This window comes from Brugia malayi (genome assembly GCF_000002995.4).
Source record: "Brugia malayi strain FR3 genome assembly, contig: Bm_v4_Chr2_contig_001, whole genome shotgun sequence".
In the NCBI taxonomy this organism is placed as follows: Eukaryota; Metazoa; Nematoda; class Chromadorea; order Rhabditida; family Onchocercidae; genus Brugia; species Brugia malayi.
In genome coordinates this window covers 7,636,004-7,696,150 of record NW_025062476.1, presented here as the reverse complement: position 1 = coordinate 7,696,150, position 60,147 = coordinate 7,636,004, and the positions used below count along the sequence as shown (strand labels likewise).

Sequence of the window (60,147 nt, the reverse complement as noted above, 5' to 3'; positions counted from 1 at the left end):
TTAAAAATGTTTGAACAATAAGGAGAAAATAAATTCCACATCTTATCGAGCTATTTCAAAATAGCTACTAATTTATTTAATCAAAAGAATGCAGTCCGGAAAAGAAGACCGGAAGTGTTCCTAGGTGAGGCAAAAAAAGGATCTAGTACCACCAACATTTGCTAAGGGAAAAACTACGATATCAATATGAGATCACGAAAAGAACTGTCAGAGCAAGAAAAAGCTGTCTCCAACTACAAACTGGCATTTTCAAGACGACCATTAAAAAACGGTTGGATTGCATTCAAAAATTCGTGGTTCATTAAGAAGGAGAGAGATATACTGAGATGACCAACGAGAATAGCGGTATCCTGAAATTATCAACTGAAGGAGAGTAACTCCATGCTCAAGAATGACTATCAGTTGGCACTTCAGACTACATAAATAAAATAGTCCAGCTATGATAGTCCAATGAATTAGCTTCTCATACAACAGTAAATTTACTTCAATTACCATCACCAACATTTATTATTAGGAAAAGAATTCTGATCGTACTACAGTACACGTTTAAAGGATTGCAAATATTCAAAAACTGAGTTATCTAACATCCTGTCTCAAAACAAAATGTTTTACAAACTGATCGAAGTTAGTTCCAATCAGAAAAACGAATCGAAATTCGAAGATTAAAATAAATAACAATATGTTCTGGTTGCCTAGAAGAATTAATCAAAGACTTCAAATTGATGAATACTTACTTCAGTAGTACTATAAATCAATTATGTCCCATTACATCCTGAAAGGTATACACCGAGATGAATCAGTTTGGTATTATTCATTTATTACTTGCTTCATTCTAAAAATGTCGGAAAAAACCGAAGTTGTCAAAACAGAAATAATCTAATACGACCAACTGACATGTTGTCAATTTGTAATCTAACTCTATTCTGCAAAATTGCTATGACAAAAGGACAACATAATGGCAAAGGCTCGAAGGAAAGCTACTATCACTCCACCTTGAAGAAACCGAATATAATACATCGAAATAGTGCTATCTAAATAATACTTAGATAAGTGTTTCATTTAGGAAATCCTTTACCCAATACCTATTCGCGTTGTCTGTAATCTCATGGTTTGAAAGAACACGTGCACTGCTTAATATGTTGAAAATTGTTACCAATTTTCTTGTCATTGTCTTCGAGCCCAACAGTCAGATCCAGACTGTCAGCTCTCTATTCAACTAGAGAAAGCCTTTTGTTTTAAACCAAATCTACTTGCAGTTTCTGAGAATTGTGAGAGTCTTGCAATATGACATTCACTCTTATTGATAAGTTAAAATCCAATGTTTACGGCACAAAGGGTAAGGATGATCTGATAGAAACAGCTCTTTAGCCAACTACAATCATGCGCTTTGTTATAAATCACTTCTACTCTATGTATAGATTAAAGGAGATAGCAGTAAGATGTGGGCTACGATCGTTCCTCTTTGTTCGCTCTCTCCGTTCTTCGAGCTATTCAAACGATTAATGCTAATCTTTGTCTCAATGAAATAAAAATTGGTTCTAACACAGCCTTCGCCACTAATTTCTAATTAGAGCCTATTTCACATTCCATGCGAATCTAAAAAATCTGGTTCAAAAATTGTTCAATTCAAAGGAAGATTAGTAGGGAACAAGATGGAAATGATTTTTTTGTATTGACCATTGTCCTTTCACCGGACGATAAAAAATATCCATTAAACAAAAGTTCTAACTTTACAACTCCCCGAAGGTCTTAATCTCATTCCATTGGGAATGTAGGAGTAACCGAAATATTTTATATAGAAATGTGTTGAAAAATCAAGGTATTTTATGTTATAGAAATATTTTTCGTAATAATGGAATATTTTGGAGATTCTTTAGGTAAATATAACAAAATTATATAACTCTGACCTTCCCATTTAATGAAGATACTTAGTAGTAATGACTTCGAATATTTTAAACACCGAACCATGGGATATTTTGGAGATCCCTCATCTTAATAATTTGCAAAACTTACTTGCAATTAATTGTAAACGTTTTGTAAAACAGCATCGCACTATATAAGGGAAGAATGACTTCCACGTCATCACCATCAATTATTTTCTGATCTCAACAGGCAACAGTGCGCCTCAGCACATTCTACACGAATCCCTTACAAATGACTATCTTCCAATTGCCATTAAAATTTCCTTAGAAGATGTCGAAGAAAATCTAACCTGACAATTGACTCGTTATATTTTGATATTTTCCTTATAACTTGAGAATAATCCTCCACTAAGCAATAAACTCTATCACAAGTTGTTCGTCTCTGCCAATCAACACAAAAAGGACAATAAGTACTGTCGGAATAAACTGCAGTTCATCTATGTTTCATCCATGTCGGCCATTAATAATAGATGCATACTTATAACCTTTCGGTTCTTTTTTGTAGCTTTGCTGCAGTGGCAAGAACTCGTAATGATATACCTTACCAAGAGACAATCATCAAGGCATAATAATTTCACCATCCTTACATTATAGAGGAGTGGAAGGTTAACATTCTCCAACAGTCAAAAACACAGTCAATCATCCTAATTTCACTAAAATCCAATAGCGTCATATATTTCGGATTTGAGAAGTTGCAAACCAAGCAAATAATTGAAACTTTAACTCTGGAAAAGTTTTTAAAAAAACTTTTAAGAAAAACTTTAAAACTATAACTATAACTTGGGAATTATTATTTCCATTTGGAATTATGACCTCCCATTATTTATTCATACGCTTACAAAATGATAACAGGACTGACACAGTCTACCTAACCTGAAGCTTTAGACAGAAGATGAAACAAGTATGTAATTAATTAATATAAATCAACACGAGTAAGAAGCATTCGCAGCTTATGAATGTAGTAATTTTTAACAAATCCTTGCATAAAAGTTAATGACCTTTAATTTATAATTTATTCACCTTCAACACAAAATCGAACAATACAAAAAGAATGACAAAAAAAAAAAAAAAAATGGATAATTTAGCTTTCATAAAAATATTGGATTTCAGCAATTTCTTAAAAATATTGCCATCTTGATCCTGATGCATTAAATTGCTAAGTGTTTTGATAATTACTGCACAATACATAGTATCATTAGCCAAAGCAGCAAATTACTATTAAAAGCTTGCTAATGATAAGTTATACTCTAGCTTCCTAAAAAAAAACGCAACAAGATCAATTAATGATCGAACTGGTGTTATTGAAAAGATGACGTGGAGTGTTGAAAGCGGCCTTCAAATGAGCTGAAGAAGACAATGACATCTTACCGGACAACTTTCTTAGAGCATTTAAGCAGCTTGATTTCTCAATGAACGGCCGAGTTGGAGCATCTGGAAAATATCATATTTAAAAGCCATAAACAAGAAATTGATATCATAGAATTTGAAAAAAAAAGTTATACTGACAAACTCAATCTGATTTCAAACCTACAAAAAAAAAGTGCAGAAAAATACACAAATATTCTTATTCCACGACCTTTTTATTTCATGTACCACTAAATCTTTTTCAAATGCTCTTAAACAGGAATAATATATACCAAAGTGATATATGTGTGCAACAAGAATGCCACATTTCTTAAGAAACGAATTTTGCCGATTAGTTCTTATCAAATGATTCAGTACGTCGGCACTGCATGATAACAGTCTAAGAACCTGGAAAAGCGCGAGATAATAAGTAAAACATATAAATATCACAACAATGCAGACTTTATTCTAGTTTGCAACTTGATTTACTATTTCAGTTTCACTAAAATGTTACATTTATCTAATACTCTGTTTATTTCTTAAGTTTTCCTATAAAACTTTTATGAAAGCATTAAAAATTTACTTGGAATGAGATCCTTTTCCAATGAGAATTCGAACATAATGCGATACAAAGATATACTATGTTTGTAACATAATTCATATACAGTGCAGGAACGCTGCGAGTCCTACAATTTTATAACAGTTGCTTATTTCTTTTTTTTAAAAAAACACAAATTGTTTTTTTCTCTAAAAAAAATGATAAGGTACGATTTCATAGATGTGGTAAAGTACTATTTTTTATTAAAAAAGAAAGTTAGGATACTAACACAAATTAGAATTACGATAATACATAATAAATTTATATAGCTAAAAGCAATATAAAAACAATACAAAAAATTACTTCAAGTCAAAACTAGATGCAAGAAACAAATCTTTCGGTGGATCAGACCACAAAGGGATGTTTGCTAACACTTGCAAAGCATTAACATCTTGCAGACCATTCCAACCACAACTTGTAAGTCCGAGCCGAATAAACAAAGTCTACAAATCTGTCACGTTATCATAATTGACCGGTAATTTAAAAGTTCAAAGTTTGTAAAAATAAAATACTTTTTTTCTACAAACAATTTGATTTCTATCATAAACTGTCGTATCATTAACCATGTTTGACTGAAACAATTTTATAATCTGATAAAATAATTTTGTATTAAATCTATAGCATAAAAGTTTTTGTCTTATACTGCCTCATAGAACTGTTTCATTCAGAAATATGTAATGAATAATCGGCCAATTCTTTTTTCCCAAATTAAAACTAAACTTATACGCAATGTCGGAATGTTGTAAAGAACTCTTTCAGAAAAAATCCGTTCTAAAGAAATCACTGTGTCCGATCATAAACCAACTCTTTTGCAAAGGTTCTCTTTATAACGAACTCCACTATAAACGGAGTTAAATCCTTGGTCCACCCTCAGTTCTTAACTATAGCAAGCTTCAATTCGGTAGTCCTATTACTCCCTCTACATCTTGTCAAACTCTATTCAACGACAAACTGTAGTCAATCCCAATCGAATTTCTCTAACAATCATAAGGCCAATAAATAAACGTTCATTCCAAGCATTCATTTGCGTCAACCAATCAATAACGAAGATTTCATCGTTAAGAAACGAACAAAATTTCCCGACAAATTTTTTCTCTCATCAACTGAACAAAAATATAATGTGAAAAATACTACTAAAGCCTAGTGTATCTATCCTGAATTTAAGTAGCAAGTGAAAAATATGCCGAATTTGATCAACAATCTCAGTGTTCAACTTACCAATATAATATTGCAATGTTCCAAAGAAAGAATATCATTAGTTTCGAATCCGCTTAAATTAATATCTGCCACTGATTCCAGAATGTATCGTAGCATACCAATACGAAGGAATTCAAGTGCCAAAGATTGAGATCCCAAAGCGTCTTCTCGCAGTATTTGTGTGAGACAAAATAGTGCTACGAACTAAAATTTTATATACTGTTTTAAATATTCATGAGAACCAAAGGATAAAAGTTTACCTAACTCTTTAGCTTTCATTAAAAAATGAAAAAAAAAAATTAAAAAATGACAAAAAATTATTATTGTTCCATAATCGAAAGAACAAAATCATTTTGAAATTTTTGTTGAATGATTTACAGAGACAGAAAAGTGTAATGTAACACTGTTTAATCTTAGTTCTTATGTCTAACTATGTTAGTCCTAGTTCTCAGTAGGTGATTTCAGGTGCCATAAAAAATTATACATTGGTACCAACTGTCATGTTGCCTCTTTTTTTTTTCACATGCCTAATTAAAGACTTGAAAGAGAAAACAATGACAATCTTTCTTTTATAGGGACGCGCAAAGTATTGCAATGGCTTTATCGAAACGGATTTAAAATCCAAGGATTCTTCGTTACTCTTTATAAACAAAAAGTCTAGTTATTCATATGCCTAATTAGAGACTTGAAAGAGCTGCAGTTCAAAAATGAGTGATAGTGATAATAAATAACATAAAACTGTCATTAAAATGCTGAAATGGAAACTACACTTTTATTTAAAAAATCTGTTGAAATGAAAAGTGCATTCTCAAGAGAGTTTTTACATTCACCACTGCATTAACTCTTTGAATTCTCTTCAAGCTTTAGAAAATAAAGAAAAAATAAGAAAACTGCGAAAAAGTTATTGTGACTTCCTCTTTTTATAGTAATCTCTCTCATCTCAGTTTACTGATCACTTCACATTATTTTCAACGAGTTCTAGGCATATCAATTCTCAATACCGAATATGCTTTATAAAATAAATATGCTGAGACATAGTCAGCGTAAGCAGGTGAATAAGGCGCAATATATTTTCAAAAGAATATTTTATCAACATGTTAGTGTTTCATCGCTCGTACCTTTAAAATAATGTACTGTATATGTATTCTTGGATAAGATATATATTCTCTCTCTTTGAAATTCTCTAAAGGAAATGTGCATATATAATGGAAGAGCAATGAAAATTGTCAAGGAATTTAAAAATCATGAATTTGGTATTGGACACATCATGCTCCCTATCAGCTACATCACTTTCTTCTTATTTGGTGTTGTAATATTCATAATTCTCGAAATTGAAATCCTAATCGGTTAAGGAAAAATTGGCTAGAACACCTGCAGAGCACAGAAAAAAAATTCTAGAAAAAATTAGGGTAGTATTAATGACTTGTTAGGCAAAGCTAATTACCAATAATGTAGTAAAAAAAAAAAATAAACAATAAACGAAAAGGGAAATCGGAGCTGTTATTTTACTGGCTAGAAGTTTGGATATAATCAGAAGAAAGAGATTTAAAGGTATATTCATGCCACTAATATCAGCTCCATTCCCCGCCACATTTATTTACTACGATTTACAAAATCTGACATATTTAAATAAAACTATTTTCTACAACGACGAAAACAAAAAATCAACTTACAAAAATCTAATTAAAAAAAAAAAAAAAAAAGTATTTGAAAAAGAACCTGCTTTGTTGTTCACGACATGGTACCATACATATTCAATAAAACAACAGTTTTGATATTCATACATGATGATAAATCAAAATGTTTGATGAAAATACTCAATAAGGTATTGAAAAAAAACGAAGACACACTTGAAATTTGTTCGCCATTACGTCCCATACAACTACATTAATTCTCTCATCTTTATAAATTTTCGAAATCAATTTTCATTGCTTTTAGTTCTCTATTTTTACAACACAAATTACCACTAAATGCTAAAATGAAAGCCGTATCATTAAGATGCTTTCACTGTAACGACCAGTGGGTCAATGGGCACATTTATCCAACATGGCTTATTTTGTTGCAGTTTTGTACCGCTATCCGTGTACTTGCTTCAATAACAATGTCTTATAGCAAGGATATGATGAATTTAGCAGTAGCAGTAATGAAGTCTTACAAAGTGATAAAGAGAAATATTCTATGAAAGAAAAAATATTTCAGTGAAATTATTTATAAATATTCGTAAAAGGAAACTTCTACAGCACACTTCAACCGGCAAGGGTGAGAAAATTTTCTTTGTTATAGAATATTCACCAAACAAAAGAGGATTTGTTAGGAAAGCTCAAAAGAAATTGGAAATTAATCAACAATAATAAAGCTTTCACACCTCGTCTTATTTTTCATTAATTTTCTTCATACTAAGTACAGGCAAATTAAATCAATTCAACTGCGTTAAGAATATTTCATCATTTTTCAATCCCAGAAAAAGAAATCCATAACACCAAACTATGTTAGCACTAATAACTCATTCCAAACAAACACAAGCAATCAAGTTTACTTAAAACGATTTCATAGCTGTGTTTACTGGTTACCGAGTCGAATGTAATGTCTTGTAAAAAAAAATGTAAAAACAGGAAATGACTTTTTAATCTGATTACGACTCAAAAGAATAACAAAGATTCTGCAATTACAACTGTCTGAATGAAAAACTGACCGGAAACGTTAATGTTATTTACGTTAGAGTATTTGTACAACAAAATGATCAACATATTTTTTGAAGTATGTTTGATAACCAAACTTCAGTAATTCAGAAAGAGAATTTCTTTAGCTTAATAAAGAATTAAATAAAGCTTACTCTAAGTCCTGATGGTGAATCACAAATATCTTTGGACAACAGTGAAATTAGTTCATGTCCATACTTTGTGAGCGCATTTCGCAAAATATCTTGCTGTGCAATTTTTAATGTTGTTAAACCAAAGAGAAAGTCATCATCGGAACGAGAAATGTCCTGATATTCCTCTCTCTCCGAAACAAGTGCTTCAGTTGAATAGTTTAAAATAAGCGAAATGCAAGCATATAAATCTAGCTTCGTCTGTAACGACCGTTTACCTGGAAACTAACACTTAAAATTAAAATGACAGTTAAAAAAATACAAATTTTCAATAGCAAATAAAAACTATCATGTATAAGTAAAGCATGAAGTAGAATAAACGTGCCTGGTTGTATCAGAAACCGAATCAAAACATCAGCAACATCAGTAATAGTGGTTCTAAACTCAACAACTTCTTCTTTCAAACTCTTTAGTAGTGCACAGATCGAAGCAGTCAATCTGTAGAAAAATTTTCAAGACAAATTTTATAGTAATCAATTACGGATATCGTTAAGCTTTTATGCTTAAAAATTTATAATAATCAAAATATACAACCTTAGAAGACACTGAGAAACTGCTGAGGATAGTTTTGCATCTCTGTACGTATCCGAAGCATAGTTTAGTAAAATATATAATGCATCTAAGAGATACTGGTACTGAACTTCTGAAAACAATTCACATAGAACAGTATTATAAACAACTTGTCAAGTTCTTTTTGAAATATCGCCTAATGTATAAAATTAAATAATGATGAAGCAAAAAACCTATTTCAAGAAAAACGACATTAATTACAAATGAAAAAACTTGCCCAGGGTAAGAAATGGAACCGGACAAAATATAGCGAGAACATTTACAAACGATAGCCAACCAGAAAGAAGCTGTCGCAGTGACGCTTCTGCATTTTTCATGAGGTTATAAGTTGTGCAGTATTGAAGCAATTGCTTAGTATCCTGTAAATAAATACTAAAAACGAAATTCTTCAAAAGCAAAGCACAAGCTTTTTTTAATGGGATAATAATCCCATTACATTACCTTCACTTTCTGAACTCAAGTAAATAGCAATGGATTTATAATACCTGTGAAATTCCAAAATTGCTGTGAAATTTCATATATTCACATACCTGTGAAATTCCAAAATTGAATTTGGGCTGCATTTCATTAGCAACCATGCTAAATTCTCTACAAAGTAACCAGTTTAAATGCTCGATATCACATTGCTGAACATTTGCAGATGTGGGACGCAAACATAACGACAAGATCTGGAAACTATACAACATAGTTTTCATGCAATAGTGCATTTCATTTCATCCAACTGATTCGCAGAATTCTCTGAGAATCACTCAGCATTACAAAATTATTTTTGCTTTGGTAAATAAATCTCTTCAATTTTGGTCTAAACAAATATGCATTTTCATACTACAGCAACGAAGTATTGTGTAAAAAAAATGAATAACCTGCTCCAGTCTTTTTGTATTAAGCAATTCCATTACCGGAATCTCCATTTCATTAAAATTAGCTTTAGTTCTTAGTAATCTCCATAAAAAAGGCCACTCTAGAAAAAAACCATTTTGACATTAGTCCATATTTTACTCCACAAATCCCACGAACTTAAAAAGGAGCGGACAATCAACTAATTCTTATCTGCAATTTGAAATATTTTTAAAAATCTAAAAAACGAAATCTGCTTTGAGTCAATAAATAAATCACGGTAAAATTCAATTCAACGAGTCTTAAGCTATCACATCCAACCTTCTTCATCCCTTTGTTTATTTGGGGTGTAGCCAATATCACTTTGTCCCAGTGCTTGCTCAACTGCTGAATTTTGCTCTTCCATTACATCATCCCTCTGCGATAGCATAAGATGAAAGTAACGTTTTGGCTGACTAGAACAAAACTGATTCAAATTTTTGGGCTCACTAAATGGGTTGCAATTCAGTTCCCCCAAATTCACCACAATCAAAAACTGACCACAATAAGATAATAATGAAATGCCCCAAACACATGGAGATTTATAACTGGTTAACTAGAGTTATAACATTGATAATATTTGTTTCATCAAATGTGACCCATCAAGATGGGACACAGAAACTATTAAGTCTCCAAAACAATAATAATAATCTGAAGTGTGATTCCACTGCAAGAAATCCAAAGCATTAAGGGAATGCGCCAGTAACATAAACAAAAGTAAACCTGTAGTGACGATTCTGTAACAGAGAAGACAATTCAACTGCGCTTAAATGTAACACCAGTCCTTGAATAGTGATTTTTAAATTCTTTAGCACCATATCTTCCTCTTCATCGCTATGCGTTTTTGTATCCAAAAGCAATAGAAAAGATGTTAAGCGATAAATAAGGTCGTGGTTTGAGCGGAAAAACCTAAGGATAACAGTTGAACAACTACAGTTTATTGATACCAGTCGCAACTGCAAAAGAAAAAGTTAAATATAACTTTTGCATAGCATCATTAGAGGATGGATGTTAAGAGATGTAAACAAACTGAAATTAAAAGTAATATAACTGATCGAAAACTGAACTAAAATTTTCCATAAAACAAAAGTTGGAAATTCTTAACAATTGGAGTTCGTAACCTATTTGTTTGCAATACTTGCCCACGATAAAATCATAAAACAATAGCTTACCATTAATCGAAGTGTTGGTTCGAAAAGCGCAGCAAATGGGAGTGCAAATGGAGCTTCAGAAGTTGTCATTTCTATTAGTAAATCAACTAGACTATGTAGACAAGTCATTGTGGTACCTCTGAATCCTGAAATTCAAGCATATGATAGTAAGCACATCAGATGAACAGGTGTTATAAAAAAATCGAAAGTGATATCACTTAAAAATCACTCATCCAATTTCGCCGAGATTAAAGCTATTCACTATCCGAAGAAATATACTGTTACAAACATATAATTGATCATAATCAAGAACTGCTGTTTAATTTGCATTATGCATCACTTCTCAAATTTCTTTTGAAAATTAATATTGTTTGAACGACTGAAATTTCGTCAAAATTTCAAGTTGGAATTTTCTTTTCTAGTTGATTTCCTCTCAATTGAAAAATAAGCTCATTCCCTTCTTCAGCACTTAAATGCCATTGCAAACAGAAGCTTATGCTTTGAAAAAATTACGCATTATTCTGCACTTCGAGATTTCTCGTGTAAATAAATATATAGAATATTTTTCAAAAAAATAAATATATAAAACAAAAAAAAATTTTCTACTGAATTTGTGTCTTTCAGATCAAGATCATGCAGATAGTACTTGTGAACATATTTATGAAACCACAACTCGCCTGTGGACTCAATGACGGAATTTACCAAATCTGGCATTCTGAGACCACAGAAAAGATAGACTAAATTAGTGGTGCCTGGATCATTCTCAATACTAGACGAACACATTTCAATGAATAAGCGTGCTGTTTCACCACGTACTCTCGCCACTGGCAACTCGTCAATTCCTAAAATTTTTCATTGTATATATAAACTAAATACATGAAATTTTTTAATAGTCCAATAAAACAGAAATTACAGCAGCTTTTTCATATTTCAAAGTGAAAAGTAGATTTCAAATTGCAAGCTATGGAATCAAACCATGATAAACAGGTGAATCAAGAGCCGAGACTTCAATCGCCGCCATTTTCACGGAAGTCAATCGCGCAAAACTTTCAATTAATTCTAAAGAAAGCGGCAAAAGCGCTTGTACAATACGACTTTGTATGGAAGGTTGACAACAGCAAAGTTCCCGCAAAATTGACACTACGTAATATATATGTTTTGGGATGAGCTCCGACTGAAATTGGCCAAGTAAAGAGATAAACAGTGACGTGAAATAATTTCAGATTAATAAAAGTAGAAACACATGTTCTTTTTATACTACTAAAGCACTGTCTACTTTATACTTTGCATTTAGCATCCATAAATGGAACTTCTGAGAAAATTTTACTTCGCACCTCAAGGAAAAGATAAAAAAAAATACCAGCACATAAATGAAATAAATACAAACACATAAATATTATGCGATCCCAGTAGATTCTAGAAACTGAAAAAATGCAAGGCGTAAAAAGGTAATACGTCATAAGGCAGTACCTGTGTCAAATATGAGGCGATAACTGTTATATACGTTGTTACCCCGTTACTTTCTACTGATGATAAGAAAAGTGAATCCAATGATGCAATTATTATACTGGAATTAGTCGCACGAACTGCATCTATTAAAGGTGCATGTAATGACACGCTGACATCCAACAAACGCAGTACTGATAAGACAGCCGCTTCGCGGTCTATTGAGCGAGGGGAGAAATCATGCAAACGTTCCGCTCCATCACATAATACTGCACTCAACTGAATTCTTCAGCTGTTATGAGCTTAACATAATTTCAACAACAGAAACATTATCAAGTGGAAATGCTGACGAAATCACTACAGTTTGATCAATTAATGTTATGTTTTTAAAAATGACAGTTTAAAAAATAAAAAAAAAAATTTTTAAAAATTTAGTAGTTTATGTACATTGTCCATTACAGTTCTAACAAGTAAAGAGAAGGAATATACATGATTACCAGTAGAATATAACTTACCGCAGTAATTGACAGTTAAATTTTCAGTGGTAATTGTAAGAAAAAAAAACCATCTTACCGATCGAAATACAGGAGAATCATTTAAAATTTGTGTAAGGACAATAATTTGCGGATCTGCATCCAGAATTGCTTCTGCTGTAATAGCATAATGGTGAAGAAAATTATACAAAGCGTCGCATGCTGCAGAGCATAAATGCCACTGAAAATGAAAATTAAGATGAATGGATTAACCAAAATAATTCAGGTCGTGTTATAATAGAATTAAAATAAAAGCCATGATTATATCTTTATGAAACTAGTTATAAAAACAGTAGGAAAATTCGACAGAATATTACAGAAAGAATAGTGCGAATAAATAATCAAAAAAAAAAGACCATTTGTGATACGTTTTCATATGAGCGATCCGCAAACTGGCAAATAATGGATTTGATGATGAACTGAAGATATTGCAATAAATATCTCTTATCGATATTTTTAATATGCAGAAACAGAGTTTTCATAAGATGTAAGAAGCCAATAGATGAGTCGTAGCATTTGAAAGTACATTCCCGTGTTTCTAATTCATCCTTCAACAGTATAACGACCAGATTTCAAATATTAATATATTAATAACAGTAAGTACACAATTATTCAAAACAGTGTCTGCAAATTAGGAGTCTTGAGCAGCTATTTAATGAATAAGTTTTTAAAAAATATACTTGTATACCAACAAGTTTTCCAGAACTTGTTTTAGTCAAAACAGAGAGTGATATCAATGTTGTCCAAATCTTCACAGCCCCATGTTCGTCCATTGCAAGTGACGCTAAACAACGGAACAGCGCTCCCTTCAAAACGAGGGGAATGGCAGAAGCTACCAAACTTATTGCTGTTTCTATGCATGACCATGAACTGTTATCTGCGAAATGGCGACGAGAAATCTGGTCCTAAATGAAACACCACAGGAAAAATTTTCCAAAATCCAGATCAAGCAAATAAGGAAAAACAATTTTTATCTGAAAAACTTAAAGTAGATTAAAATGAAGAGTTACATTTACGAATCAGAAACCAAATAAAGTTAAAGAAAACTTTCGAAATTCATGAAGCCTTACATTTTTAGCAACAATTTCTACAAGCTGAACCCATGCCACAAGGCCGGCTAACTCGGATTGTGGGATCTGCTGGAAAGTATCATGTTGCCCCGGGTGTGTTGCATGCATTATACTCGATGTTTGACTTTTTTTTCGTTTGAAAAGTCCAAGATAGTCATGCATTGCTGTCCAGAAATGATCCCAAGACAACGTACTTTGAACTACAACAAAAATAAATTAACCAAATCTGTTTTATGAAAACTAAAAATTTCTGATTAAAGATAAGAAAATCTTAACATTTCGAAACTGTTGTACCGGATTTTGTATGACATGGAGAAAGCAGTCCAAATATGAAGCATGCCGATTCTCGACATTTGCAGATGTTTTTTAACATATCGAGAAAAGCGACCTGGAGTACCGGTGAAATAAGTTGCCGACAGTTTCTCAAAAACTTCACCAATTCTTCCTGAGAAATAAGACAAAGTTAATGTAAAAGTGAATCTTTTGAAATGCTCTGTCAAATTTGAGAATCTTTTAATTTCTGCTTCGTAATGCTTTATGAGTGCAAGAATAGTGACATTGTGTAAAATATATTGAAAAAGCATAACCAATGATGTTGATAAATAATCTGGCCATCATACTAGACAAACTATAGATAGGAAAGTTCAAAGCAACAAAAGTGATTTACAACATTTCATCAAATATGATCAAATGCGCCAGAAACTCACACTCTCACTAGAGCAAAATTGTGCAGACAACTGCTCCAAATATTTCGAATCACCATCATACAAATCAGCAATACAACGAATAAAATTTTCAAAATGAAGCCGAGGCCTGTGAAGCTGACCACGTTCCAACATTTCTTCCACGTACTGTAATTCTATTTCGCCGGAATGTTGTAACAGAATGACCTAAAATAGTCCATATTAACGACATTATGCAAAATACTTCAATGTGTACATGACTTCTCTGCTTACCAGTTGGGAATAATTTCGTGAAAATAATCAATGGATTGTTTCGTGAAATTTAAAATGCAATTTAAAAGTAAAACTATGAGGAAAGAAAATTAAAAAGCTAATAAAATATTAACCTGATTACTGAGATGAGCAATAAAATTTTTGATCAAGGTGTCAACCGTAGCAAAAGCTATGAAACTTTTTCTAAATTTTGGCATTGAAATAACACATTTCCGTATGAACTGGAAGGCTAATCCATCGACTGCCTTTTCAAGCAAATCATCTTCTTTGATAGAAAAGCCACCCAGAACTATCAAAAAAATAATAATGAAAATAGATATTTAAACAATTGAATCGAAAGTGAGGAGGAATCAATAAGAATTGCCAAACAATCATATGAAATACATAAATGAATGGAAAGTGGACCGCACTAAACCTTCTTGAACGAGCTGATGAACACTAAGCCAGTTGTATGAAACCACGATTGCAAACTGTAGAGAAGCCTGCAGACAAGAATCTTGCCAGTCCTCCAAAAATACTTCTTTGTGAAATCCCATCAACAAATCTCGAGCACATCGCACTGAGAATCGTTTCATTTATTTTAAGTATTTGAACTGTGAAATAATTACAAGAAAAGGGCGTAATGCCATAAAAAATATTTGGATAAAAACGTAGAACAGAAGAAAAAATAAAATTATGAAAAATTACTGTTTTGAAGATTGTGTGGAGATATCAGTATTAAAGTAGCGGTCCACAGTGATAAATGGGTATTTTTGAAAGCTATATTCGGCTGCAGTTCTTTCAGCGGTGCAAATAAATCCTTTAAAAAGGGTGGTGCTGATTCCAATTGCCAGGATGAGCATATAAGATGGAGTGTTTGTGCACAGTTTTCTAACGTGTCTTCAATTAATTCTCGCAACTGCAAAAATGTCTGCCATCGCCAAAAAAAAAGCATTAATAACGATTAATAAAGAATGGATTTAAATTACATTACAATAAAATTAATATCTATACTGAATTAAACTTGAAATAAACCTACAATTTCCTGATGTTTAGGGCCACCTAATCCATTTACATTTGGATGATGTAAACTTTGTAATTCAGATTGCACATTTACGGTTTGCAAGACTTCTAAAAGTATCATTATTAAAACCACCAAGTTATAAAAATAGGTGAAAACTCAGCCAGTTAATTGGTTATGAGCATGAATATATTGTATGATTAAAAATTTGTTAAAATGTCCAAACGATAGGAAACAATCTGTACCAATAAGACGTCTAATAAAGGCAGTATCACTAAGCAACTGATTAAGATATTCAAAAAGCTCGCGTGATTTCGGTAACTTTTCGTCAACTTTGAATTCTGCCAGAGCCTGTAATATGCAAATCATTCAGTACAACAATATGGATGGTAAATAATAAAAGATCCACTGAGTATTACAGACAAATTTGGTATCTCAGATTACAAGCAATAAATAATGTCTTTTCAGATTTAAACGTTAAGTACAACCAAGCAAAGCATAACATGAAAAGAATAAAATTTTGAAAGCATTCACTTACTTTGACAGCTGCACTGATAAAACGATGTGAATCATAGTAGCAAACAACAGCACAAAGTCCTCTCGTTAAGAACGGAAAATGCCGTATTTGTACCTCACCTGCAGAACATAAACAACCAACCACATCATACTTTATGTAAAACATGAAAATTCAGACAACAGAAAAAAAAAAAAAAAAAACATCTCCGAATTTGACAGCACCATAATGCAAACATATGTTCAATTATTCCACAATAAATTTCGAAATTTATCAAATTTCAATTCGCTTTTTCGTCTTCTATTACTACTTACTAATACATGTTGATAAGTCAGTATGACGGTTAATATAACGTATGATAGGCTGATCAGCAGTATGTGTGATCGAAATGATGCAGCAGTTTGAACGTCTAGTCTTTAAATACCTTTCAAAAGTTCCAGTTAAGAATTATTAAGTAAATCACCATAACATTAGGGAGTTAGACAAAAACAAGAAATATTACCAGTTATTACTAGTTCAAGAGCATCAAATTCATCACAATTAAACAAATCTGATATAATTATTGCTTCGTTCCGTAGTCCATCATCCACTTTCACGACTTCTCCACTGTCTAATTCCAGTACTTCACCACTCTTGTTCAGCACCGAACGATGCAGTGAATTTTTACTCTAAAAGAAAGTAGGAACAATCTTCTACGCTATGTAAACAATACTGTGGAATTTTCAACTGAAACTTAAAAAGACCAACTGGATTCCGAAGTATATTGACGAGTAATGGCTGGGCTTTGTTTAGTACAGCTATCAGTTGTTCCAGTGAAGTACTACTGCTCTGTTCATTGTAACAGCTATTTATATAATCATCGATTACCCTGAAAGTGTTCCGAGCCTTCACCCACATTCCTTATTTCTGAAAAGAATATCATTCGACAGTAAAAGAAGTAAGACACAGTTACATAATAGTGGTCATTAGCGTCACTTTTTCCTCGTCGATAAATTAAGCTGTTGGCTTTAATCTTCATTAGATGAATCAAATGGTCAACAAATTCACGGTGTTAAATCACTGCTTCGTTTCATAAGAATCGTACTTTATATTAGGCTACGCAGGACCATTCAAGTCACAGATGCTTCTAACACAAGCTCTACTCCAGGCTAGTTAAGACACAGAGGCTCTCAGGCTTACGCTACTCAGGTAAATCAGTATAACTGCAAAAAAAAACTTGCATAAGTATATAAGTGTTGAACACAGGTAAAGTATAAAACTGCACCTAAACATAGATCAACTCTATCCTCACTGTAGTTGGGCGGAGATATTGAAGTCACTTAGTAAAAATCCTTCACTTCCCGTTGGCAGGTTTTTCACTCTTCACTGTTTCAAATTACTACTCGAAGGACACATGAAATAAATAATGGATCTACAGCATCAATCATATAGTATATATACATCAACCTAATAAATTAATTTCGTTTCCATTACGAATAGATTGTATTCAAATAAAACAGTTCCAAAAAGAAAATAAGATAATGAAATGAACAAATTGAAAAATGAGGAAAAGGAAAAGCAATTTCCATGTTGAAAGGTTTCCACATTTGGGTAGGACCTTAAATATAGGATTCTAACCGAATTCCAGGACTGACTAAGCCAATTTATGGTTTTCAACGATCTTTCTTTAAGAAAGAACAAACAGAACGACAAATCTAAATTCATTAACAAACTAAGAGATCTAAGCTCAAATAAGAGTTAAACTCTAAGTTCAAATACAAATACACCGACCATCTTTAATAAACCCAGCACCCACAACCATTTAAGAGACATTAAACCAAAAAGATAGACGTCGAATACCTTTACCCACCGTCACTTTATGCTTCTCTGATCGAGTTCTAATGAAAACATTGTGACGCATTATCGACATGAAAAAGTGTAGTAAATTGTGTTGCTTCAGTGCATATAATTTGGTGGAAGTGGACTTTTGGACTGTACGACATATTTGCGTTGGTGAGCCAAGTTATTTAATGTTAGCTGGAAGTGTTGACAAACTAGAAGACTTAGCAGTGCTAGCTTTTTCTCTAGCATGACGGTTCTATGAGAATAAGAAGTAATCTCAAATGTTTATAGTCTCTTCTAGACTTACAGAATTTGAAAAGATAGCATTAACAGTTATAAGAGAGAAGACATTATTAATTGTTATTAATTTATTGGTTTCGAATCAAGCAGCAAAAAAAGTACACAAGACAGTAGTAGAATAGACTTCGGATTCAGCTGAACTGCTTATCTCCGGAATTAATAACCTCTCTTTCCTTTCCTTCCCCTTGACCCGAATATAGATCATTTTCACCTCCGCTCTTACGTGCACAATTTTATAGCGTTTTTCTTCCCGAGTATTTTTGAAACATTCATCTGGCTGAAATTTATGAAATCGGTCGGAAAGCAAGTTTTAGATGCTTTATTGTCATTGTCTGTGCTAGTTTCAAGTGTTGCTGAAAAGGCAAGCTGTTCGCTTGTTAAATTGTCGGAGATGATATTTTCAAAATGAACTAAGAAACTTTTGAACTTATTTTGTATTCTGCATTTATCCTTTACACACTTCGTTTCTTATTTTCTGAAGATGATCTACCACTCATCACCCACTCTTTCTTATTGGTATTCAATAATCAATAAGAAACTTATTAGCAATTTGTTTTTTTTTTTTTCAGTATTTGTGATATTTTATAAGTTAAATGCAATTTGCTTTAGGTAAAAATTACAACTCATTCAGAAATTCCTATACTGCAAGATTCGTTTATTTTTTCAAATATTTTAAGTTTTACGTAAAATTTACATAAAAATATGGCAGCTAAACTATCTCTTTTATTTTTTTGAAGGTGAAGAGCATTCATTAATTACCATCCAATGTATAGTATATTTGATAATGAGAGTGTTCCACAACTAATGGAAAAGCGATTAGGCTGAAGTATGCTTTGATGGCTGGTAAAAGAAATGTCTGAGATTATCTTTATTGTTTCAGTGATTATTCACACGTCACCGGAAAAAAAAAAAAACATCAAGTGGAAATAGTTATGACGAAAACAGTCATTTCCAGTTTGTTCAAACTTCATGTCAGGGACATGTGATCGATCTTTAAAGTTATCATCCACCAGTTCCATGTAATCTGACCAATGCCAGCAGAAAAGAGATTTTCTCTTTTCCTACACATATCGACTCTCGCAGTTAACGCATTCCAAGATCATCCCATATTGTGCCATTCGGAACACTCTCATTGCAGTATCACATTTTAACGTCAGTATTACAAGAAAGGACAAAAACTTCGGTCTTGTTATAGTAAAATTTGAAAGCCACAAAACAAGTTGTTAGTCATAAACCGAATGTATTTAGAAACTGAGTGCTTTGTGAGCACTTACACCAAGTAACAAACAAAGATTAAAGTTGAACTGCAAAAGAAATGAACAGAAACCAAATCACAATTGGAAGCGCTTTACGGTCAAATCTCTCGGGCAAAATCTAAGCAAAAAGCCGAATGAATGCTTCGCTAAGATAATTATATATATCCTATAATTTCAGAAAATTACTCCATCATTAACAAATGACAAGTATGTGGGAGAAAGTTCAATAAGACGCAGAAATGCTTACCCCATATGAATATATATATACTACAACAACTCTACAAATGTATCCATATGAAACCAATGAAAAAAAAAAACAAGATACTGCATACAAAACATATGATTTGCTAAAGAAAAAAATCGACCGTTTCAAGAAGAGCGTCTAAACCCTGAGAAAAAGTGATCCAAGATAATACCACAGGTAAGAAAAAAAATGAGTTACCACTAAATCACTATCTAATTTTTGATAGATGGCCGGATAAACGCCTGATCATAAGAAATAATTTCCAAACAAATTCTTATCCATAAAACTATTCTTTCAAGGAAAAAGAAGAGAGTATAAGAAGTGTTAAACCGGCCATCAATCACATATTTTCATCAATCATCATTATTTTTTTCATTACAAGGAAAAACAGTTTTGCTCGTCTAACGAATATAAAAATAATCATCTAAATGTAATACTATTCCAGTAATTCTTGTGACCACAAACAAACCAGAGGTAAAAATTAAATCGAATTCCTATTCGAAAATGATGATAATGCGAACAAAGTTTTTATATCTAAAAACTTCTAGGCAGCAATTCCTCCTATTAAAAGTCACTCAAACATTTCTACGAAAGACTTATTTCCATTTTCAACAATCATCGTTTTATAGTATTAAAAAGAAGTGATCAATTATTATTCATTTAAGGTCTCTGTGCACTTGCAAAACCACCTTCCTGTTGCAATCGTCGCATCATATCAGAATTCAATGAGCCAGGATTTACGATTCGAGATCCTAATTCATTATTGAATGGATTCATCATTGTCATTTGCAAAAGAGCATTCTGCTCTAGAAAAGGGCGTTGCGCCTGAGCCTGAGCTGCTGCTGACATGGCTAATAGCTGTTGCAACTGAAGTGCATCACCTGCAACCACATAAACCATAATCAAGAGAATTACGCAAAGCAACTTCAAGAATTGCCCTCATCCTAAAACTTCCGAGCGCAACTAATGGTGCGGAAATAAATACTAACTACAAAATGACATTCTTCACTTTTTCATAAATGAATGAAGTTAATTAAACAGCACCAGGATGGGTGGCAGCTGCATGTTGCATCATAGCAGCAGCATGTGGATGGAGATGGGACTGTGGTGCTTGAGATACAGGTATTCCACCAGGAGCCAACATTTCCATGCTAGCCATACCTATAATTAATTAATACCTATCTATTGCTGAATTTCATATTTTTAAGATCAACATATAACCCACAATAGAACATAAGACTGAAGTGAATATATATTTTGAATATAGAGAGATTTTAAGTACTGTTTCAGATTATAATATATGTATTATGTATGTTATGCATATATTATGCTATTCTACATTATGTTATGCTGGTCATGTACACTTCAATCGTATTCATTTACTTCAATTCTTTTACTTCACATATATATAAGTTATTGCGTATATAAAACGTCTTCAAATTTAAAGTCTTATGAACATCATAACTGCGTTAAAAGTGGAGTAAATATCTATTCAGATGATCGCATTCTGGTAACAGGAAAATGTCTCGTGCTGACTTATGAAATAAATTCGAAAAAAAAAAACTAACTAAGCATGCGCTGCTCTAAATTTCGTTGCTCCAAGGCACTCATCATTGCTGCGGTATGACTGTCGATACCTATTCCAAATTGCGAACCAAGCTGTGGATTATGCATCAATGCAGCCAAGGCTCTCGGATCCATCCCAAAATTATGGAAAGGTGGTGGAAGTATGTTGGGGGGAAATCCATGAGCACTAACAGCAGTCGCAGCAGTACCACCACGGGAAGGAGAGTCACGAACAGCTGCTACTGTGGAACCCGTCGTCACTGTACCGTTTGCACCATTTCGTATCATTTCTAATTGATGTGCTCTTAGCTGCTGTTCCATCTGCTTTTGAAAAACTTGCTGGAAAAAATTAATTTATAATACAATTCCCTCGTATGTTAATTCTCACTTTTCATAATTGGAATGTCTCAAATACCTGTTCAACTGCGATGGCATACTGTTGTTGAGGAGTAAGGAAACCGAATCGCGGATCTGGCATACCAGGAAACATTCCTGGCAAACCAGAAACTGCAGTACCATTCATGGGGACCCGACCTCCCATGAATGCCTCAACATTAGGTGTACCCGACAATGATGCAAGTTGAGCAGATGGTAATTTTGGCACTGTAACTGGAGTTGGGAACGTTTCATTAGGCTGAAAATGTTTTTCTTTTTTTAAACAAAAGGTTATACTAAAGAAAATGAAAATACGCGAACTGGTTTTATAAAAAGTTTGGAAAATCATATGGAAAATTTGTCATATGAAAATCTTCACATAAATTGAAATGAAATATGGGATGAGAATGAAAAAATATTAGAAAACAGAATCTTCAGTGACCTTTTTATGTGCATTATTTATATGGTTTTTGACGGCAGACCGTGCTTCTCGTTTCTTATCCCATTCCGAACCAGGTTTCATACGAAAAGCCAGATCTGTACGCGCACACATTTGACCACATCGCCGATCGATAACTCGGACGAGCAATGCGTTTTTCGTCGTTTCAGCAACTGTATCATTTACAGTCCAGTAACCATCATCTGAATCTTCTTCCTCCGTTTTCATTTCCTGCAATAAATACAAAATTCATTTACAATAAGGAAATTTGAACTGTATTTCATGTCAATAGATATAACGTGCTGTCACCAATTAAAAACTGATATGTAGCACGCGTACGTAAAATACATTTAAATTTTAAAAGGAAGGTTTTTTTTTTTAATATACATTTATATAAAATGACATATAACACATACATTTCCACAAGTTAAAGCACAAAACTACCGCACCAACAAACAATAACCATAAAAACAATCCTAAAAATCTGCATAAATCTTACACTATCAAGACTGGAAATCAGAAAAAATCTAAAGTTTACATCAGGAGGAGTCCGATCAATTGGTTTCACGAAACTTGTGCTGGGCTGTTCAGTTGCAATTTCTACAGCTTCCTCAACCTCATTGTAAGCAGTTCCGGAAGCTGAAGATAGTTCACTTATTGCAGCATTGGCTGAAGGAGAAGTGGCGGAAGTTTGGATTTCAACATTCGGGCCTCCTTTTTCTACACATATGGATGTATTTATTGGTTCCTGATAGTGCTTTCCTTCCTCGTCAACACCAACTACTTTCAGTGATGCCGAAATTGACTCTGGACCTGCAGACGCTTCTCTTTCATCCCCCTACAATTTTATTAAGATTTATCACGAGTAGAGATAATAAGAGATGGAAACTGGAATAAAATATACCACTGTCAATTAATTGAATTATTGTCTGTTTGCATAAAAGTGAGTCATTTACATAAAATTTAATAAATCACGACAGATAGAAACCTTTCCAATATTTAATGAATTATCACTCGTATGAACTTCTGAACTGACACTAGGTTCATTTTCGTGCACATTGGTATGTTCGTCTTCTTTCTCTCCTTTCACAAATCGCTTCTTTGCAGTTCCATTTACCTGAACTTAACAGATGAGATATACGATTCCGAATTCTAACAGAAAATAGTAACTAAGGAGATAACTCACATATTCATTATTCTGTGCATGATTTCGCTTCCTTTTTCCATTCCTTTGTTTCGTCGTTTCGCTATCATTTGGTGAACTGATACCTTTTTTATCCACCTCCAGTGAAGTACCACGTCTTTCCTTTTTATTTGCTCGCGTCCTTACCCCTTGTTCCTGTAAACCGTTTTTTTTTTTTTTTTTTTTCGTTAATTTTAAATGTCTCTCCTCATTTTTAAACTCCAAGAATGAGTTCGTAACATGAAACGGCACTAGAAAAAACAGCGAATTTATTTTCTGAATATTACGTAATATTTTCGTATGAAATGAACAAGCTCATTTACCTCATCATCGTTGCCTTCAGGACTTCTAGGTTTGTACAGTGATGGCGGGACGGTGCTTGGTCGATCAACAGGACGCAACTGCCCATACTTTTTATAAAAAACTCGGCATTCAGTACAAAGCAACTGACGTTCTCTACCCGAATGATGCCAGTCTTTACTTTCTAAAGAAGTGAAAGTTATGAGATCGAGTTCATACTGAACAATAAAAGTACAGAAGTTATATCAATTTTGGATCTAGGTGAAAATGTAAAAGAGGGGCCAGAACGTGTAAATACGTATCACAAAAAACCAATGAATACGTTACTTGACGTGTAGCAATGATGACAAGCATATGCTGCAGCACGACCATCATTTTCTAACTCCTCCATTTCGGTCTCGCTTGCTGATGCATAGTCAGCCAAATCAGTACTGCCTGGACGAGATGCCTGAAATTTCAAGAAACCTACTGCAATTATGTGTCAAATTGTTTATCAAGGTGATCTGTTAACATCTTTAATTACAGCACGGAAAACTATATGAAAAATCGCAATATCAGACTGCAAAAAATTGGAACAGAAAACACAATAGAATGATTGACTTTCAACTGGTTGCCCTTTGGTTTTCGATGTGTTGCAGTTGCTGTATTTCGTTGACGTGCTAATGGCTTAGGCCTTGTTGCATCACGGGTCTTCTTCCATCCATAATAGAACTGCACCAGTTCATCCTGAAAGTATTTTCCAAAACAAGAAATTAGAGAAAACATATAACATGGTTATGCATGCATACAACATATAACATCACAAAATGATTAGAATTTACTCTGCGATGATGTGGTAATAGCTCCTTTTTGATTTTTAAGAAATTTTTCCCATATGTTTTAATGCCGCGAGCAAATTTCTTGGCATCATCAACACTCATAAAGTTGGCCACTTTAAGCATATGTTCGTCATTTTTATTCATTGCTTCAATTGCATAATTAACGTTGTAGTCGCATTTATGCAGCTGAAAAAAAAAAAAAATTTTTTTTCCCTGAAACAATGAAATGGTAACGAACAAATACAACAACATTCAAGAGTACGTATTGTTTCTGAATTTCCAATTTCATTAACTTACGTCATTACTAAGTAATAAAATTCCATACGGTAAAGTCAAAATTAATGGTTAAACATTTAATATACAGTAATGTAAAAGTATAGCATGATAGTACTGGATCATTAGCAGAATTACTAACATTTAAATTTATGACCGGTAAATTTTAATAAAACCGGACCATGTTTCTACTATCCCTCCAGTTCTTAATTCTATTTAGACACAGTGTTACTTGGTTTGTTACAATTCCTGTATCATAAAATAAAACACTTAAAAAGATGAAAGTTCATTCTGTAAGCTACTAACCGTAATTATGGCATCATGCATACATAAGTCACCAGTCCTGAAATCACGTTCCATTTGAGTAATTTGCTCATTTCGAACCATAGCAAACATCCGAAATGATCGAGTCGCTCTTTTATAACTGAGAAAAATATTGATTAATAAATGAATTTACTGAGACCAAAAGAATTACCTGACTGATTTCATAGTTCGCTAAATAAAGTCCACATGCTTGGACCATTCATACAAATAATTTCTACCACAATTTTTATCTCTACGAGAATGATTTGCTATTTTAGTGAATACAGACAACAAAACGCTTACACATGTTCACTCTCTTCATTGATATAACCCGGCCTCCATTGCAATTCATCACGATCCGGTTCATCTACTGCAGAGCACCTCTCCATTGGGGGCAGCTTTGCCTGAAACTAATCCCAACAAATTTAAAAACACAAAGTGATTGGGAATAATCCTTTTATCAAGTAGCCGAATTATACAATCAAATACAAGAAAAGACTACTTCACAATTGCAATTCATAACTTTCTTCTTTAAAATGAATCAAGAAACAGAAATTAATAATAAATGATTAGAAACAAGCAGTTTAGAATACGAAGGATGAATAACGAACATGTAGTTAGAAAAAGAACATGTAGAAAATACAGCTTAGAAAAAGAACATGTAGAAAATACAGCTGAAATTTAATTGTTGAAGGAAAAAATCAAAGAAAGAAATAACTGTTTCCACAGTAGTACACTAACAGCTGAGAAACAAATTCGGTAAAGTTCTCTCTTAATACTCCTAAAGCAACTGAAAAGTTTTGAAAAAAAGCAACCAATTAATAATTTCAGAACTCCGAACCAAAATATGGAATGAAACTTGCGAGAAGCAACAATATCCTTCGTTTGTCGAAAAACCATTTATCTCTTCAGTTTCAAATACACCACAGATTTTTCAATAAGTAATTTTTTTTGAGTGTCATAAAAAACTATCAAAAGCAGTGTTTGAGGATTACCCAACAAACGAAACTTTCATATATATATATATATATTCTAATATTACACTCTAACCGTAAAACATCGAAAGGTGAATTCTGCACTCATACCTATTTCGCATTACGATAATACAAAGACGGAATATGCTATTTCATAAGATAGTGGAAACAAAGAAATTGAACGAACCTGATATAACCCGCCGACGCGGATTTCACCTTGTACAGATGCCAGTCTGCTATTATTGGGATCAAACGAAACCAAAGAGAAAAAAATATCTGTCAAGGATTGTACGTCACACTCACGTAACGTCCGAATATCCTTAATCAAACGTATCGTACATTTACCCCTAAAACAAGTAAAATTCATTGTTATGAGAGAAAAAAGACATATGTATGGATGGAAAGCTGAAATGAACGGAAAAGAAACGATGTTTTTAAGAACCAAACTAATAGTAGTACAAGAAAATAAAAAGATTCACAAAACAAGCGGAAAACTGATAAGATATACGAGTTATTCCCAAGAGTAGGTGCAAATGTTATTACGACTGATCATTATCATATTGTTACAACACTATTCCAACAGAAATCGATCGCTGAAAATCACTCATCATCACTATTCGGTTAACAACTAATATTTACAGCACATTTTAACATAGCGATGAAGAGAAATGACCATTTCGACTGAAAAGAATAAAACGAAAGCAATAAAAACTCAAAATTGGTTGCACAAATCTAATGTACCAGATCGATTCTTGTCTCTGTAATCAACTACTCATGAAAGAAGTCCTAAACAATAATTCTGTAATGCTTTCAATTTAATGAAGCTCCGAAATATTATTGTTGATTTCAGATGTTCAAATTCAGTGTAAGGACTGATTCGAATCTCACACTGTCATAAAATCATCCAATAAAGTTCTGCATAAGCAAAGATCAACTTCGTTAATAATTTACGGTTTCCAGCAAGTTATTAGTTCTTAACATTTTTTAAAACACAATGTTATCGTAGATGAAATGTGCGCTGAAATCCGAAAGCATATTAAGCATGAAAACTGCATGACCAAACATATCATATCTCGTAGTTGAGCATTCAGTGCTATTGGGAATTGAATTGTTTAATAAAGGAAAGTGATTAAAACATGCCGAAATGCTACCAAAAGTGCACACATTGTTAAACTAGCACGTGAGAGAAGAGAACACACTCATTCCACTACTGAATCGATCGATTCTACTACTACTTAATTGCGCATCACAACATACACCGCGAATGTGTGTGGCTTCTTAGATAAGCATAAATCATTAATAAGCTCAATCTTTGCTCATTAAGCAATACTTATCTAACAACTCTATAACCTCTCATAAGTTTCGTACACTTCTGGAGGTTTTAAACTAGCCATTATGTCAAAACGAGCAGCTCCAACAATATCGGGAACATTGTAAAGAAAACTTGAGCAGAAGTGCTGGACAAAACAGTTTTGCTACCAGAAGCACTGCGAGCATCAATGAAATCAGTTTTCATCTTATCTTAAATCATATCTTTACAAGCAAAACAAAAAACACAAATGCCACGTCGAAGATCATCTGTCAGTGCGGATCATATAGAAATTATATGTCAATTGAAATTATATGAGGTATGGAAGAGATATCAGTGCTACAAAAAAAAAAAAGCCATCAATCATGAGCTATCTGATCTACAGTCAAAGAAAGGACACGAAATTAAACTCTGCAAATGCATTAGTTTTGAAGATTTCACAAGTTTCAGTTTTGGGATCTAAGACTACAATTGATAATAAATGAATGGCAAAAAAATAAGACGACAGTAACCAACAAAAGATAAGTGGTATCTATTATGGAACAGATGCTTTCTTCATTCATCACTCAATAAAAATAACATGGAAATATTAATGTCCTGTATCCATGAAAATAAACATAAATCTAACCATCTTCTGACATAAAAATAAACAAAAACAAATGAACCTGCAATACATACAGAATTCGCATATGTAGATGGAGAGTGGGAAGAAAACATACTCAGTGCTTGATAATGAACGAAAAGATTCCACAGGGGGAGACTAGTTGTGCTGAAATCAACAAAGATTCCGAGTAAAGTGACACTTGTGCAAGTATAAATTTCGATGATTTAAATTCCAAAGCTCATTTCCCACTTCGTTAATCAAGACACGGTTTGGAACTGAACTGAATCTATAAAATCTTCTTTTTCTCTACAACAAAAAGGTTAGATGACTTAAGCTACTACAAAGCTGTATCACTGTTAGTAACTACGATAATAATTATACTTGAAATAGCAGCATTCACTCTATAATTTCAGCTATATTAGATCACACTCAGCCTTTTTCCCATTTTCTTAAACAAAGCCTTATAAAATTCAGGTGATTAAGAATGTGTTGATGATAAAAATGTGCAGGAAAGTAGAAAAAAGATAAATGAATTTGTGAATAATGAATAAAAAATGAAATAGTGACAGTAAAGGAATTTGCTTATTTGCAAACAAGTGTAAATATGATTAAATGCATTTAATGAGGAAAACTTGTCACAACAATCAGCATAAAAAAGAACAGAACCGCAGTGATAGATGTGACTAAACAAATTATTCTACAGGTTAAGAATTTAATGCAAATTCCCTTTTAATGGTTGTAGATTTCTTATTTGCAAACTATAAACATTGGATATATGCTATTATTTGACACCTGTAACAGGGCGATGACAGTGGGTATACAATAGACGAATTCATAATGATGTTCACGCTGTGTTCTCATTTCATGACTTACTGGAGCGCTCATTTCTTAATTTTTTCATTTCATTTCTCATTTCTTCTTGAACTCCACAAAGCATGGATATACAAAAAAATTCCCTAAAAAAGCTATAACACACTATCCGTTGCTATCACTTATGATACACTTTTTCTGGTCCCAAGTATTCCAGATTCATTTAATATTCGCCACGCGTCTTTTTTCTATTTGACTAAATCGACAAGCAGCACTCCACACATATCGTTCGTTTTTCCATCAAAAATATTTTTGCTTGGATTAGATTCTTGCTTCTCTTAAGAAAATTATGAAAAGATTATGAACAATATTCCGTATGGTCATCCGTTACTCTTTCATATCATACAACAGGAAAAGATCAATTCAAATTGAAAAGGTGCAGACGAAAATACAAATACTTTGTAATGAACGTCATATAATGTGTATCTCACACTCCTCCCTCCCCGTAACAAACAAAAATATGAATTTGTGAAAGCATAAAAGTGTATTAAATTCACAAGGCATTACAAAATACCACTTTCTGCGTTTTATCCTTATTCTACAGAATGGATAGATCTCTTGCACAGTTTTTTACTCCTTGTCAATTGGTGTTAATAGATGTCAAAATAACATGCAACAGTACTTTTAAATCCTATTCTAAATACAACACGTGTCAGTGCTGGAGCTGCATTGTTCATCACTGATGAAATGTTATGTAAAAAGAGATGAAAGTGGAAAACTTATTCTGTTGATTTTATAAATTTAACCAAAAAGATGTACGTCATTCCACAAATTCCATTGATTTTGCAGAAAAATGGCAACTTTTTGCCGAAATAGGAAAAATAAAAGTTAGCTGAAAGCAAACAAGACTGTTTTGTCGTCTGTTAGAGAAGAGAGGAAGAAGAACCAATAACAATTCGTTCTGGTCAACCTTAATTAAAGTAATCGAATTCACTGACAGAAGCAGAGGAACAGACGGACACAAAGATGTATGTCATGTCAATGCAATAAACAATGTATATATATATATGAAAGAAACCATATCCAGAACAATTTTTTACTTTTTTCAAAAGCATTCAGAATAGGAAAGAAGAAAAGACATTCAGACAGTCATCACAGAGGAAGGTGAGGGTGATCGATCGAAAAAGCAAATGAAACGATAAAACCATGATCAATATAGTAAGCCCGTCCGCTTCGCCCCTTACCTCTCTCTTTTCCTTCGCTCTCTCTATTCTCTTTCTATCAATAGTAATAACCATAAATTTTAATCATGTACAGCACTATTTTTGCAACACTGAACCGATCCTTTCACCACTACAATCTCTTACTTCTCCCTGACTGCGCTATTGTCATTTAATCCGTTCACCGATTCATGAAGCCAATATCTCGTCGCCTCAATTCCTTATCAACGCCGACAGTCCTATCTTCTCTGTGAGACAAAACCGCCTCCTGTCACTCCATCTACCACAGTAACCATCTATGAGAAGTAGCTGGACGAAGTTGTAACACTTGAATTACTGTTAATGACAAGTATTACTGTTACTGACATCACAGCATGCTCTGATTTCCTCTCCTTGATTTTAGAATGTACGTCACGAAGCGTCGCGCCAAAGGACAGATATCTAAGTTGAACAAACATAGGTAATCAATAAAGAGCTAGAATCACGAATGGATGACTAAAGAAGCAAGTAGAATTTAAGCTTTTCCGGATTATGCTTAGCGACAGACGGCACTGGATGATAAAATTAAGAATCACTGATTACGCCAGCATCTGTCGAACTGTAGTGATGTAATAATAATGAAGCATTAAAATGGACGGGTGGTCGGAGAAGATACAAGTACATCAAAAGGAAGGGAGTAACTAATTCAGTAACATGTGAGGGATAACCTCATTTTCAAATAATGAAAACCAGTGGTTTGCCACAGAAGAATTTAGCGAAATGAGCAGACTACTAACTGCACAAGGTATATTAAAAATTGCCCTCTTTTATGAATATCTATTAATATTTTTTTTCCCAACCTCCTCCCTTCCTCTTCTTATTCCGATAAATGCCTAATTTCTATCAGATTGTAGAAACTCTCTCGTAGCAAAACATCAGTCGATCATTTCCCTAGTAAAAATCTATGATGCAGTAATTTGGTCCACTGAAATGAAAGAACCTAACTTCTCTTTCATCAAATCCAATGCAAAAAATTCTTTTCTTTTGCTTTTTCTTTCTGTCAGCTATCCCATAACTACTTATCTAACTCCATTCACCAACATTGAAAACCATAATTAGCCAATATTAATTTTCCCACTCTTCCTTTTTATGTGCAACTGTGTGATGTTCCATGTATGATATTTACTTTGCAGGATATCGTTACATATAGTATTAGGATAAATAACCTCCTCAGTATGTGCTGTCCATCTGTATCAGTACTCCCAGGCTCTATGCAAATCCCTTTGACTCCTTTTCCACAGTGTCTGATTCGTTATCCATCTCTTCTTTATCAAACAGTAGTTCTTTATGCATATAAACCAACCTATTCAGCTGAACTTTATAAGATTTCAAAAATGCATTTCCACTGCTAATATTATTTGCAATACCCACTTCTTTTTATCTTAACAGTGATGAAAAAAATAAATGCATTGCGTCTGCAAAGAAAACGAGAGGTAATAAAATTCGAGTCACTTTACTATCTTCCGTCTCGCATAACTGAAGATTTTAAGGTCATTTACTTAACAAGACTTTGTAATATGAATATCGATAATAACCTTATGGGTTAATTTTTTTACTTAATTGCTTACTTCTACTATCACGACATGTATTGATCATGAAATCTTAATTATTGACTTATTCATGACATTCCATTAAACCCTTCAAATTTTTCTTTTTTTTTAAAGAAAACGAGAGAAGGGAGAAACTAGAGATATAAAGAGAAGGAGGAAGAAATTAGAGGCATAAATTAAGTCAAGAATAACCGGTAGCTGAAACTGCTTCAAGAAACTGAAACAAACCTGAGATGACAAATAGGATGGATAGATGAGATTTCGGAAGAGAATAATTCTCGGGTTTGCATAGCAGCCATCACAGTATGGTTGAGCGACGTGTCATCCTGTCGATCTTGAAGTAGCAGCGAGTAACTATCCTCGGGAACATCCTCTGGTCTATAGAATCGCGTCACTTTTACCGATAACTGGTCTCGTTTTGTCTGCAAAGACAAGCCAACTAATCACAATTTACACATATTGCTGCCAGCTATCAATCATGCGGAATCAGAAGACTCATAGACCAGACTTTTTCGTCGGATCCATGAAATAGAGACAACCCCCTCTCAGAATGAGTCATATTTTATTTGGTTTAAATCTTATCAAACACCTCATACGAAACGACCTATTACTACTTCATTAAGGAACCAAAGAATACGCCAGCGCACAATTCAAAAACGATGCAAAAAGCATCGTTTTCTGAAATTTTCATCCTTTATTATAGTTCCCAACATAAGTTACTGTTCAAATTTTCATAAATTAATTATAAACTTTAACAGATCACTTAAATGCTGATAGCTAGAACTGTCCTTTGATACAATAACTATGCTCGAATCACCGAACCGCAACAGCCCGAGTACTTTTTTCTTTTGCAAATGGGTAGAAATAAAATCTGTCATTTGACTGGCATCATTATCATCGTAACGCTACGCATAATTTTCTTTAACTTTTCATGAAATAACATAACTGTTACAAAGAAGGCATTTATATTGCAATGCCATGATGAAAGTGTTGAGTAACTCTAGTTCTGATTAATTATAAAAAAATAATAACATGATCTGCAATGATCACCCTCTGTTGACCATCTAATATTTTAGAAAATAATTTTAAAATGTCTTAAAAAATATCCCGTTTTGTACAGTTCAAAAGCTATTTTTAGCTCGTCAAGATGCCATAAAAAGTAACTAAAAACACAAAGCTCTTTGTGGATGCAGTAAAATTTAACAATTACTTCAAATTTCGGATTCTCAGGAGGACAATCCACTTAATACGAATATTAAAATTTTCCTTTCAATAATATACTTTTAATATCGACATCTGAACAAATGAAGGAAGCACCATTTTAAAATTTGAAATTGTCCCAATATAATATGGATCACACTGGGACACTTCGATGAAAACATGATCGCCCGGTCGATAAAGCACTCCGTCATGTGCTTCGAAACATTTGTATTCACTATCACTTCGTGCTTTGTAGGCTTTTCCACGTTTATTTTTCGTGGAATCCCCCTGAAAATACGTTTATTCCATCGAGACACAACCGGAATACCAGTAGTGACCTCCGCCAAATGATCTGTTTCGCTATAAACTTTGTAACAGCTAAAAATATCAGATCAATTGGAACTGGCGTACTTCTAAGTCCTTTTATTTCTGTATGTAGTAAAAAAATGCATTGAAAAAGAAAGTGGGAATAAAATGTTAGAAATTATATAGATTAATGCATTGTTGAGAACACTGCTTCATCTTTTTTCAAATTAACATAACCATCTAGAATTTTCTTTTTGTTTAACAAAGACCTCGCTATAGTGGAACAATGTCAGGACAAAAACGGATAAGTTAAAGAACAATTTTAATCCACAATAACAATGGCTTAAAAAAGTTTTTAGAAGCAAATTAAAATAGATTCCAAATCTGGAATGCATAAGAAGCTCGTACGCATTACAAAAAAACTCATTCTCATATTCTTTCGATGATTCTTCATTCAGTATATTTTAAAAAAAGTATCGAAACGAGAACTGATTACGTACTGCCTAAATTAGTACAGAAGACCGTACCTTTCTTGAAACGAAATCCAGAATACTCTCATTAGACTGAAAAGCATTGCCCTTTTTGTACCAAGTTATTAATCATCAGAGAAAAGCAGTGAAGAGAAAGGTCAACAGTAATTAACAATTAATAGGTCATCTTAGATTTATGTCACAAATCCTCTTAATTAGCTCTCCTTAACAGCGGTATTCCTTTCAATTTTCTGACATAATAAACAAAAAAGTAGAGTTGTGGGATGAAATAATATTTCCATACATCGAATTCTGAATGTAACCTACTTCAGAATTTTGACGACGTAAAAAAACATGTAAATATATCACAAATTTATAAGTTCAATATTTTAAAGTACAAATCGTGTCTGCTTTTTAGGAGGTTTACTTCAGAGTCCTCTTGTTCAACGTCACCCACAGCAACGATATTTACACAACTAAAACTTGCAAACTCATCTTAAAAGCTACAATTTGTAAACTCACTCTAATCAGATGTTGCTTTTGTAACTGTCCAAAGAGAACATTCATCTAGCCAAAGCCATCCCACCCAGTGCCACCATCTTTCACCCACTCTCACTCATATGGAATATGATTTATTTTAACCTTATTATTCCCATAGAGACTATAATAGACCAGATCCACTTCCCATAATCCAAGGTCGCGGCACTCCTCTGGTGTTTTACCAGCCGTTTCATCCTCTTCCACCATTATCCTCTCTCTTGTCCTCTCCGTTTCCTTCTATTTTACAATAATTACAGATTTCTATTCCTGAAAAGGAAGATACATCAACTTTTCATCTGTTAACATTTTCTCTCTTTTGCACGCGTCAAATGAGAAATGTTGTAATTCGTGACACAATGAACAATAACGGAACTAACACAAAACTGAATTAAATTTTCTACATTTAAAATGCCATGAAATAAATAAATTAAATAATAATAATAAACAACTGGAATCATTCACAACGATAACAGCATCTCTCTATAACGGATGAAAGAGAGGTGTTGAACAAAACTTACCTGTTACGAATAAAAGAAAGCACTGTCTTGAAATAACACAAAGAGAATAAGCCATGTAAAAATGTAAAAATTCTGTCCTCAACATTCTTTTTCCAATTACCTACCACTTTGGATAGAGGAAGCTTTCGTTTTCAGACAAATCACTGAATACACTGATAATTATACTAATGTGCGAAGGTTAGAAACAACTTAAACTATATCAGTACAGTTTCTTTTTTCATTGCCAAATATTATTTCGAAATTAAAAAGCAAGATAAACAAAAATTCAACTCAAGTGTCACCGAATATAACATTCAGTTTTGATTCCTTTTTAGGCACGAAGCATAACTTTTATTGTAGAATAGTCTGTATGGATAACAGGAGAAAGAAAGTAAATGTCAGTAAGAAATAAGGTATATGTCATTCGCAATCGAAAACATTTACGAGAAGATAACTAGCAAAATAGCAAAAATAGTTTCAAATTTTGCAGAACTGCGGAAAATTAGGACAGCAAACATGGAACTTACATCATTTCTTAAATCACCTTGTCGAACCGATAGTAACATACTGTTCACTAAAATAAATGGATATCAGAAAGCCAAAGCAAGGTAAGATAATACCTTACAGAAGCAAAGACATCAGTGAGACAATTTACGTCAGAAAGTTAATACTGTGGCTAACAGAGACCAGTGATACCGATACCAAATAGCTTTTCTATGATGTGAGAAACAAACGCTGTGAAGATTGATAAGAGAGAGTCCATCCTTTTATACGTTAGTTTGACATTACGTTAACAGGCGGAACTTAAGGCTCAATCTTTAAGTGGGTATTGACGTGATAAACAGCACTTATTACCTATTTCTAACTATCAGTGATAAAACAACTTCCGTTTGTTTGCAAAGTTCTTCATCAATAGTTACCAATTTGTCCTATAAAAACTTCTGTTTACTCTTCCCAGAGATAGATACACCTCGATCATATGTCTTCTCATATCATGATTCATGATACAAACCATAAGTAAGGGTAACTGTTGTAGTTCCTGAAATCAGCTCTTCGTGCCATAAATAATTCGAATTATAAGAAATCAAGAAATAAAACATGATAATCACTGCCAATCAGTATAGCGGGAATATATGACTACTTCTAATAATTCACAAATAGATACTCTTCCAAGCAATTAAAAGCCTTTAAAAATGTTTCGTTAATAACAAATGACATTAACTAAAATGTAAATTAAACTAAAAAAAAAAAACCATAATCTCGGAGGGAATTGTCAATAAACCTATAATTTGTCAAATTCATACTCGGATGAGCAACAAAAGACGAAACAGCACAACAAGCGATTAAAAATAGAGTGCCGAAGGGTCGAGCAGACACGAAAAGATCCATACGCATACTCGATAGACAGGCAAATGCGAAAAATGGGATCAGCGAAAGACAGGCAGGCAGACGGGCGGGCGATCGTTACCCGCACCGGCACCACCAGTAGCAACGCATACCTCATCACCGTACACAACGATTTCCCACACATCAACATATTTTTGTTGCATGTATGTAATCAAAAACTGAAATAAATCTCATCAAATTTCAAGTAAGTCATTGTCAACTGCAGTAAAGTATTGCTATTAAAGTTGTCTTTAAATTCATTACGTTTCATAGGAGTACAATCAATTACAATTAGGCAAAGTATTATAGGTAGCAGAAGCTGAAGAATTAGCGAAAATTTTGATCCCACATTTGAACTATTATGGTCACCTGTCATAGATGAATATTTCCAATCCTATCAAGAAAATGAAAAATTCAAGAATAGGCCCCTTAGAACTTTTCTGAATACACTCAGTTATCATTTTCTTAACTTTTACTGACATCTTCATTGACATCAACAATCATCTATAAGTACTCCATTATTCAATTAGTAGGGAAATGCATAAAGGATCTTTTTCATAACAGTCAAAAATTCAGAGAAAATCCGGAAGCAAGCGGTGAAAGGAAAGCAGACAGAAAATTCTGTATTTAAGTGTTAGAGAATCACGACAATTATCTATTGTTCAATGATTTTTGTTCGACATCACGGCAAGCGTCATATTTCCCTGGTGCATTTATTTAATAAACCACTTGAGAAAAATTGCTTTTAAAGTTATTAAAGACCAATGCAACATTCTATTCGTGACGCTATCTTATAGATTTGGAAAATGCATATTTGGTAAAGAGAAATATAAAACCCACGTCGATTTCTCTTTGACAATAGAACTATCAAAGCTCTGAATAAATGCAACAGAATACAGAATAAACATTGAATAAGCCACAAAGAACGATAAATAAATGAACTTAAATCCATCGAATACGCATTATTTTGAGACTGGAAGGCATTACAGATAGGAAATTGATAATTGAGCGCAGTTATATAGAAATAATTAGAATTGATTAAGTTACTTAGGAAAAAAGGAGAAGAATGAAAAGAACAAGATTTAATGTCAAATATAGCTTAACAAAAAAGAGTGCCCTTCACATGGTGCAGTTAGAGTAAAGAGTGTTTGCTGCAAATGCACCTAAATTGTGAAGGTATGCTTATTAAGTAAACAAATCGCATCATTTTATAAGTGAACCAATTTGCCTAGTTCATTTATTCGTTTATTTGATTACATTCTCTTTGCCGATTATCATCGAGCTATACAGCTGATTAGCCCATAACAGATGGACTCAACCGCTAATAACTGATATAGAAATTTTAGTCTGCTAAAACAACCTAAGCAAATAAAGAACAACTCATAAATTTAATATAAAACAAAAGATAATTCAACCTTAGAACTCATCCTCTGCAAGTTTGCAAAGTTATCAGCAGACGAGAAATAATATCAATTACGGTTTTATAAACGATGAAACAGTTCACTTTTCCTCAAAAAATCTTGCATTATTTGAAACGATAAATACTATTCTTGCTATCACTTTCAATTACAATTGATTTCCTATACCTTTTAAATTAAAAAGAGGCAGGAATAATGCTCAGACCAGTTCCATATCTCTACTTCTTGGTTCCAAACAAACAAGTTAGAAATGACCTTAACAAACCTTGAAGACTCCAATTTTTTGTTCGTGGCATTTCAGAAATTTAGAAAATAATATTACCAAGATATTTCGATATTTAGTACATGAGCTTTCACTTCCCCCACACTCCATTTTCAAGAGATTTACTATTACTTCAAAAGATTTCCGGTAACGACTTTACGACTGGACATTAGCATCATAAAAGTATCGCCCCATATTCTTAGTACTACATTTCACAACCAACAACAACCGAGCATATTAAACACATCACCTTCCCTCTGGATTCCAACAAATTTATGAAAGAAACGTTAAATTACAACGTGAAATTATGATAAATACTCAGCCAAAAGTATATAACACATAGCAACTATTCATAAGACAAAAATTACCTTTCAAAAATTGACAAATAGAGCATTTAAAAAAGAGGGAGATAGCGAGAGATAGATAGAGGAAAAGGAAAGAGTATGTGCCAATAAGAGAGTGCCAATGCCATTGTTAAAGTCGGTTAGGTCGTCGTCATCGTCGCCGTAAATCACACTAGCGCTCGGCCATTTATAACAAAAAAAAAACATCTTTTGAGGAGCAATCATTTTCACTATTACACTTATGACAAGGTTATTCAGCCACAATGAGGAATTATCACAATAAAGAGAAGGCAAATAACATATTCTTTCTTTTCATCACTAACTGTTCTGGCAAACAAAATATTATTATTATTTCATTATTTTATTTATTATTATTATTATTACTAAACTACTCAACTGATTTCATTATCGCCTTAATTCAAGGATACTACATGGAAAAATGGAGACCATGAAGTAGAGGGACATATATGCTTCTTCATTTCTTATTTAACATTCGAGATTTATGAAACGAATTTAGAATGGGTTTTAAACTTCTTAGACTTTCAGTCCAAAGCAACACATCAAATATGTTTGTGGTGAAATACCGTTTAATTTCCATATCTTTAATTACAATATTAGATCAGCTAGCTACTCCTTCTTATGTATCAAATAATTCTTTTTCCTTCCACAAATGTCTTCTAACTGCAACAAGTCGATGTTTCATAAATCGCAGAAAAAAAGTGACACATTAACTTGCTTGAATTTAATAACCTACTACTAATCGTCACCGAAAACTACATTTCAATCATAACCAAAAAAGTAAATGGTACCAGTTTAGATTTTATTCCTTATGTTTCCTTTAAAATAAGTAATTTGAGGAGTTTAAAAGAAACAGGAAAGCAGATCAATACAATTTTTACCAAAAGTCATCTACATTTGTTGCATGCGCAAAAGTATGGTAAAAGGGTAAACAATTACTGTCGTTATTCATTAAACTAAGCAACAAATAAAAGTCTTAGAAAACAGTAAAGCCTAAACAATAACTTAACTTAATAGAATGATTTGAAAGAGGACGAAAAGGACACGACTGCATCTCCCGGATAAAATAACAAAAAATTGCCTACTGATCAATGGAAATGTACAAAATTAAGGGAGTAGAAGCAATAATAAATCACTGTATGAAAGCTGCTCACATTTTCAAAACGTCATCGAATTCTAACACCAACCAATATGACGACAAAATGCTGCGCAAACAACATTTTGGAAGAAGAAAGCACCGTCTGAAACACTGATGCTACTAACGGTGATGATAACATCAAATCTCGTCTTACACCCACTATCCTATGATGTTATCAGCGTAAAATTTTGAAATGGTTCGCCGCCATCAGTCAATAATGTTAATAGTTATTTCCCTTATATAAAACTATATATAAAGAAGGCATTAAATACTCAGCAATAGAAAACTGCGACACAGTCTTTCAGCAAAATGTGAGGAAGAAATGCAATTGAGATTCAGAAACGAAGGATAATAGGTACACTCACACATTAAGACAAAAATATATTAATATCGAACTTTTCAATATTCGGTAGAGAAAAAGTGTCTTTTACTTAATTTCTTCATTCAAATTCAAAAAAATTAAGAATGTTGGCTAATTTTTTTTTTCTTTATTTATAAAATAGGCGTTTAAAACACTTCTGATATAAAGTGCCTAAGTAGAAATTTGACACAATTTTGCCTCTCCAAGTAATAATTCTCATAATATGCAAAATCTTATTCCTCACATGAGTTTCAACTGTATGAAATATGAAAAAAAAAACCATCACCAGTGGTTTTAAATAAAATTTTCAAAAATTTTTAGTGACACTTTCTCCTTTCTCCTTCACCTTCCACATCTTTCAGTTCCACAAATTTATATGTCCGAACAACATATGGTAATAAATTTACGAACAAGAAGACTGCTTCCATCTTACTTTCTCTTCCGCAAGTCACTGATGCATGAACTGCGGTTTCAAGATTGCTTGTTTTCATGTCCATTATAGATGACATAAATGTCAAATTTCATTAGTTACACAGATTTTCTCGAATTCAAAACATCTTCAACTGTATGATCCCACAATAGTATTAAATATATAATAAAATTACTTCATATGTTACATACGATACAGCTTAGTTATTAATTTCTCAATCTTTATTATATTGTGAGCCATGAGACAGGTAGCAGCAGCATGAGACGAACAACACCTGCCCATTACTCGTAATCATAACGAATGGTATCACGAAGTACGCGGGTCACTTCTCCATTCTTCCTCTCTTCTTCTTCCAATCACCAAAAGCCAGTTGTGGGTAATGATAACATAACAACTTGACAATCTGCAAACAGTTCTAATTCCAGATGCTATTTGACAGCAAGTGATCTAAGCTGCTCTTCCTAATGCAGACATATAGCTTAATTTCAGTTAAGCTCACTTCAGTCAGATTCCAAATAACTACAATTTATTTTTTATTCATAGTCCTACGGTACTTTTGAGATTATAAAAGTAAAATAAATCAGTTTAACTCAGTTTAATTTACTGAAGATGATGAAATACGGTTCAAGTTCATTTCAAGCTCAGTAATTATAGATAAAGATTGAATAAGATATAAACCAGATCATATTCTTATTCACATACAAAGGTCAGGATTACCTAACAATAAGTTACCATTTACCTTCATTTTATGATCACTTTTTTATAAAACTGGATGAGCTCATAACCAAATAAAAAATGCACCATAAAAGACAAACGTATCTTAAATTTTGATCAATTTTGCTTGAATTTCTGATGGAACGATGCACTAGAGCTTTACAGCAATGTCTTATTATTAGCCTTAATTCTGAAACAAACATAAAGTCAAGAAGCTATTTCTTCCATTGTAGAGATTCAGAAATCCATCTCTTAAGATCAGATTCCATGCATAGCAGCAATGCTGCTGCATCCTTCTCAACTACATCTCTCCCAGTTGGCATTCATCTTAACTACTTCTAATGCATCCACTATAAATGCACATTAGTAAAGAAGTGAATATAGAAATGATGAAACGGAAAGGTTCATTCATTTCTTTCTAGTTATGCTGCTGTTTGTTGAAGCGTAAAGATCGGTTAAACGATGCATCAGTAACAATCCTATCACATCACACACACATATATAAATTAATCAATGCAACAGCACTAGTAACATTCTAAACACAAATGCGTAGTATGTCCTGAATAAAAGAATCAATAATATTTGAAACTGGTGTCAATAATTCGATGATTAACATAGAAAATATTATCTACGAACGATGTAATTATTTGAAATTGTCGATGAAGTACATAAACAAATAATTTTCAATCGAAATAATTTGTCAAGGACCTACTGATTAAAGTGTTAATTTAGCAGCAAGCTATTATTTATATATACTTCAATACGAATCCTTGAAGGAGCTACAGATCAGGTTGCACTATTTTATATTTTATATTCGTTTACATGTTTTCTACAAGCTTACATTTGTTTGTAATTAAAAATGAGTAATCAATACCAAATAAATACGTGAAATTAATAAGCAAATACAAAAAGAAACAATCAAAGTAACAAAATTTATCTCACCCCACATACCATTTATTACCTGAAGTTCATAAAACATGAAACAAATAATTTTCAACTCGAAATAATCATTTATTAATGCGTGAATGAAACTAGAAATAATCACTGTCTAAAAATAATTACCCAGAAGTTACTTATTGTAGTTGGAAATTTAAACTGGTGAAAAACAGAGCACTATACTGATAGAATTAAAGTAATAAGGGAGAAACAATAGCGCAGATGATAATCTTAAATGTCCTGTTTTTTGAAAAATGAATCAATTTCCACCGTGATATACACCATTAACGATCGCTACAATTCCTTCCTTTTTTATAATTATGTTTTTCAAAGACAGCAATTTTGTATGCAATGATGAATAAACACAAACTCCTATAGGAAAGAAAAACAACTGCTGAAGTGTTGCATAATTAGGCGCAATAGAGACCTTGAACCGATAACCAGTTTACCAATTTCCCCTTAAGAATCTATGAAAATGAAACCGTAGAAAATTTCGTACTAATTATCAAGGGGATGTACGAATAAGCTCACTTATTTATAAAATTAATTAAAATTATATAAGCCTAATAGAATGGTGACTTTTCCGGAAGAAAAGGTAAAAATCTTTTCGAGGATGAATCATAGACTGCTTTGAGTGGGTAAATAAAGAGGGCGGATGTGGTCGCATGCAGCACAACTTATTACATACATCTGCTGATGAATAAACAAAATACGAGTTATTTTAAACACAAATTATTGCCAAAGACATAAGCGCCCAAATGTCTCCATTACCCGCCGGATCAAATTTTAATAGAAGATTACATAAGGTAACAGCTTTAATTGAGGAGAATGAAATATCTGATTGGAAACTTTTCAGCTTCCATTGCAAAGTGGAAAGTGTTTATTTGAACAGAAATGTGTCAAAGAAAGAGAAAAAAGCACTGATTTCTGAATGACTGTTTCTATACGACATTTGTGGGGTACTCCTTTCAATAAATAATGTAAACATTGATAGCAATAGGAAAAAAGACGATCAATAGCTATTGCAAGTGAGTATTGTCTATCCAATTATTTTTAATCGATAATTCCTCTTTAGTAATGGATCAAAGAGTTTTAAACATTTAGACTATTTTGACATTTCACTACGTCTTCACATACCATACTTCACTGAAGAGGAATTTTCTGTGAATTTAGGTAGATAGATGCATGGTCAATGTGGACAGTATGCTCGATTTTACATTAGATCGTTTTGTAATAACACTAAGTTTTTATTCCATTTCCTTCATTCCCTCTTCCTTGCCTTGTCAGAAATATAGCGTATTTCATATCTCATTATTATAGTCAGACAGCACTTAATATTTTTGCGATAATTTCTACGTTGTTTTCACCTGAGGAAATTCATTTTCTGATATGAATTTCCCCCTAACAATAACCTCGAGTATAATTCGAATACAGTTAAATATAGTTAATAAGTTGAAACTCTCTTAAAAATTCTTCCCTTCTTCATCCACAACAAACAAAGCATAGATCAACAGTACCTTCACAAGACTGATCGTAATCAGTGAAGGAAACTGCTTACCTGCCTTCATTAATAGCAAACGAAGACTTTTTGAGCAACTGCCATACTGTGTCAACATCGAAACATTGCTCACTATTGAAATCCAAAGGTAAAAAAAGTATCATTTTGAAATTATTGAAACAATACAACCCAACACATAAAAAGTTCATAAACATATATTTGCCTTAATTGCAAACAAATTCATCCTTGATATATTTCAACATTAAAATTAAGAAAGCTCTTTTGAATTGCAAAATAATTGTGAAAGCGTTATTAATTAAAAAGTAATGTCATGAATGCAAATGAGAATTGGCTCATCAACTACTCAGTCCTGGCTAAGAACATAGCAATTAAAAAGCATAAGTTCTAGCTCAGAACATTTGGTTAACTATGCATCTTGCAAATGGCAACACTGATGACAACTCTTCGCCTTTCTTTCCCTCTTTCTCCTCATGTTTCTACCCATTGTCTGATCTATTTATCTCTCAAAAATTGATAACGGATACTAGTGCGAACGATTAGACTATAAAACCGGAAAAGATAATGAAAAAGATAAGACAATGTTGGGTGTGACATAAAGGAATGCTATGTTGATGAGAGGTATGCAAGTGATAATGATAATTAGGAAGCGGCAGGATGACAACTACAACAATGAAAATAATGGCTACAAGGATAACTGTTCTGGTATGATGCACAATTCTGCAGTATAAACCAACGAAAGGATCTCGGGGATCACAAAGCATAAGTTTAAAGGAATAAAAGCCATCGCGGCAAATGCAGTACAACTACTCTGATATATATGCAGACATACACATACATCCCATGCAAACATATAGTAACACACACACACACATGCAAGATGCTGTCAAATAGTGACATAGACGTGATGTCCACTATATACATGAAACTATTCTAAGAACTTATTTAGTGTGGACCGGTGGTGAAAGATGCAGTCAGTTATGTACAAGTATCACTTTATCATTTGCATCGCTGAAATCAGCATGACAGACAGTTGAAATTTTAGAATAATGCAGAGACAGTGGTACTATCCATAAGTGACAGTAACGAGTCACCAATATTTAGAATTCAACTTTGGAAAGGTGAAAAAGAAAAACACATATTTATTCTGTATTTTTTCATTTGTTCAGTATGCGAAAAAGATTTTCGAAACACACTTAAAAATTGTTCAAGAAAGTTATGCCACCTCTACTGCTTCTTCCTTTTATTTCAAAACATATTTAACGAAATTATCACCACCATCATTTCAACTCATAAAAATTTCAAATATAAAACAACGATGCCGACCGTTTCGTGGAAGTTAGTTGGTACAACTGTCAAGTATTACTTATCCTATGGAAAAGTTGCTTAAACAAAGTAAAACATAGAGAATTCATTTCATATAATGCAAAATGACTAATGCACCCTATCGGACTGATTCCTCCAAGCTCCTAGGCGCTATAATGAAAATTAAATTGATGGGAAAAGAAAAAGATTTACGAAATGTGAGAGTGAAAGAATGCATCACATACACTTGGCAAATGATCTAATTAGTTATTTAAGTGATTAAGAGTGAATTAAACTGCAATCAATTTGATTGGAAACCAACAACTGAAACTTTTATTGCGCTAATTAATTATTATACGAACTTGCATTTTAAACGTCCAATCAATAAGTTCACAACACTTTTATATAAAAAGGTTGAAAACGAACAGCTAACATTTTCTATTCCGCAACTGCAGCATAGCTCATAAATTTACTCGCATTGTAGGGATGAAGGACAAAATGAATTCTTTTACCACTGTTAATACTGGATGTAAAAAATGTTGAAAGGAAGGAAAATGGATAGGAGCAGTGCTAGTGTAGGGATAAAACGGATCCCCTGCAGGGCAGGCACTTCTATTTGCATAAAGGATTAATCGGTGAGATGCGATAAGCGATACGGCGATAGGTATTAAACAAAAAGAATGGTTAGCGGTTTGCAACATGATAATAATAATAATAAAGTACACACAAATAGTAAGAACAAGTAATGAAAGATGTGTGGGAAGAAGAGCCACCTAAAGGTCACTAATTAATTTTCTCAAACAAACAATTTTTTTACAACACCTTTTTACCCAGTTTCTATATCAAACAATAATAAAAATGGTATATCAGGCTTACTGAGATGACGTGATCGAAAAAGCATAGAAGAAAAGAATGAAACACAGAGTAATGTTAACGTCTACATTAATGGTTACTGTAGTAGAAAGATGTCACTTCAACAACGATTAAAAAACAAACTAATTTGCCAATATCTTTAAAATGGAAACCAAGATATGCGACGAACTATTTTAAGAAGGTGTATATTATCTCAAATTACTAAAACATATGATGGATCATATGACTTTGTTGTGATAAACCAACTTGAGGGAGCATAAATAAAGGTGATTGAGGTATTAAATACATAATAAAACTGTTCACTATCATCAAAAAACTTAAATTACTTACTTTCATTCACTGTTTGCACTCCACAGAACAATATTTTCAACCCCTCAAAAATGTGAAATTTGTAAAAGATTAGCAAGTGAAAATCGACAAAGTGCCTTTAATAATATCTCTCCACAATAAATTAATTTGAAATAAAGGATGTAGATTAAATGATTTTAAAAGGGAGAAAGAATGCCTTAATCAAGCTAGTCCGGATCAATTATGATACATCACTCCTTCTCTCCCTCAGAACGCACACTGTCAGAAAAAAAAAAAAAAAAAAAAACCTGAACTATGCTGAAAAAATACCAGTCATCTCAGAAGCTAGTGAGTCCTGAAACTATGCTGAAAATACAGAAAACTAAAATTTGTAAAAACTGTACATATCGTCGAACCCTCTACCACCTGTCACCTGCTCAATCTTTAGTGACTGATAAGGAAATCTCTCCTGCGAAATCTCTTTCCTAATTCTTCTATTGCAATCTAGCAATTACCACACCTCGGGAGCAGAGGTTTTCAGGCTGCCGCCATGGATAAGGAAGCCATTCTCAGAGATCATCCTAATCATTACCTCATTAACTTCAATTCTCCCCCTCCTCATGTGGACAGCATCCTCTCCCACTTCCTCTCTGTCCCTTCCTCTTTCTTACCTCTACCTTCAGGTCATCGATACTTTTCCTTTCGTTCCACCTCTGAAATAATAAAGAAGCATAGCCGAAGAAAAGTGACAATAAATAAAACTAGTTGATTCAAGTGGCTATTATTGGTATAATAGCCTAAGATCAAAACAAGTCCTCACTTTGCTTCCTACTGCCAAATACACAAATGATCGCAGAAACATTATTCGTCACACATTATTCGTGTGTGACATTTATACGTGATTGACTACTATAACTGGTCCTCACATACAAACTAAAATGGACACAAGGGCCAAATAAAACAACTTCTGAATTATGAGTCATTAATTGATGAAAGAAAACTAAATCGATTTGAACTTATATCGTGACAACACCTAACATTCGCAATGACGTTGCCAGTGGCATCTGCTCTGCTTCTAGAAAATAACTAAACGATATAATTAAACAGAACTAATAGTGGGACAAAAATAAGCGCCAATTACTACCAAAACTAGTCACATTAGGTGTCAACACTTTAATTGAAATGGCATATTAAGTAGCTAGCAACTCTGTGTACTTATCAAATGTATATAAGTGTCCGTCTACACATGTGGCACATCTGAGTGAACTTCCAGAGCACTAGCCGTCCATCCTTCGCATCTCTTTCTCGTGCCGAGGGTTAATGAAATCCCGTAGTGGGAAGAGGATGAAATCTAACGCAATGCATGGACAATAAATTAGATAGAACGATGCAACGGCTCTCTAAATCATCTGCAAAAAGCCAATTAGGAAAAATGAGCGGTGTAGGAGAAGGAGAAGGCATTCACCTTCGCTCACCCCCATTTCAATTGCTAATTTTTCGAAAATTAACTAAACCACTGTATTCGACGTAACAGTTTTTTTTTTTTGCGTAATGCTGTTAGCTTTTCCTATTAGCTATATCAATTATAGCATTATATCGAGAATACACTACTCATTACGTTTTCATGTTCCAAGATGCTAATCAACACGTTCTGGTCACATTTCAGGTTCGACCATCCGCGTAAAATGCTCATTCTAGTGGAAAACTAATTCGATGCATACGGCTATTGACAATTTCAATTTATTGTGAAGTGAATAAATACGACGTAAACTGGGTAAATGCGATGCAGGAAGAGTCAACAAAATATTCCCTGGAATATAACATATGCATGACATGATAAATGCGAATTTTTTAATAAAAATTCTACAACCTTCTTTATCTATTTAAAACGTTCTGAATAAGAACATCAAAAACATGTGTTATCCTTTTTTCTATCCTAAAAAACAAAGAAGGTAAGGTGCATTTCCAAGTGCGACTGTTAAAAATTTAAAAAAAAAAAAAATAGACCGATATACAAAATAAAGGAACGACATGGTGAAAAAGATAAAAAGAAAAATAAACAAGTGACACTGTGGCACTTATGGAGCAAAAATATAAAGATGTAGTTACAGAAAAACAAAAGATAATAGCTGCAAATTACATTAGCCAAAGGTAATTTTGACATCTCTTCTATCTCCTCTCCGCTAATTACCTGTTTTATTAGAGCATTTATTTCATTTGTCTCTCTTTCGGATGGTGAAAAAGTGAAAAGTAAAAACAGAGAATGGTAGGAAAGTACACAGATCATCGAATTTGTACCAACCCAAATATAGCATAAACATTAAAATGCTACAGTCTTACTACTGCTTGCTATACTCACCAGTCTCTTCAAAGTTTCCTCTTTTCTACTTCCACTCCCTCTCTCTCCCTTTCGCCCTTCCTCTGTCTTCTCTTTCTCAAACGCTATTACGACAATGTTATTTTTTATCTCCTTATAACTCATATCATTAAGACAATGATATAATTCTTTTCACTGCAATTATTTCAGTAATAGAAATATTCAGCAATTTTCTTTTTCCGTTTAAATCGTTCAGTTATTGGTATTGTGATTAACAACACAAATAATAAACTTAGACTATGTGATAGTTCAGGTAAAGTGAGCAGATTTTATCAATACCGTAGATTAATGGTGTCGAGTCGATTTGATATCGAATCATTTATGACAACTGAAAAGAGCAGACAGACGGATTGTGAACATTTCTACATTACCATTTCACTCATTCAGTCATTCATTCATTCTCTTCCGATATTTCAACTAAGGAAGAGAAGGAAAAAAAAAAAGAAAGACGACACTAACAAAGGCAAACCAACAGAACAACTGCAGCTTGCTTGAATGGATAACTTGTAATAAAATATTTACAATACAATGAAGCAAGATATTATTGGAGAAACCGCAAGATCTGGAATATGCTAGTGATAAGCCAAGCTATACCTTGACTAAATTCAAAATCTTGTTGAGTGGTAAAATTCGTTACTTCGTTATTGTGACAATTCTTCACTTGGAGAGAAGGTTTACCTGGCTAAAGTAATATGAAATCAGTCCAGAGTTTACTGCAGAATCCGCATAAAAGGACTGTAAACTTAGCTCATACAAGAGAACGGCACTTTTTGACCAATGTATCATTAAGTATTATTAATTAGAATGCAGTGTCATAATTATTTTAAACATGAAATATCCTTGAAATCCAATTTCAGATTTTGGAAATTTGAACAATACAAATTAGCATAAGATTCTATTGATCAACTATTCATGTCGATTAAACTCAGCTTACTCCTTGTCTTGTCCCTTCCTCGAATTTTACACAATCGCTACATTCATGTATGTATGGATGTACGTATTTACATACAGTTCTCAGAGTACGAAAATCAGTTCATTTGCATTATGGAATTAAAGTATTTCGGTAGGAAGGAAATTACCATAAATTTAATTTAAATACAGGCATTTATATGTGCATTATTGAAAACTGGAAAATCAGGAAAATCTTCAAATAGGCATAAATTTTCGTGAAAAACAAAAGCAAGCATGAAGATTGTTCCCTGAAAGTTTAGCTTTAGCAACTTAACTGTCATTTTATCGATTACAGCACAGTTCGAAAAGGTTTTTATCTTTCTGGAATAAAGAAAACCACCAGCTGTGAAATGAGATGATGCAATGGAAACGACAAAGCAATAAAAAGCAACATGTAGTAAAAAATCCGATCCCTATAAATGCTGTCTCCATTTCAGAAAATGAAAGGAAAATTTTTCAGGAAAATCTACAGTTGAAATTACGATGTGGAACATTTCGTGGACCGCTGATGATTAAAGCTGTTTAAAAAGTTGATAAGCATATTTCATTGATACATTATTAGACTACAAGTGATATGAAAAATGCCCTTCTATGTCTTCCCGATACTTTGACTTCTACTGTAAAAACTCTGATGCAAAAACATTCTTTTGTGGATGATTATAGTATTCACTGGATTATCTAAGTGCCCTTTTAAATATATTACCAATTCATTTCATTGCTATTTCATTTTCCTCCTACATTAATTTCTGATAACTAAGAAATAATGACTGTCACTGTCGACTTCAATCCCAGTTCTCTAGTGTATGAAATGAGTAAGTGGAATTAATCTTGAGAGATAAACACCTGTGACAACATTAAGGGTAATAAAACAAGGTAGTCTGCAGTAACCTGTTGAGCTCTTTTTTGTTTTCATTTCATCTCAACTCAGTTCATCTGTTTTATAGTAATAACTACAATGATTGAATGTCTCAAAGGAGAAAGCAATAGATCAATTAAAATTGATGATATAATATAATAATAAGTAAAATGAAATGGTTAAAAAGATATGTGAGGAAAGAAAACGACTAGCAGAGTCCCTTAAGCATTAAATTAACAGAACTGCACAAGCCATCTCAGTCTACTTCTTTTTCCTTCTCCCATATGTTGCTTTGCTTCCATTTTTCTCCATTTTTAAAATATTAATAGTTACCGTGAAATGACATCAAAGCATTTTCACCTTCTCAAATTAATAACAAACAGTCTAATTATAAAAACGTCGCTTCATTCGAATCATTCCCCAAAAGAATACTCGGTTAAAAAGGCAGGATTAAACGATACGTAATTATCTGGCATTAAATTCAAATATTACACCCACAACGACTGGTGTATTAAATTAGCACTGAGCTTTTCGATCGTCAACCGATCATTATTACTCAATAAAGGTTGAAAGCTTAACAGTAATTTAATGAATAATTTACATCATACTTTTCGAAGAAAATATATGGTTGAATGCGTCAAAACACTAACAGAATAATTTGATTTTTTGTGTAAATGAAATTATTCTAGCAGTGAGACATTAGAAATTAGTTAGCGGGACGTTAGAGATTTTTCACCATCTGTTGCCTCATTGTCTTGCAGAAATTTTACTCCCTAACATTAACATCGATTTCTAGGAAAGATATATGCTGACAATTACTATTACTCCCAATCATTAACACAGTGATAATTAAGACAAACAATAATATTATTCCGAGAAAAACAGATATGTATGGATGTTAATAATACCCATTATTACATGAGTTCAACGAAAAGTTTCTATCAGAATTTCATTCAATAACAAGTAAAAGATAAAATTAAAATTCAAGAACTGGAGACCCTTATGAATTTTGTTCAACTCCTCCCACAGGTATATTTGGGAAAAGCACACGGATAAGGAAACAAAGCTCACCGGTCAATCGGTCGGTCGGTCGGTCACATTCATCAAACGAAGAATTATTGTCGACAATGAGTCCGTAAGCTAATTGGTGTATAACGATTCTTTTGCAGTGCTTGAAAAATAATCTGTTAAATCTGTTACACAACAACATTTGAATTGACTCGTCGTTTCACTCACAAATCGAATTTCTGCTATATTTCTGAGTCTCTGTGAACTTCGAATTCTAATCAATATGACTTGCAAGAGCGATCTTTTCTGTTGTTTATTGATTCCCTCTATCATTGCCATTTTAGTTCCATATTTTGAGATGAGTCATTTCCAAAAATATTATACAGAAAGGATCCTACATTCCGTTCTCTGATATCAAATTAAAAATAAAAAAGACGTCTTCAATGTTTTAGACAGAAACTTCAAAAATTAATACAAGTGGAACATTATTGGCACTTAACTCCGATATACATTCTGAAAACAACTGAGAATCAATGAAGCGAATAAATGACAATTTCCCTATGCGTTTCGTCCTCCTTCTCCTTGCTTCTGCTGGACAAGACCACAAGCAGACCAACATCTCTCCCCTTATTTCTCACTATTTTCATTGAAAATTGTCATTCTTATCTCTCCTTCTCTTATCACTACTGTCGCTGCTATCATTTTTAGTTTTGTCCACTACACTTTCTCAGAGACTCCACCTTTAGAACACAGTTGCAATTGGTTAAAGTGGAGTGTAAAAATGAACGATAAATGATTGATAAATCTGAAACCAGGCTTATTTCGACTAGTTGAAATTCTCAGTAAAAAAGATAAATATACAACCGGCAGTAAACAAAAGAATATTATTTGAATGCTGACCATTAATTTTTAATTTACAAAAGAGGAGGTTAAAGAACTATTGATGATGGAAGCATAAAATACCTGCTTTAATAAAGAAAAGGAAAAAAGGGACATAACATCGGTCATAGGAGAAGATTAACTGGTTTTCATCATGTCTTTTTATTCTTATTAAATTATTCGTAAGTTTTTATAAGAAAACAGAATAACTATAAAAAAAGGAGAATTTTATAACGACGGATGATGACCTTTAGCTGACCTATAAACCACCATTGTTTTACATGAAATTCGACATCAAATCATTGTTTTATTGGATTGAATGGCGATATACCATCATCCTTTGTTTATTTGTCATAAATTGTAACACTTTTAACCTCTTTACTAAAAGACAAACACTCGAAATATGATATCCCTCTTCTCCCAATTTTAATTCTTTTTCTCAACTCTTCACTGATTACACCAATGTCTTTGGCCTTTTTACAAAAATCTATACATTTCTTCCTTTTGATTGATAAAAAATAACAATAATAAAAAATTCGGAACAAAAAAGTAAGTGCCTGATTTCGCGATTTCATCATCTTTTTTCACGCTTTTATCAAAATTAATTTTAGAATTCTTTTTTTAAAAAAAAACCACAAAATTTTTGAATTAATTTCACATTACAAACCACATTTCGTCCTAGCTAATTAATACAAGCATAAGAACAAGAGTAGAGTAGCGACAAAAATAAATTTGAGAGTCAATCAAGCGCTGTTGTCGCTAAAAGAACGAATTCTTTAATCTATGCCTAAAGTTTCCATAATAGGATACCTGGAAGAACACGGTGGTAGCAATACTATACGCTAAAACAGTCTATTTGATTCGATTTATAATCATTTTCACTCATTCTTTATTGGTGATAATTTCAAAATAAACGGAAACTGAAATAATTTTAGGTTTAAAAGTTTCACCATACTTTCGAAAATAAAATTCTTACCTTTAAATTTGAAAAATAAATGTGCGGGAGAGAATTTTCGAAAGAAGAGATATTTTTAATCTAAAGAGGTAAAAAACACAAATTTTAAACTTGGCTATCAATGATGTGCACCAGCCATTCTCTGCACAATAAAATAGGATAAAAGATATAGTTTAAAATACTAAGTCTCGTCTTCCATCTTAATTTCCTTTGGATTCTACACTAAACTTTCATGTAACTTAACGACTGGTATAGTACGATGTTCATTACAGTACTTAAAAAAGAAATTACCTAAAGTAATACAACTTGTCAGTGAGAAAAAATGGCTTTTTTTACAGAGATGTGACAAAAAATGCTTATGTTTTCGTTCTCTGTCCTCCAACATTAACAGTAATAGTAGAGGTCATAAAAGTGAATCTACACTACACATAGGATATGATAAAAGAAGTAGATCGGCTGAATAATTATAACAGTGTCAAAGGTCGACATGCATCCATTTAAGTGATCCAAACCGATGACATTACATAGCTTTTCCTGCAAGAGAGAATTTTTAAAAGAAACTGACAATTTCTTGCTAAATGTGTCAACATCTCCGTCGTAGCAAACAAGAATATCATTAGAAATTTTCATAATTTTGGGAAGTGCACAGAGGCAATTAATTAACTTTCGACCGCTAATTTTTAACTGCGAGAACTAGTCCGAATAATAATATAGTATCAGAATTCCTTACTGGAATACATGATAAGTACTGTAGAACTAAGCGGTGCATGTGAAGACATTTCATAAAGCTACAAACACTTTTGAATCCGCTAACTCGTGGTGTGGGAAAACAGTGTGTCTTCAGAAATTTCTGGCTGTTGTAATGAAAAACAGGGAAACTCCTGGGTCTATTCTAAATTATTAGCAATAACAAACAAAAAGACAATTTCTACTTATGGCTTAATCATAAATCATAACTCTAATTTGCAACAATTTAAATACGAACATTAATCAGAGGAATACTACCACTGCACTGCCACGCTGAATCCCGAACGTTTCCTTTCTCAGAGAACCTTTATAAGTATGACGTTTTAGTACACAAACGTGTTTTGTTACTCATTGTTATGTAACCGTAAGTGACGGTGCAAGTGTATGTCTCACGCAGCTAACTGTCGGCACTCTTAGAACATCAAACTGTTTATCTGCCCTATTAGTTGAACCATTATGAACGTCGTCACTGATTTAATCATTTAATCTTTGTTGATTAAGTAGAGCAATCCCTTCTCGGTATATTATTTAAAGATCTATTCATCACTTCTATATCCAACAGGCATTCAGGATAGATTTCTTGATAGCTTAATTAAACATATTGTTACTATTAAAACAAAAAACTATAGTTCTAATAAATAAATAATAATAAATAAATGCTCATTTCTGTATCTGCTTCGGCAACAGGACACATTTCGATATTTCTTTAAAGAAAACTTTAAATCGTATGTCGTAATGACATTTGATAAATTTTCAAAGTTGTTAGATTATAAAAATAAAGAAAAGACAAATAATTAGCCAAAAAAATCTATGGGAAAAGTGGTCGAATATTCCTTCTGCTGTCACATCATCACCAGTAATTAAGAAATGACATCAGTGCTCCTCTTTACGAAATTTAAAAGATATGTGCTTGATTTGACTCTTTTATCTAAAAACAACTTATTTCCAAAAAATTTAAAAATTAAAAATACTGCAATATGAGGAAAAAAATAGTGTTCGACTCGACATGCGACTTAAAATTTCTTTAAAGAAATATCGAAATGTGTCCAGCTGCCGAAGCAGATACAGAAATGACCATTTGTGACAAAAATGAGAATACCATAAAAAATGAGAAATTCAATAAGGAGTCTTGGGGATTCCCGATGCTCATACAGTTTTAAATCTCAGTGGAACAAGATAACCTCTAATTTTTACTCTTTCGCTTTAACATCCTAAATTAGTAAGATATGGTAACTTTGGTTGTGACATTTACTACCAAAATAACGTTTCCTAGTGTAGTGTTATGCTGATGTCATAATTAGAATGATGATTTTATGCTTGAAAGAGCACAGAGATGTAGGCTTTAATTCACACTCACCGTTTCAAATTTGCATAATAGTGTATAAGATTAGGTAAAGTTTGAATACAACATATCTCTTATATACAAACTTTCGTTTAAGCAGGGATAAGAGTGAAGTCGGTCGGTATATTATGGATATTTGAGAAGTTGAAGTGTCCATATCCCACTCAATTATCCCCTAGGCAACAATTACAATAACAATTCATTGAAATGGAGAGAATTATTGAGACAGCATAAGGGGAGCGGAAGGAGAGGAGAAGAGACGAAAAGAAATGGGAAAAGACTTAAAATATAATCAATCCTAGGCGAGCCGAAAAAAATGCCAAATATTATTTGAATAGAAGTGGCCTCTGCTCCTCTCATTTTTCTCTCATAGTAACGATAACGTAACGACGACAGTGACATGACAACGATAACGATAACAACAATAGTGACAACACAAGGAGACATTGATGACGACGATGAACATGTTTCCTGCAAAAAGGGTAAGGAGCGAGTGGGCACAGTGTCTTTTGATGCGATGACGGACAAGTTCGTAGCCTTTTGGAGAGTGCTCTCAACTGTGATACTACTCACAAAACCTTACTGCAATATTTCATTTCTGTACTTACAAATGTTAACAATAACATAAAGCTGAAAATTTAAAAAAGAAAAAGTTTGAAACATATTTAGCAAAAAGAACCGTTGTATTTACTCGTCGTAATTCTTAGCAAATATTACGAGCAATGTTAGTAGAGGCACAGAGATTGATTCATTACCATTCACTTTTACACATTTCCTCTCATTTCTTTTAATTTCACTTAAATATTAATAAAATTCATTTCATTCATTATTCCTTCCTCTGATATGTTTCGTGAAAGGATTAACAAAAACACAATGCGTTATTTAGCACTAAAGAAACATTCTCTCTCCTTTTGCTAACACATTGTAAATGAAACAGAAAAAAGGGCAGATAGGGATGCAGCCTCTTCCTCCATTTAACTTATTTCAAAATTCTTTCTACTGCTTGAACTAATGTACACACACACACGCACACACACACACACACAACATATACAACTATGCGTATATGCATATGTATATGTGTGTATGCACAGATACTCCAATGAACATTTAACAGCGATCGAATTTGTTTTTAAAAAAGGGAAATGCATTCGCGCTAACATAAAAGTCATTCAACATTATTTCTGCTCCAAAGCACATACCAAACTGTCGCTATAATATAATATGAATGGAAAAGGAGCGGCGGAACACGGCGTTTCGAGAATGCGGAGAGGACTCTCTACCTTTGATCCCAGTACTTCCTTAACTATGTGACATATTTACATATTAATTTCAGCATATAGCCAAATTATTTATTTTAGTCAAAGAATTATTTAGATGAAGATCGTTGTAACAAAATCAGTCTTACTACTGCACTTCAGTCTAATTATTAAGCGATGAGACAGAAATATTTGGAATCGTGTTTCATTCTGCCATATTACAAAGAAGTCCTTTATCCACCTTAATGAATCTCTTTTTAATAATTTTAGCAATATCATCAGAACGTATATTCCGAAATTACTGAACCGATTAGTTTGATGAGACTAGACTAGGTATAATTTCAAAAGCGACGCTTTTGAAATATTGTTTACAGAAATATTAATTGCCATCTAAGATAAACAGATGGAAAAATGGACAGATTCAATGAACTGTCAATGAAGAGATTACTCTTCGACTTTAAACCCAAATTTTGTTGGAATTTCGGCAGTAATTATGCAGACACACTTAGGTCGCAATTCTAAATGCTTTGATCTTATGGATGTAGGATTAAAGTATATATGTGCATATAAACATGTTAGTTTTTTTCATGTTAACATGTTTTTTTCGGTCATTTTCATCTGTTCAAAATTCATTTTGAAAGCAAAGCAACATACACCTGAAGCTTTTAAAATATGTAACTTAATTATAGTCGTATCGAACTTTTTTTTAATATGAGCAAAGCTAAACAATAATATCAGGTAAAACAATCTAGAAAAAACGGCAGAAGCTCCTACTGATAAGCAGATACGAATTTCCTTTTGCGCAATTATCTGTACCTGCTAGAAGGTGCAAACAGAATTTATCTTCAAACAGGAATTTGTCCCTTACAAATTCTATACAAATATGATTTTTTGTTGAAAATGTATGTAAAGTTCCTTCCTTCCTCCCTCTCTCTCTCTCTCTCTCTCTCTCTCTCGCTTTCCTTTTTTTATTTCGACTCGATTAGGAGTAATGCAAAGAAATATAGAACAAGAGACGAGTAATCAACCTGAAGATCGATCAGTCTTATTGGCTGATTGAAATCTTTAAAACGGAACAAACTATTGCAATTTTGTTATCAGTTAATCTGTGAAATTAATCTCTAACTATGCTGATTTGTTGGACATAAATCCCTTCCTGTGTTAATTACTTTGGCGAGAAAATGAATGGATGGAAGGCAGTAGGCACACAATGTATCATTAATATACAATTACACTCCGACACGAAAAAATAATGAAGCGGTAGTAAATCTAATCAGGGATCCAGAATTCACAAGTTGAACTATCACTTATCATAAACCCTACACTACCATTACTCATGACAATGATAATAACAAGATTAAAAGATACTTCAGTGCTATATTTTAAATTTAAATATTGAACTTCTGCAATTCAACACATGAGTTGCTTTCCGTCAAAAAATTTTCATTGTTTCTTGCAATAAGTTTACTCTTTTCAATTATAAGAATCCCGCGCCAACAGAAAGTGAAGTGAATGAGAAAAGTACGTAATAAGAGTCGATTAGATCAATTAGATAGGTTACTATCTTCAGCTATTACTGCTTTCCTTTCTATGATGAGTTGAATGAAAGAAAATGAACTCATTATTCAAACAAAATACACTATCCAAATGTTTCAGTCATTCTGTTTACCTTAGTCAGGTAAACAGAATGACTGGACAAAATTTGTGTTCAAATCTGCGCTAATTGACTCAAATGAAATTTAATATTACAAACACAATAATTGTCTCAAGAGAAAAAAAGCACGAAAGAACCGATAAAAACATGCGAATGTGTTGCAATGGTTACAACTGCGAAGATGAATGAATGACATATCACACTATAAACCGGATTCAGAGTTCAACTTGTTTTTCTTAATTTCTCCTTTTCTTGTCCTCTAAATGTCTTTTTCATAAGCCGAAGTTAACTAAAAAAGCTCACTGAGATATCGGATGAAAGATACGAACTCAACTAAAAGAAAGTAGTTGAATGAAAAGTTAATATTGAAGGATAACATGTAAAGGAAGGAAGTAATATCAAAGTGACCAATGCTTCTCTTCCGTTAATTTAGCTGAAATTTCGTATACAGTACAAAAGTGATAGCGATGTAAAAGGCAAGGTGAAAGCCATTCCACTGAAATTGGAAGGAGAGAGAGGGGACAGAGAAAGACGGACGAAAGAGATAAAGAAAGGAAGAATGGAGGCGATGATTGTTAACGTTACATCAAGCGTGATAATTATCTGGATGAAAGGAAGTTATTGGGAGTTCCGAATTTCTCCAGGAAACTCTCTTCAATTGCGCTAAGTACAGTGAGAATATAAGGAAAAAAAAAGGAAAGCTAAGTCAATGATAACAAGAGGGACTTGAAATATCCTTCCGTGACATGGTGATAATCATACAGAGAGTTTGGCAAGAATCTCAATTGGAACCATTTCAACCTAGATAAGTGACAAAGAACTTGTCTCCTCCCTCCTCCCCACCAGTATGCTTACTTCTCATGTGATGTGTCTCTCATGTGGCGTATCAAGCATTTATTTAGTGATCTGACAATAATCAATGTAACTTTATCTCAATTTAAAGAAGCCACCGACATCCGAAAAATCTACTGTTTCAATATGAGAGTTATAGATGCCATGCATATTTAGCTCCTCTGGTTCATTGGCGCATTGTTGAAAGAGCCATCCAAAATGGTTTGACAAATTGAATTGAGCCGGAAATGCTCCACCAATCCCCATACTCCCTGTCCTCTTTCTTCTAACAACTCGAACGATAAATTTGGATGTTCTTGAATAGACATAAACGTTAGGAGGGAGGGATAAACTAATAGACAAATTTAATTTCATTCTTCTCTCAAAATCTATTTATAATTACGCCTTTAACTCCCACCCACAACTGTGTGATACATTTGAGATGATAAGTGCTCATAATAAGAATATAATACCAAGTGATAAGAAAAGCTGAGAGATCTTTTTCCACTTTTGTCTAAATCTGTATAAGTGACAAGAAGATGGTATTAATTTATTAGTAAATGACAAATAACGACAGATATAGAAAGATGGAACAAACTAAAAATCGTCACACTTCTTCCCATGAACAAAATTCGATCCGATCTATGGACCGAAATCAGAGGAGTGAAAAACTTAAATGAAATAGTATCATTGAACAACTTTTTCCTCGCATGCTGTAATGAATTGTTTTAATTGAAAATTTGTTGATTATAATTTGAAATTGAGCGGCAGGAGATATAGGGAATAATGGCGGAGAAATTAAAGCAGCGCCACTAATAAAGACATAAAGTGACATACACATAAACACTGCTGCATGTCAATAACGCTTTTGGCAGAGTTTAGTGATTATGTGAAGCGGAGCAGGGCGGAAAGAGGAGAGGAGTGGATAGAAATGACAATAAATAGTGGTGTATAATTGAATGGCGTCTATTGTTGCGTACATTCATTCCATCCTTCCGCCCGCACAAACCCTTTCTACTTGGAAATCAGTGCTGTCTTCGATAAGACATACGAAACTAAAACTGTCTTTTCTCTACACTAGCAATAGCAGTAGTAATAGCAGCCAGCGTCTTAAAATTTTGATGACAATTCTTGAATGGTTGAGTTTCATTGGGAATCGATTAGGAATAATATTTCCCGTACCTTAATAGGTGGGAGTAACGCCAAAATTTTGATAATTACAACACCATAAATGAATGCATTAAAGAAACCCGTTTTGGAAGCATCACCAGAAGTGCGGGAAATTCCGATAGTTGGGTAATATAGATAGATGGTTGCATGCCAGAACAGTCCCACAATAGGTAGAGGTGGTATACTTGTTTAGTTGAGAGATATGTCTCAATTAGCAGTGAGTGAATGTTTTCAAGTGGTTGAGTTTTCCGTGTCATCAACCGTAAGCTAACATGAATTGATGATAGATAACATAATTTCATATCCGTTCACTGGTTGAATTTCATTAAAATTTCTTCTCTTTTCTTCAACGAAAGCATAAACATATCATAAAAAGTGTAAGGACTGCAGAATTATTGAGAATCATTCCATGCGAGACAATTCGTATGCAATTAAGAGCATTTCTGAACTAAAATTTAAACTAATATTCAGTTCAATCAGTAACATTTCTATGAGAGTCAGCCAAAAGTGAACAATTATTTGTCGTCAGAATACAAAGTGCAAATGTACACGTAATCGGATTGCATTACTGCCTTTCATTTTCTTTAAGTTTTTATAATCTCAAATATTGAGAAATCTCTTCCACTTTATAACATTTTTGAAAAAATCTCAATATTGAGAAATCTCTTCCACTTTATAACATTCAT

General features: G+C 33.1%; 2 protein-coding genes across 5 annotated transcripts; both read right to left on the bottom strand.

Moving 5' to 3' along the window:
- Positions 1-3,198: 3,198 nt before the first annotated feature.
- On the bottom strand, positions 3,199-16,943 carry Bma-npp-3 (Uncharacterized protein; the record flags this gene model as incomplete). Its single annotated transcript, XM_043078815.1, has 31 exons — positions 3,199-3,353; positions 3,560-3,674; positions 3,850-3,952; positions 4,168-4,307; positions 5,083-5,265; positions 7,895-8,148; positions 8,256-8,368; positions 8,465-8,573; positions 8,718-8,859; positions 9,031-9,168; positions 9,364-9,461; positions 9,659-9,792; positions 10,100-10,332; positions 10,549-10,673; positions 11,205-11,369; positions 11,503-11,701; positions 11,998-12,252; positions 12,547-12,687; positions 12,863-13,054; positions 13,187-13,411; positions 13,577-13,776; positions 13,871-14,021; positions 14,284-14,466; positions 14,646-14,821; positions 14,948-15,091; positions 15,220-15,430; positions 15,551-15,642; positions 15,778-15,883; positions 16,071-16,168; positions 16,549-16,714; positions 16,794-16,943. 31 exons carry the CDS (start codon positions 16,941-16,943, stop codon positions 3,199-3,201), a joined length of 4,896 nt encoding a protein of 1,631 aa, XP_042934749.1.
- A 3,384-nt stretch (positions 16,944-20,327) lies between these two features.
- Bma-egl-27 (Uncharacterized protein) lies at positions 20,328-34,153 on the bottom strand (the record flags this gene model as incomplete). 4 transcript variants are annotated; one of them, XM_043078812.1, is made up of 18 exons in its annotated part: positions 20,328-20,548; positions 20,712-20,828; positions 21,236-21,572; positions 21,649-21,867; positions 22,051-22,278; positions 22,586-22,885; positions 23,036-23,164; positions 23,234-23,386; positions 23,554-23,714; positions 23,858-23,978; positions 24,131-24,256; positions 24,352-24,534; positions 24,928-25,045; positions 25,228-25,334; positions 26,086-26,245; positions 31,659-31,852; positions 32,748-32,918; positions 34,049-34,153. In XM_043078812.1, 18 exons carry the CDS (start codon positions 34,151-34,153, stop codon positions 20,328-20,330), a joined length of 3,150 nt encoding a protein of 1,049 aa, XP_042934746.1. The 4 variants fall into 4 exon arrangements, with proteins under 4 accessions (XP_042934746.1, XP_042934745.1, XP_042934748.1 ...); XM_043078811.1 differs by having other exon boundaries at positions 25,228-25,328; XM_043078814.1 differs by lacking the exons at positions 31,659-31,852; positions 32,748-32,918; positions 34,049-34,153 and having other exon boundaries at positions 26,086-26,265.
- Positions 34,154-60,147: the final 25,994 nt, after the last annotated feature.